The 72,089-nt window shown below is 33.2% G+C and overlaps 3 protein-coding genes and 1 pseudogene across 4 annotated transcripts; 3 read left to right on the forward strand and 1 right to left on the reverse strand.

Moving 5' to 3' along the window:
- Positions 1-1,340: 1,340 nt before the first annotated feature.
- Positions 1,341-3,416, forward strand: LOC148581967 (uncharacterized). Its single transcript, XM_088496872.1, has 2 exons — positions 1,341-1,465; positions 1,685-3,416. The coding sequence occupies exon 2, from the start codon at positions 1,686-1,688 to the stop codon at positions 3,414-3,416; it is 1,731 nt and encodes a 576-aa protein (XP_088352998.1). The 5' UTR covers positions 1,341-1,465; position 1,685.
- Positions 3,417-30,735: 27,319 nt separating this feature from the next.
- LOC107622278 (UDP-glycosyltransferase 83A1-like) lies at positions 30,736-34,903 on the forward strand. The gene is made up of 2 exons (XM_021113684.2): positions 30,736-31,474; positions 33,821-34,903. Exons 1-2 carry the CDS (start codon positions 30,997-30,999, stop codon positions 34,696-34,698), a joined length of 1,356 nt encoding a protein of 451 aa, XP_020969343.1. The 5' UTR covers positions 30,736-30,996; the 3' UTR covers positions 34,699-34,903.
- Positions 34,904-36,511: 1,608 nt separating this feature from the next.
- LOC107622099 (UDP-glycosyltransferase 83A1-like) lies at positions 36,512-39,923 on the forward strand. The gene is made up of 2 exons (XM_016324019.3): positions 36,512-37,101; positions 38,871-39,923. The coding sequence occupies exons 1-2, from the start codon at positions 36,621-36,623 to the stop codon at positions 39,722-39,724; spliced, it is 1,335 nt and encodes a 444-aa protein (XP_016179505.1). The 5' UTR covers positions 36,512-36,620; the 3' UTR covers positions 39,725-39,923.
- Positions 39,924-58,108: 18,185 nt separating this feature from the next.
- On the reverse strand, positions 58,109-60,492 carry LOC107624228 (exocyst complex component EXO70E2 pseudogene; annotated as a pseudogene). Its single transcript, XR_015880993.1, has one exon. The product of XR_015880993.1 is annotated as an exocyst complex component EXO70E2 pseudogene (transcript).
- Positions 60,493-72,089: the final 11,597 nt, after the last annotated feature.

The following is a 72,089-nucleotide window of genomic DNA, read 5'->3' on the forward strand; positions in this document are numbered from 1 at the left end:
CCCATACCCTGCCAAAATCATGAGCTTCTTGAATCAATCATACATTAGTCTTGTCATTTTATTGTACAGGATTATTTTAAGATTAATAATTAACATACAATTATTTTTGTGTATATATTATGAATTTAATTTTAATATATTAATAATATAAATTTGTTTGGTATGGCAGGTACCGGACGGTTCGGGTTGGTACTTCGATTGATGAGAGGGGGTCTCGTCTGGTTCCAGGTTACTGGGTTAGAGTTGCCGATGTTCCGAACTCTTTGCGTGGAGAAGGAGGGTGTCACCTGCAAAGGCACTCCGACGCTCTAGTCAGTCAAGTGTGTAGGCGAAAGAACCTTGGGAGAGGGGTAGGACCCTCCCCATATATACCGTGTCAGAAGCGGGTCCCACAAGGACAGAACCCACCTTTCTCAAAGCTTTCTTATACAGCTGTAGTAAAGAGCTGTCTAGGACGCGTGTCCGGGTCAATATTTGAACGCCTCACACCCGACCGTTCGTGTCGGGTGGTTCGTGAATCGAGTCGGTCCATGTTATATATGGGCCAGGTCGTAACAAAAATATTATACAATTATATAATTATACTCGTTTTTTTTTTTAAATATGAGACTTAATAAAATACATATCTGATCACCATACATCAAGAATTTTATTGTGAACCACAAGCTGATGATTGATTAGGCATGTATAATAATTATTATGTAGTTTTATCTAACAAAGCTTTTATGATACTTTATCGTCAAGTGGAAGCTCTGGCAGGCCACCAGGAACGTGAAGATTTTTTTAGAACAAGGGATTCCTTCCTACAACAGATTTTCGAGGAGGAAGAAATGAACGAGGAGTTTTTTAGAAGAAATTCATTACTAAAGTTGTTATTAGTTGCTGGATATATCCCAGACCAACTTTTGGATTTTTGTCTTGAAGACTTTGATGAATTCAGCAAAGTGAAGAACAAAGAAAGATAGTAAAACAAATAAGGGTAAAGTATACTTTTTGTCCCTGAAGTTTATTAAAAGTTTCAAAATTACCCCTAAGTTTCAATTTGTTTCAATTTTATCCCAAAAGTTTTCGATTTGCATCAATTTTATCCTTTAAGTTGACGCCGTTTAAATTACTCACAGACGTTAGTGATATGGCAAAGTATAGTGTGTGATGTGGCAAGAAATGTGAAACCCCCAAAATACCCATGGCTGAGTTATACCAAGTAAACCAATTGGCATCCTTTTTCAAACATAACCCGTTTGTCTTCCCTTTGCCAGTAAGGAACATCGCCAGAGAAACAGAGTCACAGGAGGAAGGTTGGTGGGTGGTTAGACATCGCACCGTCAACTACAGTCCGCCACAGCGACGTGCAGGACGGCGCATGTTGTGACGCCGTCGAGACTGAGGGAGGAGTCTGGGATAGCATTCAGTCATCAACCATTCAAACGTGGATAGCGCCATTCTGATTAAGGTTTCTGACGAGGTAGGCCACCATTCTAGTCAATTTTGCTACTGCATGTCTGAACGGTTAGGATTTAGGGTTTTTTTTTAATCACTGTTGATTGCTGTTAGGATTCTATTGCATTGAGGGATTGAGGGATTTCTGTTCTGTTTTAGTGAAAAATATAACTTTGAGGTGGTCTATATTTTTTAATGATTAGTTACTCTGTTCTTTGGTCTGAACATCTTTTTATAACGGCAGGATGGATGATTTCAGTGTTAGAGTTCATCACAGGGGTAGGTTTTGTAGTGATAAGGGAAAAAATGAGTATATTGATGGTGAGGTGACAACGGTTGACTGGTGTGACAGAGATAGATGGAGTGTTATAGAAGCTTATGATGTGGTTGGAAAACTTGGGTACATTGCTGAAAACATTGGGGTACTGTGGTATAAAGATACTGAATTAGGATTAGAAGGGTTGAAGTTGTTGAAAGGTGATGAAGAAGCAATGGAAATGGCAAATATAGGAGTTGAAAAAAAGGTAGTTGATTTGTATGTGGTGCATAAGGCCTCAATCCCTGATGATTTTTGTTACGACATTGGTTATTTAGATGTTGGGGGTGGCAGCAAAGTTGTTGAGGAGGAGTGTGTGGATGCTGATAGTGGGCCAAGTGATATTAGACAGGCCCAAAATATTCAAGCAGAAGCCCAAGGTGGAGGGGTGGATATGGAGGCCCAAATGCAGGGATTAGTTGATGCCCATTTATCTGCTGAAGAAGTGCTACAGAATATTGGTGATGGGGACAATAGTGAAGAAGAGGATGACACTGATGACCCAGATTATGAGGCTGATTCTGATCTGCATTTTAGTGATAGTGAAGATGATTATTGTGGTGATGATGGTTTATTTGATGTTGATATAACTCTTGGGGAGATGCACCAAGATATAAGAAAGTCTAAGAAAAGTAAGAGTGCTGTCGAGAAGTTAAAGAAAACTCAAAAGGTGGCTGCTGGGAAGAGAAAGAGCTCTCATTTAAGCGATGATGAAGGATTGAACAGTGATGAATTAGAGGAGGTATCGAGTGAGGATGATGAAGCCAGCAAGAAGAAATTTCCCGTTCACAAGGAGTTGAAGGATATGAGTAAGTATAAGTGGGAGGCTGGAACTCTCTATGCAACAAGAGAGGAGTTCAAGGAAGCTGTGACATCATATGCTGTTCATACTGGGAGAAACATAAAATTTCCAGTGGTGGACAATGTCCGGGTGAGAGCTAAGTGTGGAGATGGTTGTGAATGGTTTGCATATGCGGTGAAGATGGCCAATGAAGATAGTTGGCAGCTAAGAACAGTTAATGATCATCATTCTTGTAATACTGTATTTGACATAAAAGTGATGAAGTCGAAGTGGCTGGCGAAGGTCTTTAGGAGAAAAGTAGAAGAGAATCCGAAGTTGAAGCTGGGCACCATACAAAGTAGGACTCTTAGGAAGTGGAATGTGCAGATTTCAAGAGCAAAGGCATTTCGGGCCAAGCAGATTGCACTGGTTGACATTAATGGAACTTTTAGGGAGCAATATAGAAGACTTTACGACTATTGCCATGAGTTGCTGCGCACCAATCCTGGTTCATCTGTGAAGCTGCATGTTCAATTACCTCCAGCAGCCCAAATTGAGCACCCCGATACAACAGTCGACTTAAGTCCACGATTTCATAGGATTTATATTTGCTTAAAGGCTTGCAAGGAGAGTTTCATGAAGTGTAGGCCTATGATAGGGCTTGATGGTTGCTTTTTGAAGACACCATATGGAGGATGGCTATTGGTTGCTATGGGGTGGGATCCGAATGACCAGATGCTACCTATAGCATATGCAGTCGTGGAGGCTGAGACAAAAGATTCATGGACGTGGTTCCTCTCAAACCTAATTGATGATATAGGAGTGGATAAATTATTACGTAGCACATTCATGTCTGATCAACAAAAGGTAATTTACTAACCTGTATTTTAGTGTAATTAAGATTTTGCACTATATTTTTATGTCTAGTTATAATTAGTTAATGTTAATGTTCTTGTAATGTTCTTTTATAATTAGCACGTTCATGGCTTCTGCACTAGATTTTATTGTTCTTGTAATGTTCTTTTATAATTAGCACGTTCATGGCTTCTGCACTATATGTTATTGTTCTTATAATTAGCTAGTCATGTGGCTTATGCACTATATGTAATGTTCTTTTATAATTAGTTAGTAATTGTTGTACCTATATGTTAATGTTCTTGTAATTGACTTTTATAATTAGTTATAAATTGCTGTGAATTAGCTAGTCGTGTGGCTTCTGCACTATATGTTAATGTAATTGTAATGTTCTTTTATAATTAGTTAGTAATTGCTGTACCTATATGTTAATGTTCTTGTAATTGAATTTTATAATTAGTTATAAATTGCAGTGAATTAGCTAGTCATGTGGCTTCTGCACTATATGTTAATGTAATTGTAATGTTCTTTTATAATTAGTTAGTAATTGCTGTACCTATATGTTAATGTTCTTGTAATTGACTTTTATAATTAGTTATAAATTGCTGTGAATTAGCTAGTCATGTGGCTTCTGCACTATATGTTAATGTAATTGTAATGTTCTTTTATAATTAGTTAGTAATTACTGTACCTATATGTTAATGTTCTTGTAATTGACTTTTATAATTAGTTATAAATTGCTGTGAATTAACTAGTCATGTGGCTTCTGCACTATATGTTAATGTAATTGTAATGTTCTTTTATAATTAGTTATAAATTGCTGTACCTATATGTTAATGTTCTTGTAATGTTCTTTTATAATTAGTTATAAATTGCTGTGAATTAGTTAGTCATGTGGCTTCTGCACTATATCTTGCTGTTCTTGTAATGTTCAACATATAATTAGTTATATGTTGCTGTTATAAATTGTTGTGAATTAGTTAGTCATGTGGCTTCTGCACTAAACTAATTATTTGATCATTATATTAAAATTGTGCACTTTGCACCAACAGGGCCTGGTGCCAACGTTTGATGAATTACTTCCAGGTGTTGATCACAGATTCTGTGTGAGACACCTTTATGCCAACTTCAAAAAAAAATTTCCAGGGCTGAATCTTAAGAAAAGGATGTGGAGAGCTGCAAAATGTACATATCTAGCAGCATGGGAAAAGGAGTTGATGGAAATTCGAGCCATTAGTGAGGGTGCCTATCGACACTTGATAGGAATTCGTCCAAAGTATTGGACTAAATCAAGGTTTGAATTCTATCCTAAATGTGACGCTCTTGTCAATAATATGTGTGAAAGCTTTAACTCTGCAATTGTTGAATCAAGGGAAAAACCAATATTGACAATGCTAGAAGATATTAGAGTTTATTTGATGAAGAGATGGGCTGAAAATAGGGTACTTATTGAGAAGTATAAGGATGATATTCTTCCTAGGATTAAGCTTAAGTTACAAAAGGAAATAGATGCTTCTAGGTGGTGGTTTCCGGTTGCTGCCGGTATTTCAAAATTTGAAGTCATAAGAGGCAGGGACAAATTTGTAGTGGATCTTCTGAAGAAAGAGTGTACTTGTAGAAAGTTTCAAATGACAGGTTTACCTTGTCCGCATGCAGTTAGTGCAATTAATTGTGCTAAGGATGATATTCGAAAATATGTTTCAAGCTGTTACACTAAAGCTGCTTATGTAGCTTGTTATACCCCCATGATTAACCCTTGTAATGGACATACAATGTGGGAGAGAACTACCCACCCAGATGTGATGCCTCCACCACATAGAGTGCCAATTGGGAGGCCTAAGAAGAAAAGAGCAAGGGGGGAGGGTGAAGAACCACAGGGCCCAAGCACATCTAGGCTGGGGTTACAACAAAAATGCTCTCGTTGTCTGAAATTGGGTCACAACAAGCGAGGCTGCCCTCTTAGAAGGCCAAACGTGAGTACTTGTCTAGTAAATATAGTTTTATACATAACACTGTTTCTTATGCTGTTTACCTCTTTATAACTGTAACTTGTTGCTGTTTTTTGTTCATGTCCATCATAGGAAACAACTGCTGCCCCATTCTCAGCATCGCCAGCCCAAAACAATAATGCTGGAACTGCTACAACATCACCAGTCCAGCACAGCACTGCAAGGAATGCTGGATCTACTGGCTCAGTGCATAAGAGTACCAGGTTGGCCAGTGTTGCAGCAAGGCCTAATACCCAACCAAATGCACACAAAAAATTTCAGCCACCAAGACCAACTAGAATTCTTAGGAGCAACTCTACTTCAACTGCACAGGGACAACCCTCATCACAAGGGAGTCAGACTCAGAGTGCTCTCACAGGGTCTTAGTTGTGTCACATCTTGTGTTTGGTGTTTATTTTGGAAGATTGAAAAATGTTGGCATTTTGTATTATGACTTATGACTTATGACTCCAATTCTTCCTTTGTTGTTGAATTATTTTGCTTAGGACTTATGTAATTAAGTTTTTACTTTGGTTATGACTTATGTTAACTAGAGATTATGTTGATTAACAACTTATGTTATTTTGATAATGACTAATGTGATGGATTCCTTCATGCAAATTTATTTTAGTGCACTGCTGAAATTATCCCTCATTACTTGAGTTTGTCTCTGCCACAACAGGTTCTTAATGCCAATTTTAGTGCCAAACTATTTTAATCATTTCAGGGATATTTTTGAAACATAAATTAAACTTCAAGGACAACTATATTAACAAGTTTTCGAGTTGAGTACAGTTTTGTAACTGATTACAACCAGTCAATCTATTCTTACTTCTGCTAATTTCAGCTGTCCCAAACGCATTAATACCCTAATCTCAAATGGGTTCCATTCTTCACCCACAAATAAACCATTAAAATCACCATAAACCAACCCAACACACCAAAAATAACAGCCACCAACAATTTGCATTTAGCATAAACTAATTTAGTCTTCAAGGTGGAAATCTTCATCTTCAACCTTGCAACCTCAGCCTCTTCTGTCTCTGCAACTCCATCTGCCCAGGAAAAAAATGTGCACTCCTTCCCAATCTGTAACATAAACAAAAAAAAAAAAGAACTTGAAGAAACTCATGAAGACATTAAAATAAAAAGCACTCAAAACTAACATCAAAGTATACACAGCCCCAAAATCTCCGGCCGGGATTTTCTGGTGTCTTCGACCATCTCAGTATAGGGGGTTCACCACAGTTGCATATAAGCGTTCGTCGTCTCCGACTGCTTTTTTGTGATGATACCGAGCCTTGGGAAGCCATTCGTTAGGGTTTCTTATTCTTACACACAGTGAAGAAGATGAAGAGGAAGACGTAAATGAAGAAGTTAATTTTAGGGTTTGAGGTTGTGATTTTTAGCCATATCATTTTTGTAATATAAATTTTTAAACAAAAAATTAAAAATTATTTTAAAAAACGTTTTAGAAATGACTCACACACATAGTTGCCACATAGAACTCCTTTATTGCCACGTCACTAACGTCTGTTAGTGATTTCAACGCTGTTAACGTTCAGGGATAAAATTGATGCAAATCGAAAACTTTTGGGATAAAATTGAAACAAATTGAAACTTAGGGGTAATTTTGAAACTTTTAGTAAACTTCAGGGACAAAAAGTATACTTTACCCAACAAATAAAGAGCTAGAGAAACAGAGTTTTTTCTTGAATAATACGCAAAAAAAAAAGAGTAACATAATGTAGTCAGCAAATATAATCATTTTGAAACGATAAAATTACTCGCATGTTAGTAGATGTGACCCTTTTAAAAATGTGTCAGTAACTTAAAAAGTATGATAAAAAGTTGTTGTCACATTTTTTTTAATTTTTCGTCACGCTTTAAAAGCGTAGTAAAATTGTGATTTTCTTGTAGTGCATGTTACTAATTTAAATCTCTAAAACCCAAATAATGAACTTAATTATTGATAATGTTGTGCGACTCGTAACTCGTAAGAGCAACTCTAATATTAGAGTCTTTTAATTTTATTTTGAATCCCACAAAATATCATATTAGTATTTGTAGTATTATATGCTAGAAATAATAGTGATTTGAAACTAAAAATAAGATTTATCACTCTAATATTTAGTCTTAATTCAATTTAAATTTTATATTATTTTTATTAATTTTATCAAAATAATTATATAAATAATAAAATTTTATTAGTTTTCTATCAAAGTAATACCGTCATTCTAAGATAAAATCAATTTTATTTTATGTATCAATTTTAATACAAATTTTAATTTTAAATCAATTTACTTATTATAAATATAAAAAATGACACTCTACAAATATTTCATTAAAATTTGTTCTTAGAAACCTTGAGAATGTTTTCTTTTAAGTTTATATGAAGGTTGTGGTAGGCTTAGAAAATGGGGGGTTGAATCTATGCCTTTCTTTTTGTTGCTATTATGACCCTTTTTAAACAAACTTTTAATTCTGATTCTGTTAGAATTTAGCAGCGGAAATTTGTGAGACAATTTATTTTTGTCTCATGAATATCAGAAAACAGAACTGTGCAGAGAAGAAAAAAGCTAACACCAGCATATATCCTGGTTCGGTTGCCTTGTGCTATGCAACCTACGTCCAGTCTCCTCCACAACAGTGGAAGAATTTTCACTATAGTTAACAGTATTACATACACCAATTTCACAAGATTGACCCAATCCTTTCACTCTCAAGTTCTAACTTAACTTGACATTGGCTATGCTAATACCTAACTATTCACTCTTAGTGCTAACCCAACTAAGAAAGGGATACCTCACAGGTACAAGATACAAGACATAGACATACCTAAAGAAATCTGAAAATAACTCTAGGCTTTTCTCTCAAGTGTATCACTCAACCTTTTTCCACTCATGGCTTTTACTTGAGCTTTCTCACAATGCATTTTCTCACAAAAAATTACAGAAAGATAAACATTGAAAAGTACATTACAATCTGTAAAACATGAAGGAGATTGACTTCATTAGCAGCCTCTTTGCTATGTGCAAAACCAGATTCGCAAACCTCAGATACAGTTCTTCAGTATTGGCTGAATGCTTCTTTGAAAGAAAGCATTATCCAAGTAGAGGAACTTCTTTGCAGAACACTATTCTCACACTCTGGTTTTCTCTCCTTGATTCTGAATGAACAGAAAATCTTCTTTTATCTCCTTGCATGTTGTTGCTGAGCTGCTCTCCCTTGGTTAACTTCTTGAGCTGTGTGCTTCCAGCTTACCACGTCACTTTTCCAGTTAATCCCCAAATTAGAAATTTGAGTCTGACTTTTTCTTGCTTGACCGAAAGCCTCAGGGAAGCAAAGAAAATTATTTTCAATGCTGAACTCAGATCTGAACCCTTGAGATACTTCTTGGTCCCCAAGAAATAATCTTGACCATTGATGTACAGCAATGGTGAACAGAGATTACTTTCTTCATTTACCCCAAATTAGGAATTTCCAAGATGTCTCCTTTTTGCTTGACCGAAGACATTTGACATCATAAACAGATGTTTCCAATGGTAAAACCCTATCTCAACCATTAAAAACCAACTTGGTCCCCAAGATACACTTGTGACCGTGGATACACATCAGATTAGAGCAGAAATCAACTTTCCCTTGTAACCCATTTTTGGAATGGCAGAGTGTTGGGAAGAAGAGAAGAAAATGAGATGCATGTAGAAGGAAATAAAAATCACCTTTAACTTCTGACCTCTTCTTGATATAGATTGATGATGGGTGATTAGACTTCTATCATTTGCTTAATCTTCTCTTTCTTGCTTCTTTAGTGAATAGCTTAGGGAAGAAGCTCTCTCTTTCTTTTTCTGAGTTCTGACCAAGAGGGGACATGTTAACGTTGCTTTTGGGTGAGAGCAAGATGGAAGAGTTTGAATGAGAGAGCCAACGAACTGGGCTTGGATCAGATCTTTTTTTCATTCAGCCCGTTGCCTTGTATTCTTTGTTTCTTTTGGGCTTCGTTTGCATTTTAGCCCACCTGCCTTATTTATATGTTTCTCTCATTCACTTGGGCTGGTGCTGCATTATATTTATTTTTGGCCTGCAACATATCATCATAAATAATCAGCAGCATATAATTATAAATAATTAATATTTAATTATTTATTTTGCCCAATAAAATAATGTTTGTCATCACTAATTAATTTAGTTAATTTCTTAACTCAACAATCTCCCCCTTGATGACAAACATATTTAAGCAATAACCAAGAGGAATTGAATTTTAGTAAAGTTAGAAAACTTCCCTTTGATTGATGTTTCTGGCTTTAGTGTTGCTCCCCCTTTCTTTTTCAAAGTTAACTCCCCTTGGATTTGTGCTATTCTCTTTTTTCCTATTTGCATATACTTATATACTATCCATGGATGCAGCAAACAGTAATAGTTTCAAACAGTTATAACATCTCATGAAACAGAGCTAAGGGATTTTACAAAAAATAGCCAAAAGTTCAGCCCAAAACTGAATCAAAATATCTCAGCAATAATAATAATTATCCAGCTCAAGCTTTAACCAAAACAGAACATCAAGATTAACAAAGGCAAAACAGCAACAAATCATATAAAGCAAGTTCAAAATCTCATGCCAAAAAAATCACAGCAGCAGCAAAATTAGCAAATCAAATTCTCATGCCAAACAAGCACAGCAGCAGCAAAATTCAATTTATACAATTAAATTACTCCCCCTTTTGTCATCAAGGGTGTAAGAGTTAATGAATTAAAATCCTGCAACAAGAGGTTCAGAGACTTTTCTTTGATGATACCCGATTAATTTGATGTGCTCCCCCTTTCTTTCATATGAGTTGCTTATCGCTTAACCTGAGGACACGGACAATAATGCCAACACAACAATCCAATGTATATACATGCTTATCTGGAATTCTGTGGTTGCACAAGAGTCTAATAATCCATAAAAGCAAATATTACAAACAACAGCAGCATGTAAGCAACAATTCACCAGTACAACATAAAGTTCAAATGACTTAAAGTCATCCAAGTTCAGTTCACAAACAAGTCAAACAGATTTCAATTCATAAACACAAGTCAATTAACAAACACAAGACTAATCAAAAGTAATATCCAATAATCTCAATACGTCTTATGTCTTATCAAGCCTCGTATATGCATTTTATCCCCTTTTTGTCATCCAGGTGAGAAAAATAAGACAAAACAGAACCTGCCAAAATAGTGTGGTAGAGGCATGTTAAAGCTAAATGTTGCGTTTTGAAATACTAAGAAAAATTCGGAAGAGAAATAAAGATCATATTTCAATCAGCAACACCATAGTTATATAACAAAACTCACAAATGTGCAAAGACCAATTTTTGGTAAAAATTCATTAGGACCAAAAATAGAGTTTTATATCACTTGAAGGTTTCAAAAAAGCAAAAAGAGACCACATGTGCAATAAGATTCAAGCATGGTCATTGTCCATTTTTTACACTACAAAAACCAGATCTCTCAAATGTCTCTTTGACCTGCAAAATAGAATTCTCAAACAAGACATTAGCACAATTAAAACAGAAGTTGCAGTTTTCCAAAAATTGAAATGATGTTAAATAGAAATGTTAAGAGACATGCACAATACATGAATAGGTTTGCAATTGCAGCAAGTTAAGAGTGTTCTTGGAAAAAGAAAGTTCAGAACCCTATTCCAAGAAAGTTCAGAGCCCAGAAGATAAAATTCAGAGTGATGGTTCTTCTTCTGCCCAGAATTTTCTCATCCGACCCTATGAGACAAAGACTTCAACAAACACATCAGTAATTTTCAAACAATAAATCATAGCTTAAAATTCCTAGGCTAGTCCTAAGCATGCAGAATCTGTCCTCAGCAAGTGGTTTTATAAAAATATCTGCTAATTGCTCCTCCGATTTAACAAATTGAATGCTAATATTCCCTTTTTGGACATGTTCTCTAATTGAGTGAAATTTCACTTCAATATGTTTAGTCCGAGAGTGCAAAACTGGATTTTTGGAAATATTAATGGCACTCATGTTATCACACAGCAGGGGAATGTTTTCAGCATTTAATTTGTAATCGGCAAGCTGAGTTTTTAACCATAAAAGCTGAGAACAACAAGAAGAAGCAGCAATATACTCAGCCTCTGCAGTAGATAAGGCCGCTGTTTGTTGCTTCTTACTTGACCATACATTTAAGGACTTTCCAAGGAAGCAACATAAGCCTGAAGTGCTCCTTCTATCAACTCTATCATCGGCAAAATCTGCATCACAATAACCAACTGCGGAAAAATCATCATTCTTAGGATACCAAAGACTAAAATTGGATGTGCCATGAACATATCTAATGATCCTCTTAACTGCAAAAAGATGTGACTCTTTTGGTTTGGATTGGAACCTAGAACACAATCCAACACTTTGAACAATATCGGGTCTAGAGGAAGTTAAGTACATAAGAGACCCAACCATTCCTCTATACCTAGTCTCATCAACATCTTTCTCAGTTTCTCCCTTATCTAGTTTTGAACTAGGATGCATGGGAGTTCCCATAGGTTTGGCATTTTTCATACCAAATTTCTTAACTAATTCCTTGGTATACTTTTCTTGATGAATGAAAATACCTTTTTCAGTTTGTTTAATTTGCAGCCCAAGGAAAAAATTAAGTTCTCCCATCATACTCATATCAAATTCACTTGTCATGAGTTTTCCAAATTCTGAACAAAGGGATTCATTGGCTGATCCAAAAATAATGTCATCAACATATATTTGAACTAGAATGAATGAATAATTAGAATTTTTGATAAATAGAGTTGTGTCAGTGGTGCCTCTTTGAAAACCATTTTTCAAAAGAAAAGAGCTAAATCTCTCATACCAAGCTCTAGGAGCTTGTCTTAAACCATAGAGAGCTTTTGATAATTTGAAAACATGATTAGAATGCTCTTTATTTTCAAAATCAGGAGGCTGCTCCACATACACTTCTCTATCTATCACACCATTCAAAAATGCATATTTCACATCCATTTGATATAATTTAAAACCACAAAATGTAGCATAAGCTAAGAGAAGTCTTATGGCTTCCATTCGGGCGACAGGGGCAAAGGATTCATCAAAGTCTATTCCTTCTTCTTGGTCATATCCTTGTGCCACTAGCCTTGCCTTGTTTCTTGTAATGCTACCATCTTCACCTAAGTTGTTCCGAAATATCCACTTGGTTCCGGTCACTTTCTTTCCACTTGGCCTTGGAACCAAAGTCCACACTTGGTTCTTTTCAAACTCAAGAAGTTCATCCTCCATAGCTTTAACCCAAGAGGGGTCACTAAGGGCTTCCTTGACGTTTTGAGCTCTATTTGTGAAAGAAGGGCAATGTTAGATCCTTCGTTTGTCTTTCTAGTGGAAGACTGTGTTTGCACTCCATGAGAGACGTCCCCAATGACAAATTCCTCAGGATAATTCTTCAAGAATCTCCATTCACGAGGTCTGGTGGATTTGGAGGCAGATTCAGATACCAAGGGATTCTGGGTGCTGCTGGCTTCAAGATTTCCTTCAGATTCATGAGACAAAATGGAATTGTCTCTTAAATTTTTAGCAGTTGCAGTTTCTGGTTCAACTTGACCAGAATTTTCTTTGTCAAGATTCTGAGTAGTTTCATCTTCCTTTTGAGCTTGATTTCCTGCATCACAATCTTCCAAAATGCTTTGTACCAAGTTAGTATCACAAAATGTAACATGTATGGACTCCTCAATAATTCTAGCATCTTGATGATAAACCCTATATGCTTTACTAGTTGTGGAATATCCTACAAACACACACTCATACGCCTTTGGATTAAATTTTCCCAAATTATCCTTGTTATTTAAAACAAAACATTTGCATCCAAAGATGTGCAAGTAGTCTAAGTTTGGTGGGTAACCTTTCCAAAGTTCATGAGGGGTTTTCTTCAAAAATTTCCTTATGATTGTTCTATTCAAAATGTGGCAAGCCGTGTTAACCGCTTCAGCCCAAAGGAATTTTGGAACATTACTCTCACATAGCATAGCTCTTGTCATCTCTTGTATGCTTCTATTTCGTCTTTCCACAACACCATTTTGTTGTGGTGTTCTAGGACAAGAGAAGTTGTGAGATATTCTAAATTCCTCACAAAAGGATTCAAATAAATTATTTTCAAATTCAGTTCCATGATCACTTCTTATAGAAGATATTTTTAAATCCTTTTCATTTTGAATTTTCTTGCAAAAAGGTTCAAAGGCCGAAAAGGCTTCATTTTTGTGTACAAGAAATAAAACCCAACCAAACCTAGTATAGTCATCCACAATTACTAAACCATAATGTTTACCACCTAGGCTTTGAGTTCTTATTGGACCAAATAAATCAATGTGTAGCAACTCAAGTGGTCTTTTAGTGGAGATGTCTTCCTTTGGTTTAAAAGAGCTTTTTGTTTGTTTTCCCATTTGGCAAGCATCACAAGTGATGTCTTTGTCAAACTTTATCAAAGGAAGACCTCTTACTAATTCTTTCTTTACAAGTTTGTTTATTTGAAACATACTTGCATGGCCCAATCTCTTGTGCCATAACCACTTTTCAGATTCTTTAGAGTGAAGACAAGCTACATTTTGATCCTTTAGTTCATCAAGAGTAAGTCCATACATATTATTAAAACGCTTGGCAACAAACATCACTTCATTTGTCTTTTCATTAACAACACAGCATTCAAGCCTTTTGAAAACAACTAAATATCCTAAATCACACAGCTGACTTATACTCAAAAGATTGTGCTTTAAACCACATACCAAAAGTACATCATCAATGAAAGTAGATTGCTCATTACCTACTTTTCCAACAGCAATGATTTTACCTTTACCATCATCTCCAAAAGTCACAAAACCTCCATCATACTTATTTAGTTTGATGAAGTAAGTTGACCTTCCAGTCATGTGCCTTGAACATCCACTATCCATGTACCACATGTCCTTTTTGTTCTTGGATGCTAGGCAAATCTGCATGAAGAGTTTCAAGTAGCCTTAGGTATCCAAATTAATTTGGATCCTTTGAAGTTAATCCATCTTGGTTGCCCAAGTGCATTGAAATCACAAACAACATTGTAAACTTTGTTTCCTACAACTCTCTTTTCAATGAAACATTGTGCATATGAGTGACCAAATTTCTTGCAATTGACACAATGATTTTCTGATGTGTGTCGCTGAAATTGATGTGAGTTATATTGCTTGAGATGATTAAAGGGTTGAAATTTTCTGGTTTTTGGAGGAGATGTATTTCTTTTGGCAAACTGATTTTTATTAAAATTATTCCTCTTTACAAAAGCATTTTCACCAGAATTTCTTTGAACATTTGAACTTTTCGAATATGAGGTTTTGTTATGAAATGGTGGTTTCTTGAAAACAGCCTCATTTTTCGAAATGTATCCCAAACCTGACCTATTTGAACTAGGTTCGGTTCTTGGTGAAGGTTCAGTTTCACTAGTGTTTACTTCATCAAATTTTTCTTCAAATGTTGGAACATATCCAATGCCAGATTTGTTTGGTATGGATTTTGTATTTGACGAAGAAGCTACAAACTTTATAGAGGAAACATTTGAAACTGCATCTTCCTTGGCTATGTAACCTAAACCAGATTTTTCAAACAAAGGTCTTTGACTTGCAAGTAATTTGTCCAAGTTACTAGAACCTTGTGCAAATTTTGCTAAGTCACCATTCAGCCTTTTAATCATATTATTTAATCTTTCATTTTCAGCAATTAACTCATGAGAAGGATCCACAATGTGCTTTCCTTTTAATTTTTCAAGTTCAGATTTTAGAAATCTGTTTTCTTCAATAATGTCCAAAGCACATTCAGTTTCCTTCACTTTTTCTTTTAAAAAATCATTTTCAGCTCTTAACACATCTCTTTTAGATCTGCATTTATTGTACTTATCAAGCAGTTTTGATGTATTTAAAGTGAGATCATCAATAATAGCATGCAAGTCCTCAATGGTCAAATCATAATAATTTACCTCATCAAGGTTGTTGTTTCCAGCCATGAAGCAGTCTTCATCATCTCCTTCAGATTCTTCTTCTTCATTTGAGTCGTTCTCAAGATCCTCCCAAGCTGCCATGAACACTCTCTTCCTTTCCTTCTTACCTTTGTCCTCCTTCTTGAGCTTTGGACAGTTTAGCTTGAAATGTCCAGCCTCCTTACAGTGATGGCATGTCACCTTGCTCAAGTCGATCTTGTGATCCTTTGAACTTGAACCCTTGTATTTGCCCTTATTCTTCATCATCCTTCTAAATCTCCTAGCAAAAAACAAAAGCTCATCATCTGAAATACCATCACTAGACTCACTCTCTTTTGATTCTATTTGTGACTTGAGGGCTATTCCCTTTTTCTTTGAGTCTGTGTTTGTGTGTGTGGCTTCATAGGCAAGGAGTTTTCCTCTCAGCTCATCATAGGTTATGGAACTTATGTTGTTGCTCTCGGTTAGGACAGTGGCATTGTTTTCCCATTCTTTTGTGGGGCTTCTAAGAAGTTTTCTCACCAAGGTTTGTTCTGCATAGTTTGTACCCATAGCATCAAGGTTGTTGATTATGATTGAGAATCTCTCAAACGCTTCATCAATGCTTTCTCCATCCTTCATGCTGAACATCTCGTACTCTTTTCGCAGCATATCAATCCTTGTTTCTTTAACTTGTTTAGTGCTTTTGTGTGTAACCTGGAGTTTTTCCCAGATTTCTTTGGCTATCTTGCATCTAGACACCTTTCGGTACTCTTCAAAGCTGATAGCAAAATGAAGAAGGTTGATTGCTTTAGCATTCAGCTCTATCTTCTTCTTATCATCTTCATTCCATTCAACTTCTTCTTTTGGAGTCACCACTCCATCAGCACTTGTTTTTGTTGGGATCTTGGGACCGCTCACAACAATCTTCCATATGTTGTAGTCAATGGATTGGATGAAAATTCTTATCCTTTCTTTCCAGTAGGAGCAGTTCTTTCCGTTGAAGAAAGGTGGCCGGTTGTTTGACTGGCCTTCAGTGAGGGTGTAGGCAACTGTGGCTGTGCCCAAGTTGTTCGCCATTGGATCTTTGCTCCAAGCGGTTAAGCTTGATTCTTGAGACCTTAACTCTGATACCAATTGAAGGTTGTGGTAGGCTTAGAGAAGGGGGGTTGAATCTATGCCTTTCTTTTAGTTGCTGTTATGACCCTTTTTAAACAAACTTTTAATTCTGGTTCTGTTAGAACTCAGTAGCAAAAATTTATGAGATAATTTATTTTTGTCTCATGAATATCAGAAAACAGAACAGTGCAGAGAAGAGAAAAGCTAACACCAGCATATATCCTGGTTCGGTTGCCTTGTGCTATGCAACCTACGTCCAGTCTCCTCCACAACAGTGGAAGAATTTTCACTATAGTTAACAATATTACATACACCAATTTCACAGGATTGATCCAATCCTTTCACTCTCAAGTTCTAACCTAACTTGACATTGGCTATGCTAATACCTAGCTATTCACTCTTAGTGCTAACCTAACTAAGAAAGGGATACCTCACAGGTACAAGATACAAGACATAGACATACTTAAAGAAATCTGAAAATAATTCTAGGCTTTTCTCTCAAGTGTATCACTCAGCCTTTTTCCACTCATGGCTTTTACTTGAGCTTTCTCACAATGCCTTTTCTCACAAGAAATTACAGAAAGATAAACATTGAAAAGTACATTACAATCTGTAAAACATGAAGGAGATTGACTTCATCAGCAGCCTCTTTGCTATGTGCAAAACCAGATTCGCAAACCTCAGACACAGTTCTTCAGTATTGGCCGAATGCTTCTTTGAAAGAAAGCATTATCCAATTAGAGGAACTTCTTTGTAGAACACTATTCTCACACTCTGGTTTTCTCTCCTTGATTCTGAATGAACATAAAATCTTCTTTTATCTCATTGCATGTTGTTGCTGAGCTGCTCTCCCTAGGTCAACTTCTTGAGCTGTATGCTTCCAGCTTACCACGTCACTTTTCCAGTTAATCCCCAAATTAGAAATTTGAGTCTGACGTTTTCTTGCTTGACCGAAAGCCTCAGGGAAGCAAAGAAAATTATTTTCAATGCTGAACTCAGATCTGAACCCTTGAGATACTTCTTGGTCCCCAAGAAACAATCTTGACCATTGATGTACAGCAATGGTGAACAGAGATTACTTTCTTCATTTACCCCAAATTAGGAATTTCCAAGCTGTCTCCTTTTTGCTTGACCGAAGACATTTGACATCATAAACAGATGTTTCCAATGGTAAAACCCTATCTCAGCCATTGAAAACCAACTTGGTCCCCAAGATACACTTGTGACCGTGGATACACATCAGATTAGAGCAGAAATCAACTTTCCCTTGTAACCCATTTTTGGAATGGCAGAGTGTTGGGAAGAAGAGAAGAAAATGAGATGCATGTAGAAGGAAATGAAAATCACCTTTAACTTCTGACCTCTTCTTGATATAGATTGATGATGGGTGATTAGACTTCTATCATTTGCTTAATCTTCTCTTTCTTGCTTCTTTAGTGAATAGCTTAGGGAAGAAGCTCTCTCTTTCTTTTTCTGAGTTCTGACCAAGAGGGGACAGGTTAACGTTGCTTTTGGGTGAGAGCAAGATGGAAGAGTTTGAATGAGAGAGCCAACAAACTGGGCTTGGATCGGATCTTTTTTCATTCAGCCCGTTGCCTTGTATTCTTTGTTTCTTTTGGGCTTCGTTTGCATTTTAGCCCACTTGCCTTATTTATATGTTTCTCTCATTCACTTGGGCTGCTGCTGCATTATATTTATTTTTGGCCTGCAACATATCATCATAAATAATCAGCAACATATAATTATAAATAATTAATATTTAATTATTTATTTTGCCTAATAAAATAATGTTTGTCATCACTAATTAATTTAGTTAATTTCTTAACTCAACATTATATTCTAGTTTAACTAAAGTTAGAATTTGTAGAGCAAAACCAAAGCAATTCAACAGCAACTAAACAAAATTTTGTGGAAAGAACAATAAACTCAATTATTAATAAATTATTTTATCATATACGAAAAAAATTTAACTATTTTATATTTTAAAGATACATTTTAAGAATATACTAATAAATCTTTTTAAATTTTATATATATTCAATATATTAAAAATATCAAAAATAAATAAATAAATTTTAATAGGACAAATTATTAAAATTACCCAAAAGTCTATATATATCATTGATAAAAATAACTTCTATAAAAGAAGGATATATAAGAAAATCAAATAATATTTTTTAAAATATAAAAAATATAAATATATTTATTATGAAATTATAGAAAAACTTTGAATCTCAACCGTCCATTTAATATTGAATTGCTAAGAATTATAGATGATGATCCTTAAGCTACTTTGCCCATTGAAGAATTGTCCTTAGGTTTGAGTAATAAAATACCTTGAAAAAATTTGCAACGAATTTATAAGTGTTAACTTTGAGTAAATTGAGTTGGAGGAAGAAATTAAATAAATTAAAATTTTAAAGATTAGATTAAAATGTGAGTATAATTTTAAAAATTAATTTGAGTATTAATTCGAAGAAATACAAAGAAGGACATGGTGGATTAAGAAAGCAATAGTATTTGTACCACACTAAATTGAAGGTATAAAGAAATACATCGAGCGATGGAGGGTTTTCTTCCACTATTACCTCTACAATGTTCAATAATGGCAACTTTACCCCTTTCTAAATTGTTTTTGTTATCTAATATCTATTATCTCTCTTTGTTTCCACTATTTTTTTGTTCATCTTCCATTTCATGCAAGGGGTGGCAAACGGCCTAAATTTGCTGGCCGACTTATGTAATCCGTCAAAAAATGCGAGTCTTATTAAAAAATTGAGACCCCCACATATCAAAAGTCCGCTTAATCCGCATCGCTTAAACCGTGAGATTTGGCGGGGCGGGACGGACTTCCCTGTCGGGATCAGGATTTTTTTATGATGTTTTAATTTAGTGTTTTAGATTATATAGTACGTTTGATTGATTATATTCTAAACGTGTAGATGTTTAATTATATATTTTGGATAATATTTATTTTACTTTAGACAATATTGGTTTTATTATTTTGTTTAAAAAAATTTGGTTTACGATTATGTTTATTACATATTTATAATTATAAAAACTTTAGTGTTTGTGAATTTAGAAATTATAATTTTTTTTATGTCACTACAACACTACCGGTAGATAGCGGCGGTTTTAGAGCAATATTGCGGCGATTTTTGACAGTCGCTAAACATATTACGGTGGTTAAATACCCGCTGAAAGATAGGCCGCGGCCCGCGGGCATACAGTTAGCGGCGGTTTAAGCTAACCGCTGGAATAACCACTGCGTAATAAGAAATGGTTTTGCGGCGATTTTTACCCACTGCCGTAGGGGGTTTCCAAAATGTATATCAATTTTGCGGCGGTTGCAAACCACCGCTAAATAGCAAGAAAATGAAAACGATGGCCGTTTTGCGGCGGTAAGAAACCGTTGCCAAATTCTGGATTCCCATTAAAGTTTTAACTTTTTTTTTAATTATTTTGCCTCTTTTATAATTGTCTGTTTATTCAACTTTAATTTATTAATTACCGATTAATTTAAAGAACTTCCAACCAAATAAAACAACAAAATAACATAACAAACTAAATTATATATATGCAAACATAACATATATAATGAAATTGTCATAAGTGCATCATTCAATATAAAGTAAAATTCGATCATTTTAAGAAAATAAACATAAAAACTAAAACAATTTAAATTCAATAGTATCTAAAAATATTGACTGAAAGTCATTATTGTAAAACCCGGATAATTAATAAAAAGTTAACTCATAAATTAAAATTTATTCTAAAAAATTAGAAATGTGATTTTTATGGTTTAATATGATAGAGAAAATTAAAACGAGAATTTCAACACTAATTTTAAAGAATTTGGCACAAGATTAGGCCAAATGGACCGAACTGGGCAAACCAGACCCGTATTGGGCCCAAGGCCCAACCCACAAGTCACACCCACTTAAATAAAACCCTTTCTTCCTTCCCCAATCAGCAAGAACGCTGAAGCAATTTCATGGAGGAAAGAACTTCAGAAAACAACCTATCATCCACTAGATTTCACTTATCTTCCAACTCCGAGTTTCGATTGCCGCACCGTTTGCGGTCACACGACCAGCACGTCGAGCTCTAGAAAGGCCAGTACTTAATTAGGTACGGAAGTCACTTTTCAGTTTTGATTTCCTCCTTCCCCAATTTCAAAAATCCTATGGTTTGGGGTGTTGAGATTTTGTTGATTTTGATGTTTAGGATCAAGTTAACTTAGTGGATGTGCTGGGTTTTGGCTCAATTCTTCTGTTGGCAAGGTGAGAAATGTTTAATCCTTGTCAAGTTATCTAATTACTGAACCATATAGTGATTTTAGTGTTATTTTGTTTAATTAGATTAGATTGTGTATTTTGAAAACAAAGTGGCGGGGTTGGAGACTTGGTATTGGACTCTGGGGAGCCGGAGACCCGTTTGGTGAGACTTTGGAAACTTGGGTGTCATGGAACGATGACAATTGTGACGTTCTGGGTTTTACGATGAATCGGCCAGGATATGATTTTGGTTTCTCGTATTTAACATATAATATCTTGTGAAAACTTAGGCTAGACGACCATAGGATAGGATTGAATGCATGAGTATGTTGATTGCTTAGTGCCTTGATGTTAATTGTTAAACAAGGTTGAGTTTTAGCTTGTTGTTGATATTGGTGGTAGAATGCTAAATGATGATTTGATAAGGTTTGACAAAGTATTGAGGGTGAATATGTATTTGTGATGAGTTATTATTGATTTTGTTGGTTAATTGAGAAATTATGTATGAGATTATGTAAAATTTAGGTATGATTTGGTTGTGGTAGGATGTGGGGCTGTGATTCTGGTGTTATGGCATGTTTTAGAACTTATTGTGGGCATAGGGAGTTGGCTTTGAGTTGTGTTTTGATAAAAATAGAGGTTTTGAAGATTTTGTGAAAAACCTAGTTTTTTGCCGAACTTTGGCGAGCCATAACTTTGCTTTCGGACCCCTCCCAATTTGTTTCAAACTTATTTCATATAAAAATTGGGTTCGTGAAGTTTACGCCATTTGAAGAACGGATGAAAAATGTTTTAAAATGAAAAAGTTATGCGTGTCGGATGTTCGGAAGGCAAGGCTGAAATTCTACAGCATTCAGCATTTTTGCTATTCTGCATAGCTTGCGTACGCGACCACTATACCCGACGCGACCAACCTTTTCGGGTTGGGCATCTCGCGTACCCAAGCAAGGGAAAATGTACGTCCACGCGTATGCGTGACCCTTATTTTTAGCAAATGGGATTTTTGAGTTTTAAACATGATTTTAAACCTCTAAACCTCTATTTTCATCCTTTTAGCCCCTAAAGATTAGTTTTAAGTGTAGTGATGTGGTTAATCTATGGAAAAGAAGGTTACATGGAAGTAAAGGAAGGTCTAGAGAAACTGAATTGAGATGTTGATGATGAGATTGGGGATGACTGTGTGTGGCCGAAATGGTCGAGATGTGTGTGTGGCCGAGATGGTCGAGATGGCAAGGTCTGGGTGCGATCCCGCTTGCGTGTTAACTTGAAAATGTGTTCGAATGGCAAGTTGAGGATGGAAGTTCCCTCTCTTGTCATGATGAGGATGTGGGGAAAGTGGAAAGGCACTCTCCTTCGTATTGTTTCTCCCACATTCTTCTCTGGTTTGCAAGGTGGAAAGGCACACTCCTTCGATGTGGAAAGGCACTCTCCTTCGTATATCCTCCAGGAAAAGGTGGAAAGGCACACTCCTTCGATGTGAAAAGGCACTCTCCTTCGTTTATGATCCTCCTGGAGATGCGCAACCTAGAGACCAATGTCTGGGTTAGCTACCAGATGTGTCGGGTTCTGACAAAGTAACCGACACATGAGCTCATAGCCAGTAAGGCATTCATCTTATGCATTTGTCTATTTTGCTTGAGTTTGCATTTCTTAGGATTGCCTAATTGATAATCTATGCTTATCTGCTATATTTACTACCTGTTGTAATTGTATTCTAATTGTGTTTGTCTTTGTTTGTATTGTTTGTCTATGCATTAGTGAATCTGGAGGGTTGGAGGAGGTAGGAGGTGAATTGTAGAGTTAGGGTTTCATGAGATAGTGAGTGGTTTGTAATTTGAGAGATTAAGTTAGGATTGAGTTAGAACCTTAAGAATCTTAGATATCTACCCCTGCTTATGGTTTCTGTTTTAGTTCCTTAAGTTTTATAATCCGAGTATCGGCATTCTAAGATTGCCTCTGGCTTTTTCGGGACCTTATTTATTATTTATGTGGGCACCTTAACCATACTGAGAACCCCCGGTTCTCATCCCATATGATATTGATATTTTTCAAATACAGGTCGAGAAGCACCTCGGTGAGCGTCTGAAGTTTCCTCTGCAAGCAAAGTCGGCTATCTTGGGATTATTGTATTTTGTTTTATGCTTTGTATATATATATATATATATATATATATATTCTCCACCCTTGTATTTTGTATTTTGTCCCTCCTAGAGGTTAACTTGGAGAAACAGGTGTTTTGGCATATATTTGGGGTTACTCTTTTGGGTTATATATATGTATATGTATATATTTACTTTGGCCGGTTCTAGCTTCGCGAACCGAGTCAGAAGCCTTGCTATATGTATCTTTGGAGTTCTTCTCCCATAGTTATCGCTTACGCGAGTGATGTGATTTTCTGTTTAACGCTTTGCTTAACTATTCTTCACATGCTTCTAGTTAAAATTCCTTTCAACTATTATTATTATTATTATTATTATTATTATTATTATTATTATTATATATATATATATATATATATATATAATTTCTTTTAGAGGTCGTAATACCTTGCCACCTCAGCATTATGACTTAAGCATAAGACTGTGTGGTAGGGTGTTACAATTATTTTTGTTGCAAGTCATGATTGCCAGAAGAAGATGGCCTTGCGCGCGATGAGGTCGATGTATTGCCCAAAGAATCCAGCTCTGCAACAACATCAGCTGGCAAATTGTCTCTTTGCTGTCAGATTAGATATCCCAAAAGCTTCTCCATTGTCTGTCTCTTCGCCTTCTCTTCTGCTACCTCAGCCTTTAATTCTGCAATCGTTCTCTAATACTTTTCAGTCAGCATACCAGAACTCAACGATTGTGCAACAGTGTTACCAAAAACTTGGGTGGGACATAGTCTAGCACCTAAGGCATGAACTCGTCCTGGGTGCTCCTTTCCAAGAACTTGTGCTAGCAAATCATTTTGTGAAAGGTGCTTAGAGGATTCATCTTGGCTCTCAATATTCGCAATTGCTTCGTATAGATATACAAGAAATTGAGTTATGATGATTTAAAATTAACACGATATATATAATAAGAGAAGTTTAAAATTTTCAAACATTACTTACACCAACAACACGCGCATCAGTATGGATATAGGAGCAATTTTTTTTTATGAATGATGGTCCACAACTCTCCTCTACCAATAGGCCTTCCTCGTACTTTCTCCTATAACATTGATATCGACACAGTTATATAAATAACAACACCATATTCACGAAAATGAAACAAAATCTCAAAGCAAATAATTATTTATTACCACTTCATCTTTTTTTTCTTGCTAATGTTTTGGAGCCCCCAGTATGTGTGTAAAGTTGCTTACTCCGATTTAAAGCATTTTGTTTACACTTTCTCTATGAACAAATAATAGAATAAATACAAATACAAATGAGAATGGGATAGTGAATATAAAATGTAAGGAGTCTATTATGTAGACATATGTATATTTTTGTGGAAATAATCAAAAGTACCAAGGGTTACCTTTGTTTCTTCCTTCTGGAGATATTCAAGGAACCATTTCCAGTGATTTTCTTCTATTCCTGATGAGCGATGCTTAATATTTTCCTCAAGAGTCTTTGTTTCTTCGTAAAATTTATGATACAAGTTGTGTATTGTATCCTTCCAGAGCTTTTCTATCATTTGCGTAATTTTCTACTTTATTTTTCCTCCGACATCGTCCTTATAGTGAAAGATCCGCTGCAATTATTTGCCATTATCATTAATGAAAACCAGTCAACAAGCATAAGAATATGGTAATGTGAAGAATATCAATAACCAAAACAGGCTATTTTAAATTGAAATAGTATAACACTCAAATCTAGTACAAAAAGTCACAATTACGTATAAGATAGAAATGTACATTTAAACATGTGAAAAATGAAATATGAAAATTTAACCAGCAATATAATTTACTCATGCAAAAGTTCTTAACAAAAAAAAATTGAATACTAAATTGGCTTAATATGTCGAAACTAAAAGATGTAACTTAACCATGTTGTATGCATGTTCCTTCTTAGCTTTGTTCACATGCTTCCAACTCTCTTCACATATGAAAAACTAGGAATAGTCAGCACCCAAACTCCCTAAGAAACCACTTAATAATCCAGTTAACTGGCTAATTGGTTGCAACTCTTTGTTAAATAGGAGTATTATCTTTGTATTCGGAGAAAGTGCTATAGCCTCCTTCACGCTCAGCTCAAACCCTTTTCTCATGCCGTCCTCTAAGAAATGTATGGGAAAAAAATTGCAAGATAATCACTTCACAAAAGGAAAATAGAAGTAAAGGACTTTCAAAATAAATATTAACAAAAATAGGAGAGAAAAAAGTATATCGATGACAGTAGCTTTCCAATAATTCGTGTCTTTGCGTTTCCCATTGTTGTTCTGACCTTCAACTTCTTTCAACGGTTTTTGTGTGTCAAAAGTTAGTTTAAGTTAAAGTTTTAATGTTGTTTTTGTTGTTGTTGTTCTTAATGTCACAGTTTTGATAATCTTGATATCTAATATTCTATATTAATTCCAACAGTGTTACGATTTTTAAACATTAGTGAACATAACATGACGATGGAACAAGACAAATAAAAACTAAGGACTTTTCATCATGTTGTGCAAGCACAACATTCGCTACAGAAATAGTTATGGCCTCTCCATTCTCTTCATTGAAACATGCAATTTTTGTTGCTATAAACATATAGTTTCGTAAAGTGAATGTTAGGTGTTGGTTGGAAGCTATATCAGGACGATCTTATTATAACCAATACTTGAAAATGGCGAAAGAATCTATCATGCGGGTTTGTTCTGCAGGCATACCCTTAGAAATTTGTGTTAAACTGTACTTTGAATAATATATATTTTAAGTTCATATATGCTAACAAATTTGCTATAGTAATGTGTGATACGTTAACATTCAAATTTGTAGGAACTTCATGAATAGGGATCAATGTACAAGAAGAAATTTGGGTATATTTTTGTGACATGTGCATCTGGAAAGAGATCTGAAGACATACTTGCTGAATTGAAGGTAAAAGAATAAATATCTAATGTAAAAAGAAACTCAAATATTAATAGTCTATTTTACAAAAAAAAAACATGAATTATATTTTTTTGTTATATAGACGCACTTTACAAACAAGCATGTTGTTGAGTTGTATATTGCATCACAAGAGAAAATGAAGTATATAGAATTGCAAATTACGAAGCTTCTTTCTAAAAAATCTGCCCAAACTACCAATAAGAGAGATAGTAATTGTTGTTTATTTGTTTTAGTTTTAAAATTGTCTTAGCATATTGTCGTCCGTTTTTTTTTTCTAAATTACTATCTAATGACTTAGGAGTTCTCAATTTCTTTTGGGTATACTTATTTTGTTGTATGCATATTGATATTTTCAGTATTAGCTGAATATTATAGCGAAATAGTTCCTGATAGTCTAAATAGGAAAGAGTCTGATTCAAAAGATAATTTAGTTGACATATCCTCCATTGGAATTGATATCTCCATGCAATTTGATCCCAATAAAGTTCTTGAAAAAAACAATGAAACTTTAGAAGATTATCAAAGACAAGATGATATACATGCTACGAAAAAGGTGCTTTAATCTGAACAAAAAGCCATGGTATGGAGATGACATATCAGATCTTGTAAGACGTGAAGGTCATAGATTCTTGACAGAGTATTTTTCGGCAGGTCAATACGATGTTGAAGAGAAATTTTGATCTTTTATTATAAGAGTTACGTTGATTCCCTTAATTTAATGGTTTGGGTTGCTGTTTTACATATTTATCTACTTTTAGAATTTATTGATTTAGGTTTAATAAGGCATAACTTCGAAGAAGATTAACTTTAATTTATGCTCGTTAGAACTTTATTTTAATTTTATAAATTCAGACGTTGACTTTATTTTTTCTTTTACATTTATATTTGAATGCAAATTTAAATGATAATATAGTAAACGATGAAATCTTATCCATAAATTTGTTCACATGAGTTAACATATATAATTTATTTAACTTATTAACTTTTTTACAAAAAACAAATATGAAAATAGTGTTATAAGTTTAAGTAACAATGATTTAAACTTATGTAGTTTAAAAAAGTAGTGGTAACTTAAGTATATTATACCAAGATGGTTTTGAATAAAAAAATAGGGATGCTACACATCCATGTAACCATGTAACCAAGTTGGCCCAACACCAAAAAAACCCAATACCATTAAATGAAACATGAAATACACGCACCCAACACATACGAAATCACTCTTGCCCAACGCTTCTTCTCCCCCACGCTTCTTCTTCTTCTCCCGCGCTTCTTCTTCTTCTTCTTCTTCTTCTTCTTCTTCTTCTCACGCTCGTTTACGCACGGAGCGTCTTCTTCTTTGCCTTCTTCTTTGCATTCCTCCTTCTGCTCATTTTCCTCCTTTCTCGTGTTCCTTCTTCTTCACGTGTTTTCTCCTTATCATCATTATTTTGTTGTTGTTGCTATATTTTTTTGTCTTTTCCTCCTTCTCTCTCTGGTGAAAAAGCAGTAGAAGGCGAGGAAGAAGAGTTTTGAATAGTGCAGAATGAACCGAACACAGTACTCATGGTGAACCGAACACAGTACTCCTGGTGAACCGAACATAATACTCATGATGAACCGAACACAATACAATTATATAGTACTAAGTGAATGAAACATAATCCATTATATAAAATCAAATTTAAATAGCTTTTTCTCCCGCGCTTCTTCTTCTTCTCATGCTCGTTTACGCACGGAGCGTCTTCCTCTTCGCCTTCTTCTTCGTGTTCCTCATTCTCCTCCTTTTCCTCCTTTCTCGCGTTTCTTCTTCTTCACGTGTTTTCTCCTTATCGTCATTCTTTTGTTGTTGTTACTGCTGTATTATTTTGTCTTTTCCTCCTTCTCTCTTTGGTGAAGAAGCAGTAGAAGGTGAGGAAGAAGAGTTTTAAATAGTGCAGAATGAACCGAACACAATACAATTGTATAGTATTGAGTGAACGAAACATAATCCATTATATAAAATCAAATTCAAACAGCTTTTTGCAGAATAAACCGAACACAGTACTCATGGTGAACCGAACACAGTACTCATGGTGAATCGAACACAGTACTCATGGTGAAACAATTGTATAGTACTGAGTGAACGAAACATAATCCATTATATAAAATCAAATTCAAATAACTCTGCCTACAATTTACATATTATCAATTTACATATTATCAATTCAATTGAATAAACCCTAAACCCTAAACACTAAAACCAGAACCCTGAACACCGAACCCTGAACCCATAAATCCTAAAACCCTAAAACATATACCCTAAACCCTATGCTCTAAAACATAAACCCTAAACCCTAAACCCAAACCCTGAACTCTGAACTCTGAACCCTGAACGCTAAACCCTAAACCCTAAATCCTAAACCCGAACCCTGAACACTAAACTTTGAACCCTGAATGCTAAACCCTAAACCCTGAACCCTACCGTAAACCCTAAACCCCAAAAACCCTGAACCCTAAACCCTAGACCCCTAAACCCTAAACTCTCAACCATGAACACGGTGAACCGAAATTAATACATGGGACGAACCGAAAGTTTGAAACGCGCTGAACCCCTGTACACTAAACCCTGAACCCATGAATCCTAAACCCTAAAACTCTAAACCCTGAAACCTTAAACCCTGAACTTTGAACTCTGAACCATGAACCAAAAAACAAATTCTAATTATTCAACTTAGAAATTAATACACTAAACGAATCAAAAAATCGCATATATCAATATAGAATTTCACAAAAAAAGTGACTATTCATTAAAGACTATCAACATTCAGAATTTAAACCTGCAATAACCATGGTGAACCGAAATTTTCTCATGGGTGAACAAAAATTTACATTAATAAAAACTAAAACTTGTATAATCCTCTCTTGGATAATTCATATCTGGTGTATTGTAAAGAGTGGAGGTTGACTGAATCGATGATCTAGACAATTTAACCCAGCTGAAGGGTTTGTCTTCAAAGTTGGAGATATCTTAGATTTCCACCTCCCCTCTCTGGTGCATACAATTAGTTGATTCTTAATCTTGTCTCCGTCCCGAGTCGTGTTCCTTATTTTCATAGAAAAACCGGCAAGTTTGGAATAATGTTTGTAGAACTTTCCAGCTTCTTCTAGTATCTTGAAAATCATTCCCACCTTTGGGATAAATTTTTCATCCACAACACAGCTATTCTGCACGGAAAATTGAAATCTTAATTACGGTGAAATAATTATATAGTGCTTAGGGAAGAAAACAGAACATATTCGTCTAATTTTTTTTAGACTCCTTTCTGCGGACCGAACCGAAAATATGCACGTGATGAACCACCTCTTTAGTACTTACCGAACCGAAAAGTTACTCACATTTACTCACAGTTACTCACAGTTACATATTATCAAATCAATTCAGATGTAGATCACCTCAGTCCATTCAATTCACTTCAAATTAAATTAGCAATTTCATTCCATTAAATTCGATTCAAAATTCAATAATCCAAACCTCATCAAATTGATGCGTTTCAGAAGAATCATCAAAATCGCACTCATTCAATTGATTTGAAGTTGTTTCATTCATTGTTTCAATTCAAAAGTGCAGATCAAAGAAGAAAACAAAGAAGAAGATGAACGACGAAGCTAATTGCATTGAATCAATCCAGATCCATAATGCAGAGAAGAAAAACGCGAAAGAGGAGAACAACGAATTTAATTAGGTTGAAGAAGAAGAAGGAGAATAGGAAGAAGAAGAAGAAGAAGAACAAGAACGCGAAAGAGGTTTACATTGTATGAAAAGGTTTACGTTGAGAAACATTGATAACGCAAAATAAGGATTCGTTATATACGTTATAAGAGGCGCATGTAAAACAAACGAATGTGTGGGAGCATGGAGTGAAAGTTACTTGGATACCATCCATGTAATTTTTACATGGATGTAGAGCTTTTTCGTAAAAAAAATATTGAAATATGTATTTAAACGCATATTGCGGCGGTTGAAAGAAAACTTCAGCAAAAGGTAAAATAGTAACTCAACACAAGTAACCTATTGTGGCAGTTCTAGAAAAACCGCCACTAAATATAATGCTTATTGCAACCCCACTCTTAACCGCCGCGATATGCGCCGCAATTATTCATTTGATGGCGGTTTTATAAAACCGCCGCAAAATTCTCGCCGCTATCTGCAGGAATTGTTGTAGTGTATCTTTAGAAATTATAAATTTATTAAAGTAGTTGTAAAATACTTAATAGTAAAAAAAGAGAACTTTTGCAGACTTGGGCTGCCAGCCTACTGTTAGGCGGAGCGAATTAAAGTTTCAGAATCGTCTCATTAAGCGAGGTGGGGTGGACCAGTCCACCAAAAAGCGAACTTTTAGCGGGATGGGACTTGCTTCCCCCCAGCCCCTAATTCCATGTGCCTCATATATGAAAGCAATAAATGTCATCAAACCTTATATACCTAATCACATTTTTCATTTTTTTTTTACCACAATTAATTTTTCTATAGATGTTCTGTTTTAGCCACAACAAATGACAATTACAATGCAAAAAAGGAGACATATCCTAAGAGTGACGTGTGTTAGTTGCATCATTTTCCGTTGACATGTGTTGCACCTCGTGCTTATTAAAAGCTACAAACAAATGTTAAAATAAAAGCTGAGAAACGGTAAATTCTAGCTAGCAACCACCAACAAGGAAAGAAGATGAAAAAATTGCAATCATTTGTTACACTATTCTTCTATAAAAGTAAGCAAAACTTAATGCTACAAAAATATGCATAATCATTCATTTTTCTTTTCGTTTGTAAATTCTATAAATTATTATACATAAAAAGATAAGTGGTTATGCATATTTTTTCATTCATACAAACAATTATTCCTATTCACTATGGATCACCTTGGGACTTCTATCATGCATGACCCAACAAGCATTTATGTATGAGAAAGAGTGCCCCCCTTTGCCAGAAATTGCTGATAGTTACTTATGTGGAAGAGCCTAACTCGTTGGTTATAAAGAATCAAGATAATCAAGAATCAGCGTGATTAGTTATGACAATTGTATAGAATTAGTCTTATTTTAGGTGCACTATATAAGTAGAGTTTCATTCGTGGTGTGAAAGATCAACGTTGGAAACCACTATGAACTAAGAGTTTCATTGAGTCTAATAAAAACTTGAAACTTGAAAGTGTAATACACAAAAACATGAACACTCCAATAGTGCTAGCTTTACCATACCCAGCTCAAGGACACGTCACTCCCTTTATGAGCTTCTCACAAAAGCTGGTCGAGAATGGATGCAAAGTCATCTTTGTTAACACGGAGATCAACCATAACCGTTTTGTGAGTTCCATGATGGTTAGGGAAAAAGACAATAATACCCTTGATGATGAAACAATAAAACTGGTTTCCGTCCCGGATGGTTTAAGCCCTGAGGACGAAAGAACCAATTTCGCCAAACAATGTGTTGGTTTGAAAAGCAGCTTGCCTTCAATTCTTGAGAAATTGATAGAAGATTATGGAGTTAGTTGCATCGTTGTTGATTTTGCAATGGGATGGGCATTGGAAGTTGCGAATAAGATGGGAATCAAAGGCGCTTTTTTCTTTCCAGCGTCAGCAGCTATGTTTGCTTTGTTGAACAATATTCCTATGCTCATTCATCGTGGCATCATAGATTCTTCTGGTAAGAATCTAATATCACTTCACCACTTTATTTAAAGGGAAAATTATTACAAACCACCGTTAGAATCTTTAATATTAAAATTATTTAAAATGACTAATTTTAAAATATTTTGAAAAAAAAGACTAAATTTTTTTTTAAAAAGATAAATATATTTTTAGATTATTTTTTTATTTATTTTTTTTTAAAATATTTTTTTCTAATAATCTATCATACTCAAATCCATATTCTTTATCTATAACTTATAAAGACATTTGTTATTGTCAATCACAAAACATAAGTACTTGAGAGCATACTAATGTCTTACTATTATCATATAGAGAGTAGTCAACAATGAATATAAGTTAATTTTCCAATGTTGTCCTTGCCAAGGAGCCGAGTGTCTATTACAAAGATATATAAATATTCACGCCAGAGACCAATTAGATCAGCACCGGTTATTGCATTTGATTCAAGGGCTAAACCTTGAATAATTGAAGAAAGAGATCTCTCGAGACAAGTTCCACAAATTTTAAATGATTTATTTGATGTTCGTTGTTGACTACTCTCTATGATAATAGTAAGATATTAGTATGCTCTCAGGTACTCCTAGGTCTTACAATTTGTGATCGGCAGTAACAAATGTCTCTATGAATTATAGATGAAGAATAAGGATTTGAGTATGATAGATAATTAAAAAAAAAATGTTTACAAAAAAAAATAAGTAAAAAAATAATCTAAAGATATATTTGTCTTTTCACAAAAAAAATTGATCTTTTTTTTTAAATATTATAAAATTAATCCTTCTAAATAATTTTAATATTAAAAGTCCTTTTTAATAATTAAATCTTTTTAACAGTCCTTTATAATAATTTTTCCAAGATAATATATGCTACGAATGGATTAAAAAAAAAGGGATAATATGGGTAGCAATTACCTTTTTTGTTATTATGAAATAATTTAATTTCTCTATTATTTTGACAAAAAAAAATGCTTTTGTTGTTTTTAACTTTTCATAGATTTTTTATGTTATTGTGTGACAATTGTGTGATATCTTTTTATTGTTTTGTCAAAATTTTTATTTTCAAAAAATTTATCTGTTATTTTCATATTAAAAACAACAACAAAAATCATATTTTTAGAATGGCAAAATTTTTATCAGCGGATTCATTCATCCCAAAAACTAAAAATAAAGTTGAGCAAAATTATCGACGAATAAAATTTGTGGATATCGTTTATCATATTAAGAAAAAGAGGAAGTATAGGGAGCCAATAGAAATTTTGTATAATGTGTACAATGGAGGTTTAGGAATGTCTGATTCAGTATTAGAGATATAATCATTAGTGTTACCTTTTCCTATCAGGTTAAGTTTTTTGGATGAGTAGTTTCATGAGATGATAACATAGCTCTAGATCCAAAAGGTCAAGATTTCGATCGTCATTGGTGAACCCAAATGAATTCAATATTATTTATGGTGCAGTTGGCAAGATATTAATAAAAAATTTTATATTATATCATGAAATTATTTTTTTAAGAATTTAAATTAATAGAAGAATATATATAAATAATTATATCTCTATCAGATATTTAGAGAATTCTATTTTTGTTGTTAAACTCAATTTTTATATAAGATATGAAATTTCAGTATAAAGTATGAATGAATCTATGCATAGTGCATGGTTTAAGTTCTAAAAAGAATTCTTACCCAAAATAACATATTAAATAAAGCAATGCTATATGATCAATTTTTTTAAATTAATATACTTGGTTAATACATACTAAATATTTTTATTATATTAAATACTAAATTTTAAATTTTAAATTTTAATAATATAAAAATAAAGTATTAATCTAAATTGTTGGCTAATAGTAACAAAAAATATTGATTTTTTAATATTTTTTTATTAAAAATCAGTTATTAATATAAAATACATACTAAATATAAATTAAATCACACATATATACACAATATATTATGACTAATTTAGTGGCTACTTTTTTATATACATGTAATATTTTTTTATGAAAAAATATAATTAGATTTTGGCAAAACTACATACATCAAACATCAAGCTGCATGTTATGAAGATCCCATAAAGTAATTTGACTAATTTCTATTGAATTACCATTTTGAGTATTTTCTTTTTTTTTTCTCTGAAATTTTGATATCGAAAAAGTTTAGGAGCCAGCAACTTTTGTGTTTTCTGGCCAGCACTTAACCATTAAAACAAAAGTGAGTGATTTTTCACCATTAGATATAATCTCACACCATTAAAAACACTATTAATAGCCAATTGATAATTACAAAACACCAAAATTACTGCCGCATAGCATTCCTCTTTGATACCTGAATTTGCATTACATTGCAGGACTCCCAGTCACTAAAAGGACATTTCGGTTATCAGAAAGTATGGCTCTTATGAGCACAGAAACCCTGTATTGGTCAAACACTGCTAATGACCCAATAAATGCAAAGACGCTATTCGATTATGTAATGCATTGCGGACAAGCTCTAACCATGTCACACTGGTGGTTGTGCAACACTGCATATGATCTTGAACCTGCAGTTTTCTCCTTTCTCCCAAAGATCTTACCAATTGGCCCATTGTTAAGAACCTACAACACAAATTATATCACAACATCTTTCTGGGAAGAAGATTCCTCTTGCATGAGTTGGCTTGATCAACAGCCTCACGCTTCTGTCGTGTATGTCGCCTTTGGTAGTTTCGCTCTTTTCGAGGAAACACAGTTTCGCGAGCTAGCTTTTGGACTTGAGTTAACAAAAAGACCGTTTCTTTGGGTGGTGCGTCAAGATTCCGTTAACAACAAAAATGTTTCTTACAAGCATGAATTTGAAGGGAGTAAGGGTAAGATTGTGGAATGGGGTCCTCAACAGAAGATCCTAAGTCACCCTTCTATAGCTTGCTTTATAAGTCACTGTGGTTGGAATTCCACCATTGAAGGTTTGTCTAATGGACTTCCCTTCTTGTGTTGGCCGTACTTTTCGGATCAAGTTTATGACAAAATGTATATTTGTGATGAGTTGAAAGTTGGTTTGGGATTTGATTCGGATGAAAATGGATTGATCTCGCGTGAGGAAATAAAAGCCAAAGTGGACAAACTACTTGCTGATGAGAACATTAGATTAAGGTCACGTGTGCTAAAGAAGAAGATAGAAAACAACATTCAACAAGGAGGTAGTTCTTCCGAGAACTTAAACAAGTTCATTAAGTGGTTGAAGGAATAGATTAATTAAAGGTAAACACTCACGTATATCGTGCAGTAGTTAAAAATAGTTAAATAATAATTTAGTTAAATATATTAAATTATTTAATAATTTTTAATTAGTCACTTAGCTTCAAAATAAATGAGTTTTTACCTTCATTAAAGTAGATTATAAATGTATACGATAATAATCTCTTTAGTAACTCGGGAGGTATTGTATAGATCAAAAGTTATAAGACTAAAGTTGGTTTATAAGTAACCGATTATTTGTATAATTTATATTTTTATAATATCAATTATGTGAGTTTTAATTTATGTTTTGATGTTAGTTTAAGTTAAAAAGGTAGTTTAGATTAACAAAAATGTGAAAAAAAAAATCAACATATTTGTATATATTTATTATATTGCTTTATGTATATTTTTTTAACAAAATAATCAACCACTTGATCATCACTTCCGTGCATGTTTTTACTATTAATCTATTATAACGATATATGAAAATTTATTAGAGTATTTAATATTAATACACAATTATACTAATTAATTATGGGACCAAAATATAAAACAAAATTAATTTTCCTTAACTAATTAAACACGAAAGCTATGGGCCTAAATATTTTTATTAGGCCATTGTTTTGGTATATCCTTTACTATTATATAATAAATTAAACTTAATTACACTTTATTTAACGTATAAAATAAATAAATTTATTTATATATTTTATCTACATCTGTAGTATCCTATCTGAATCGATTTTTAAATAATTAATTTATTATATTATTTCTATACTCTTAATTTATTACATATGAGCAGCGTATATTCTAAAGTTTATTTTTGTTTGAGTTAAATTGATTAAAAATATAATTATTTTATGTGTTAAATTTTACATAATAAATCTATCATTTAATAATATTTAATTGAAAAATAATTTACTCTGTAATTTCTTGAAAAAACGGAGCAATTACCTATTATTATTATTATTATTATTTGGTATTTATAAATTAAATGAGAAAGAAAAGTATCACATACACTTGATCATTATCTCGTGGGTAGTTGGATGTAATGATTCTCTCGGCGGCCTTCTCTTTTCCTTTTTTCTTAGTGTTGACTGTTTTATACTATAATATTATGAATATGAATAACTTTTTTTTAATTTTCTTTTCTTTTTTTTTCACTTTCACTTCAAAAGACATTTGCTTGTTTAAGTTTTTTAAAAAAGTTGTAAGTTTCAACTAAAAATAAATAACGGTTTTAATAAAGTATATATTTGTCAAAGTTCTTATTTTAAAGAGATTAAATAATCAACATTTGTAAAAATTGAAAATTTTATTACATATTTCAATAAAAGCTTTTCTCCTTTAACACTTCAAATTTCTTTACGTCACCTACATGCGAAATACAATTTTACTTTCAATACAATATATACAGCAATTCAAAATATTAAATATTAAATTATCTCAATTTCAAACAACTTTCTTTCCTATTAATATATAACAACTATTTAAATGAAGATAGCAAAAATATTTTTTTTATAAAAATGCTTGATTTAAAAATGTGACTTATTTATTTAATTATATCTTAAATAAAAAGATAATATTTTTATAACATATTAAAATCTAATCATATAATTTATCATCTAAGAATCAAAAAAAATATTTTCAGATAAAAATAATTATAAAATTTTTATGGTAGTATTTATCTTAGTATATTAGTTAAATATTCTAATATTATTTTTTCTTTACTAGTCAAAATAGAATCTGACAAATATCATCGATAATATATCCTTAGATGCGACCGGTTTGGAATCTCCTATATTCCCAGTTCTTAACCTACACACACACACATCATGTAAGCCATGACGATGATCATTTTGAATATTCATAGTATATATTAACCCATTGCATACATCTAAGTTACCATGAACCCAATACCATAAATTCATAATGAACACGCCAACAGTTCTGGCTCTACCATGGCCAGCTCAAGGACATGTTAATCCCTTGATGATATTTTCACAAAAATTAGCTGAGCATGGGTGCAACATCATCTTTGTTAACACAGAATTCATACATGAGAAGGTGGTGAGTTCCATCAATAATAATAGTAATGGATCATCATCAATAAAATTGATGTCAATCCCTGATGGTCTGGGACCTGAGGATGACAGAAGAAATATAGGAGAGTTATGTATCTCTATATTAAGGACCATGCCCTCTATGTTAGAGAAGCTAATCGAAGATGTTAGATTGAATGATGGAGTTACAATAAATTGTATTGTTTATGATGGGACTATGGGGTGGGCTTTGGAAGTTGCAAAGAAAATCGGAATCAATGGAGCTCTCTTTTGGCCTGCATCAGCGGCTTTGTTTGCGATGCAGTATAACATTCCCAAGCTTATGGATGATGGAATCATAGATTCTCAAGGTAATAATATACTCCTATATATATATATATATATATATATATATATATATATATATATATATATATATATATATATATATATGCTTCCATTTCTGTTAGTTTTATAATATCTGTTTAAAAGCAAATATTTTTTGCTGCATATCCTTAATTTATTGGTTAAGACAATTATATAATATAAGCTTTGATACAAATATTATCTATTTAGGAATAATCATGTTAGTGAAGTAGAATATACATTAAAAAATAAAATATATATTAAAAATAAATTAAACTATATATATATTTATATACAAATACATAACAATTATTTTGATAGTTGATTTTGAACGAACGTAAACATATATAGTATTTTTGTTTAGTAATAATAATTTTATTAGTTTAATTTGTGAAATATTATGCATTCTTAAAATTTATTGAAATATATATTTTTAATATTGGTTTTTTTTTTTTTTTGTCATTGATATTTTAAAACAGTCATGTTATATTGATATAAAATATAAAATATTTTATAACAATTTATTTATATTTATAATTAAAAAATGAATAAATGTAAAAATATAGTAGTAATAATTGATATTTTGCATTCATAAGATGTTTGATTATTTTTATGGTGAATTGCTTTGATAGAAAATTTTCTGTTTGAAATGTATGAAATCAAACTTAATATTTCATAATGCAATATTCCATTAGAGAATTAATTAAGAGTGTAGTCAATTAAACAAGTTAATTAATTAAAAAATAAGTTTGTTATTAAAAAATAAAAAATAATACTCTACTACCATAATTTTTTAATATTAAAATTAAAAATAAAAGAAATTAATTTAAATTGACTTATGTTTATAGTTGGTTCTTTAATTTATATTTTTTCTTTATAATGTGTTATGATTTATTATTTACTTGGTCAAACGTTCTTTATAATAGAAAACTCCGGGCATTAATGAACTATGCGTAATTAAATTTCATGTATTTTCTTTATGTATAATAATACATTATTAATAAAATTTATTATTGTTTTATTATTTGACTAATAAAAATATTTTGTTTTATTAAATTTTAAATTTTAGTAATATAAAAATAAATATTAATTAATATTACAAAAATAAAATATTATTTGTATACTGAAATTAGTTATCAAAATCAATTATTATATATTTGTGTATATTATATATATTGTTTAATTTATTTTTAATGTGTATTTTGTATTTTATATTATTGTCTAATTTTTGTGACTGATCTGATTTTAGTATACACGTAGTATAATGGTGATAAAAAATAAAACTCTGCTAAGGAGATAATGAAAAATCTTGATAATGTATACAATGGGCTCTAAATTTGGCCCAATATAAAAAAAAATAATAAAAAAATTTTTAAATTATCTAAACCAAAAAATTTAAACAATTATTTAAAAAATTAATCATTCCAACCCTAATTTATTAAAACATTTCACTCAAATACCCTCCTCCTCCTTTTAACCGTTTGTAACTCCTATTTTTATCTCTTTTTTAATCCTATTGTACATATTGTACACTAAAATTATTGTCTCTCCATATTTTTTCATGAATTTAAATACTAATCCTAATTTTTTAAATTTTAAAATTTGAAATTAAATAATTAATGATTTGATTTTTTTTATTTTATCTCTCTTTTTTAATACTATTATACATATTGTACACTAAAATCATTGTCTCTGCATACTTTTTCTAAAAAATATTAATTGTCTAACATATTGTATTCCAAACATTTATGTATTTCATTTGAAACTTCGTCAGGAGCTCCAACAGCAGAAAAAAGATTTCAGTTATCACCTAGTATTCGAGAAATGGACACAGGATTAATCTGGTGGATAAATTTTCCAAAAATAGAAACTCAGAGGAAGATGTTTAAATATTTGTTGAGCTTCACAAAAACTCAATATTCCACAGATTGGTATTTTTGCAACACCACAAATGAACTTGAACCTGCAGAATTGTCTTGTTTCCCAAAGCTACTCCCCATTGGGCCATTATTGAAAAGTAATAACAATGAAGATAGCACTACATCATTCTTGGAAGAAGATCTCTCTTGTATGAGTTGGCTTGATAACCACTCAACTGCCTCTGTTCTTTATGTTGCCTTTGGAAGCACCACTCATCTCAATGAAAAACAATTGGTAGAACTTGTTCTTGGTCTTGATCTCACAAACAAACCCTTTCTTTTGGTTATGCGTCAAGATTTCAAATATGAGTTCAAGGCTGGGAGCCGGGGTAAGATAGTTAGATGGGCGCCTCAACAGAAAGTACTGAGTCACCCTGCTATTGCTTGTTTTGTTAGTCATTGCGGTTGGAATTCTACTATTGAAGCTTTGTCTAATGGGGTCCCATTCTTGTGTTGGCCATATTTTTGTGATCAATTTATTAACAAATTATATATTTGTGATGACTTGAAAGTTGGGTTGGGATTTGAAGGTGATGAAAATGGACTAATTTCACATGAAGAGATAAAGGCCAAAGTAGACCAACTTCTTGGTGATGAGAATATAAAGTCAAGGTCTCTTGAGTTAAAGAAGAAGTTGAAGAGCAACAATGAAAAAGGAGGTGCATCTAGAGAGAACTTGAGAAAATTTGTTGCATGGTTGAAAAAGTAAGAACAAATTATGTCTTAAATTTTTTTATAAAACAATCATATTAATAAAGTGAGAAAATGAAGTTTAATCATTATCAAACCGTTATTCAATATGCATATGTGGAAATGTATTTCACCTAATAATCCTTTATTTGCTCATTGCCCATCTCATGTATCCGATCACATTTGGAATAATAAATAATATTGTGATTAATTATTTATCTCCAATGCTAATTATTCTTAGAGTTTTTTTTTTTATAAATTTATACATATTACAATAAATAGTTTTAAAAATTCATGTGTTTAAATAATATAATTAAATTAAGCTTCTTAATAATAAGCAAAAAACGCTTGACATCTAATGTTATCAGATCAATTATATTATTAAAGTCAAGGAGAATGTGTTAGACTGTTTTTTCTCCCTAAAAATGATGTACATAAATTAATGAAGATATATATATTAGAATATCATTATTAGGGAACAAAATCAACAAAATATCAAAGAGAATTAAAAAAAAATCAATGTAATTTATTAGGATATTATTCCATAACGAGTGTATTTTTAGTGTACTCCTGGTCTATATATTGGTAAGAACTTTGTAATCACAAATGAGAAATATGAATAAAAATAATACTTTTCTAAATAATTTTTCGTTTCTTTCCTAAACTCTTTGTACCATGGCAACATGGTATCAGAGCAGAGTTGGGTTCTAGGAATTCAAATTTCTGACGAATTCACATTACAAATTACAAATATGCTACGCAATAGTTTTGGCATGCGATCATCACAAACCAATTCTGACAATTTGTCAATTGGTTTCAAACTAAACGGATATAATTATCCATTATGGGCAACTCTGATAGAAAAAGCAATTGGTGGAAGAAGAAAGAAGAAACACACAAAAAAAACTGGTTTAAGATTGTGGGTTACCCAGATTAGTGGAAAAACAATCCAAAATCATCAAGAAATCAGAGTAAGGGAGCTGCCGCTGTGAGTATCTCATAAGTCACCAGTAGCGGAAGAGAGGAACAAGTCATGATGGCAAGGCAGCTGCGGCGGTAATAAGGGTAAGGACTACTGAACTCCTTGGCTGCTCAGCCCAAACTGCGGCTCAATATAAAGGGGAGTCCCAAAATCAGAATCCAATTAAAAAGATAAATGAATGAATTTTCGATTGTGGGGCTACCGGTACTATGACTCATGACCTTCATGATTTTAACAGCTTGACTATACCCTCAAAAGCCCATATTGAAACAGCTAGTGAAGAATTAATTGATGTTAAAGGTGGAGGCTCCATTACAAAAATTGAAATTAAAAAATTACCTCTATGTCCCTGCACTATCATCAAAATTATTGTATGTTAGCCAAGTAACAAAGGAATTAAATTGTGTGGTACTCATGTACTCTACCTTTTGTCTTTTACAGGACATTCTTACGAAGGAGATCATTGGGCGTGGTAATGAGCGAGAAGGCCTTTACTACGTTGATGAAGTAGCACACCAGGGTCATGCCATGCTTGCTCACGGAACGGTTACTAGGCAACTATGGTTATGGCACATGCGTCTCGGACATCCTTCATTTGGGTACCTCAAGTTACTATTTCCTAGTCTTTTTACAAGTAGTACTGAACCCCCAAATGTGAAACTTGTATTCGTGCAAAAAATCACAGGGTTTCTTTTCCTCCAACCAACATTAGAGTCAATTCTAGTTTTTCTCTAATACACTCTGATGTGTGGGGTCCAACTCCTATTTCCCATAATAATTTTCAATATTTTGTGTTATTTGTGGATGATTTCTCTCGCATGACTTGGGTATATTTTTTAAAACACAAATCTGAAGTACCTGACAAGTTTTTTGCTTTCTACCAAATGATTCAAACTCAATTCAACAAGAAAATCCAAGTACTTCGCTCAGATAATGGTGAGAAATTTATAAACCAGTCAATGTACAATTTTTTATGAAAAATGGTCTTATCCATCAAACTTCCTGCCCAAATACACCCCAACAAAATGGTGTGGCTGAGCGGCGAAATCGTAAGTTACTTGAGATGACCCGAGCCATGCTTTTTGATGCACAAGTTCCAAAATTTTTTTGGCCTGAAGCTATAGCGACCTCTGCCTACTTACTAAATCGCCTACCTACCCAAGTTCTCCACCACAAAACACCCTTACAAGTCTTGGCTACTCAAACTGCAATCCCGCCTATTCTAACCTTACCACCTCGAGTATTTGGATGTTCCGTCTTTGTCCACATTCCCAAAGCCAATAGAACCAAACTTGATTCTTGTGCAGAAAAATGTGTTTTTGTTGGGTATGCTACACACCAAAAGGGGTATAGGTGCTACAATCCAATCACTCGTCGTATTCATGTGACCATGGATTGTGATTTTTTGGAATCTGAATTTTACTTCAGCCGCCAACATGGCATTCAGGGGGAGAACAATAATGAACCACCAAGTTGGCTAAATAATCTTTGTTGCCCAAAAACTGTTCAAACAGAGCAAGTAGATGGAGCCACCGAGCATACTTCACTCAACGTAGAAAATAACTCGGTACATACAACCAATGAGAGTCCTTTTGAGAATGTCAGACAAGAGGTAAGTAATTGTCAATTTGATAATTTACTTCCTGTTTTTAATGAGACCACTAACAATAACAGTATAGCATTGGAACATGAAGAACCAGAGCCTAATACCTTTATTCTTCCTCCAAGAAGAAATAGAAGGATGCCTCCTGATCGATACTCACCAGACCATGTTCCCCGTAACTCAAGATACCCAATAAGAGTGGCTAGAGAAGGAATGACAGATGTTGCAAAGGCTTTTTCCATCAGACTCTTAACAGAAGACATTCCAAGAACTGTCTGAGAAGCCAATGAGAAAGCTGAATGGCGAAAAGCCATGAATACAGAAATGGAAGCTCTAGAGAAGAATGGAACTTGGGAAAAGTGTATCCTACCGACAGGAAAAAAGCCAGTCGGGTGCAAATGGGTTTTCACCATTAAACACAAGGCAGATGGCACTATTGAACGGTACAAGGCAAGGTTGGTGGCCAAAGGTTATACACAGACCTATGGTATCGACTACACTGATACTTTTTCACCGGTTGCAAAGATTAATACTATCAGGGTGTTATTTTCAATAGCAGCAAATGAAGACTGGCCACTCCATCAATTTGACGTCAAGAATGCTTTCTTGCATGGAGAGTTGAAAGAAGAAGTGTACATGGAAGCTCCTCCAGGTTTCTCAACGGGATTTGGAAAACATGAAGTTTGCCGATTAAAGAAGGCTCTTTATGGGCTTAAACAATCTCCACGTGCCTGTTTTGAAAGATTTACAGTTGCCATGAAAAGGTATGGGTACAAATAAAGCAACTCTGATCATACCCTTTTTTTGAAAAAATGGGGAGATTTAATCACTTGCCTAATAATCTATGTGGATGATATGATCATAATGGGAAGTGATGCTGAAGAAATTGCAAAATTGAGAAGGAACCTATTTACAGACTTCGAAATGAAGGATTTGGGAGGACTAAAATATTTCTTAGGAATAGAGGTTCTACGATCCAGTAAAGGAATCTTTATCTCCCAAAGAAAGTACATTTTGGACCTTCTGGTAGAAATAGGAATGGTAGATTGCAAACCAATAGATACGCCCATGCAAGTTAATCACAAGTTGAAGATGGTAGAAGGTGCCACCCTAGCAGATAAGGAAAGGTACCAGCGACTGGTTGGAAAACTAATTTACTTATCACATACTCGGCCTGATATAGCTTATGCTGTGGGAATAGTAAGTCAGTTTATGCATAAGCCACAAGAAGATCATATGGAAGCTGTTATGAGGATAGTTCGATATTTGAAGGGAGCTCCAGGAAGTGGAATCATTTTCAAAAGGAATGACTATTTGAAGGTTGAGGCATACACTGACGCAGATTGGGCGGACAACCCAAATAATAGAAGATCAACAGCTGGTTACTTTACACTTGTTGGAGGCAACTTGGTAACTTGGAAAAGCAAGAAGCAGAAAGTTGTAGCTCTTTCAAGTACTGAGGCAGAATTTCGAGGGATCGTTAAAGGCATAACTGAAGTATTGTGGATAAGCCAATTGATGACTGAGATTGGGTTTCCACCACAATCGCCAAGCCAGTTGAAATGTGACAACAAAGCCGCAATCAGCATTTCAGAGAATCCTGTACAACATGATAGAACAAAACATGTTGAGGTGGATCGACACTTTATCAAAGAAAAAATTGAGAATGAAATTATTGAGCTTCCATTTGTGAGATCAGAAGAACAGTTGGCTGATATTCTTACTAAAGCAGTTTTAAAATAAGCCCTTGCTAAGGTTCTAACCAAACTAAGTATTGGTGATCCCACTACTCACCTTGAGGGAGAGTATTAGAATATCATCATTAGGGAACAAAATCAGGAAAATATCAAAGAGAATTAGAAAAAAATCAATGTAATTTATTAAGATATTATTCTATAACAAGTGTACTCTTAGTGTACTCCTGGTCTATATATTGGTAAGAACTTTGTAATCACAGATGAGAAATATGAATAAAAATAATATTTTTCTAAATAATTCTTCGTTTCTTTCCTAAAATCTTTGTACCATGGCAACAATATATTCCATGCATCACATACATGGCAACAACACAAGTCAATATTTTAATCCTTTATTGGTTTAGGAAATCAAACCAGACTACTACTTTTCGTTTTATACATGGTACGTAATATAGTAATATTAAGGTCCCTAATATTAATTAAAAAGTGTTCGCGCAGCAAAATTTTTTGTTTCAAAATATCCATTTTTTCGTTGAAGTTAAATTGCGTCTTCGTCATGGATGCATGTTGCTGAGGATCCCGTATTCATGAGATCGAAGATAATTATAAATTGCATAATTACCCACTGTACTACAATTTTTAATATTACATATTTTAATTCTCAAATTTTAAAATATATAAAATATTTTTAATATTTGTTTCTATTAAACAATAATAATACAGTTTTTTTATTTGATTCATTTAATTAAAATTACTGTTTTAAAATTTTTAAAAGTTTTTAGAGATTTTTATATTTCATTCTTTAGATCAAATTAGACAAAAATTATATTGTTTAACAGAAATAAATATTAAAAAATATTTTAAAATCTGAAATACAAAAGTATTCAATATTAAAGGCTAATTTAAATAATTATTCTTATAAATTCCGTCTTTTAGGATATACTATTATTTTGTATAGGTTATGTTATTTAAATAAGGGAGCTCTGATCTTTTTCTTTTTTAAAATAAAAATTGTGGAACAGGAAAGTCTCTTATAACCGACGGGTGGGCTATAAGCAATTGAGGGTTGTTACCGACAATTATTTTCGTAACGACTAATAACGAGAATCATTTGTTAATTATAATAATTATTGATGCAAACTTTTCAAAGAGCACTGATGTCTTCAGAGTGTTACAACACACAACATACATTTTTTTTTTCCTTCCTTCTGCTTTCATTGTTAGCTTGATTTAGACTGATAGATGATGAGAGATCGATTGTTGTGTTGTTGTGAAGAGGATGGCCGCAAAGTGGTGCATGGTTATTGGTTAATGTCGAACAGTCAGGCAAAGATGGTTGTCGATTGAAAAAATAAGTAGTTGTAGATCTCTTTGGGTTACATATAACATCTTATCAATGATCATGTTGTTACCATTTTTTCCCTCCTTCATCTGATTACATATAACATCTCAAAATTGAGACATTATTTTTGTAATTATACTCGTGTCTTCTTATCTCCTAATTATATAGCTAAATGATGAGTTTGGAAAACTCTTATTTAATAATGAACAAACATTATTAAAATATTTAACTACAAAATTATTAATTTGATCTTAATTCATATTTGCTTAATTAATAATTTTGTTGTGCAGATTTTATGTTGGGCCGAAAAATAAATTTCTGGCTTAAGCCCAATAACTAGCTCTGTTGCATGTTTTATACTAAGGGGCTGAAACTTTAAATTGATGGGCCAATGCTGATGACAACCAAGCCCATGGTTAATTTTTGATAAAAGCTTCCTTTGCTTGATCCGAAACAAAGTTCATCAGGAAAGCAAATGTTAACCAAACGGGCCAGTTTTAATTTCAAAGCTATAAACCCAAATCTCATTTGAGATGTATGGTTCCAAACTTGATCCGAAACCAAGGAAAAATGAAAGCAAAGTGCTTCCAACGGAACCAAGCCTTTAACCATGTGATGGATTTCAAAATCTATTACATTGTTAATTAATGCATGGGGAATATGAGAGAGAAAAATTCAGCTGAGTTGATTGATGGCTATTATGACAAACACGCCACTCTAAGCTAGGGAAGTAAAAGCAAGCTATTCTCATTTAATTTGTTTAACCACTTTGTATTGCTTTTCTTCAGATTCCTTTTTTTCCTCATCTCTTTCTTCTTCTTTCTTCGGTCCTTGTCCAGGAAACAATGGAAGCAATGTTCATCAACTATCAAAAAGAAGAAGTTGCATGCATCAAGACCATCAAACTAATGATGGCAAGAAAACATACTAAAATAAAAATGAGATGTGGCTGAGATATTCACCATATTTGGTTAGATTTGGTGAGATATCTTGAGCTCTTCATGCTCAAAAATGGACGTTGAAGATTCGGCCAGCATGGAGGAGATTCTTGAAGCATGGCTTGTCTTTGATTCTGCTCAACCACCACAGGGAGTAGCTAGAGTGGCGAAGTGATGGTTGAAGGCAGAGATTAAAGCAGATGAAGTCATCATCATCATGAAGCATCAAGGGTCAGAAATCCATCTTGGAGAGCAAGCCAAGGATGGAGAGCTCGGATTGATGAAGGGTGATGATCAAGAAAGGTCCAGAGGTAATTGCATGTTAGGTTTTACATGGTTATCTCTTCTCTCTCTATGTGGCCGAACCGGTTCTGTTTGTTGAAGGAGGAAGAAGTTGGTTCGGTTTTGGCTTCAATAAGTGGAGGCTCCCCTCTTCTATAATAAGGGTGGATAGCCACTGTTTGAAGCAAGGAGTTAGAAGTAAGCAGTGAGAGTGTAAGGCACAGGATTCTCAGAGCTACCTAAGCTTACAGATTTTCTTCTCCTTCAATGTATTCTGTTTTGTATTTTTTTGTTTAATTTTGTCATGTCTTGAGTCTCATGGAAAAAGGCAAACAATGAGGTTTGTATGAAAAAGCCATAGAGCGGAAAAAGGCAGAGAGTGCAAAATTAAAAGAAAAAGCCATAGATGTCTTAGAGTTCCTTTATTCATCTATGTTGTGTTTCATGATTCTGTGGGAATCCCCTTGTAAGTTGGGTTAGCACTTTACAAGTTGTAATCAGATTGATTATAGTGAAATTCCATCATTGTTGTGATGGAGACTGGATGTAGGCTGCACTGCACTTAGCAGCTGAACCAGGATATATCTGGGTGTAATTTTCTCTCTTCTCTACTCCATTTCTGTTTTCTACTACACAGGAGCAATAACCAGAATTATCTCGTGCCAAGTGACGAGACAAAAAAAAAAGTCTCGTGGCTAGGGACGAGACAAAACAAAAGTCTCGTGTGCAGTGAAGAGATAAAAAGAGTACAATCCTCCAGAATTAGTCTAATAAGTCAGCAAGTGTTATCAAGCGAAAAGGGGCTTAAGATTCAACTCCCTTCTCTTAAGCCACTGAAACCATCACTAAATATCTTGCATAGTAAATAATTAAATATAATTATATAGAAAAAGTCTTGGTAACTTTTTCTTTTTATAAGAATAAATAAATTATATGAACATGACTGATAATACTAACTCTATTTGTGGGTTTTTAATCTGATCTAACTAGTTTAAATATGATTGACAACCTGATCTGTAACAAGTGGATTGAGAGTAGAATAGGTCGAGTTACAGATAGAATCGAATGCGAATTTAAGTGTAATCCAACCTGATTAATCAACACTTTTAATGTATTATAGTATATAATTAAAAATTAGATATATATATATAATGAAATTGATGAAGAACCTATATCCTTTCACTTATGTAATTTTAACAAAAAATTTATTATAATTTTGTTGCTTTTAATTTTAATATGGACTTAGTTTTGTATATTCCGTTTTATTAATATATTTATGAACTATAAAATGATTAAATATTATGATTGATTAAAAAAATTAATTTATTGTGAATTGAGTCAAATGTAAAATTTTAGAGTACAAATATGATTAGGATTGAATCAATTCATGAATAGAATAAGGTTGAGTTTTATTGAGAATTTAAACTTAGGGATAGAATTAGCTTACCCTACTTATTACTAGCTCTAATATAATTTTTTTTTTTTTTTTTGGTATACAATTGTATGAACTCTTCTAATATTAAAGTATGGAGAGGCAAAGTGTATCTAACTTGGTTACACTAGTTATTTTTGGGCTTTGAGTCCTTCCCCCCTAATGGCATTCGATCATGGGCTATATTGGGCTCTGGAGTTAAATGAATAGGTTCACTAATGTAAGTTTTATTGTTTGTGTTGGGAATTTAATGCATGGGCGGACAGGGGTAACAATTCAATGATGTGAAAATTTTGATATAGAAAGGACAATAGTGTTTTTGGTTGTCTACAGTATCTTTTTAACTCGATATACACACGTCGAAAAAAAAAAAAAAATTCGATATACTAAAGATTAATCAATTGTGGATAAGGTAAAATTCGAATTTAAAAAAAAGACGAGAAAAGAGGAATTTTTTTTCCATGACCAAAGGGGGAAAAAAACATACAAAGCTGGTAATTAAGAGAGAAATACAAGGCCGGAAAAAAAAAAGAGCAATAAAAAAAATATTATTTATAAATTAGTGTGATAATGATTAATGAATATTATTTTGGTCGATATTAAATATTTGTCATGTTCCGAAATTTTTGTTTGTTAAATGTATGCTAAAAAATGTCATCTTAAGTTGGGTGGAAAATAATTTTTGAGAATAATCAAATTATTTCATAAATAATAAATAAGGCAAGAAAATAATAGACGAACTAATTTAATGTATTTTTCTTAAAAAAATGGAATTTATTTTTTTATTATCTATATATATAAAATAAGATTTTTTTTGTCTCTATCTGTGTCTAAAATACATTAACTACTTTACTATTTTACTAGTCTTTTTCTCTCTTAGTTAATGTTCTCTCTATTACTTTATTATACTAGTATTATTTAATCATATATTTTTTATTTTCTCTTTTAATATTATAATTCAATTAATATTAAATTATTTATTTATGTTACAAAAAATATGAACCTAAAAACAAAATAAAAATTTTATATAAAATTTTTTTGTGTGAACAAAAAACTAATAACCAAAAGGAAATATTCGTGTAAACTTGTATATTTAGCATTAAATTTTAGTAAATTATTGTTAAATATATTTAGATGTCAAAATTCATCTTAATTCAATGGATCTTGGAGATACTATTAAGGCTGAAAATAATACATCTTAGAAAGATAAAGCTAAAGTCATGATCTTCCTTCGCGTCATCTTGACGAAGGATTGAAAAACACTAAAAGATCTTACAGATTTGTGGAAGAACCTTGAAGAAAGATATAATCATAAAAAAACAGTGATACTTCCTCAAGCCCGATATGAGTGAACACACTTGTATCTATAAGATTTTAAATCCATAAATAAATACAATTCAGCAATATTTCGAAATACATCACGAATGAAATTATGTGGAAAAAAGATAACTGATAATGACATGTTAGAGAAAACTTTCTCGACCTTCCATGCCTCGAATATACTCCTGCAGCAGCAATATCGATAAAAAGAATTTAAAAATATTCTGAGCTAATTTATTGTCTTCTCGTTGTTGAACGTAACAAAGAATTGCTTTTAAGAAATCATGAAGCGCGCTTAGCTGGCGCCGCCCTATTTCCTGAAGCAAATGCGACAAATCATAACCCCAAAAGAAGTAAATGGCAAGGTTTTGGTAATAAGAAAAATTATGAAAAGAAGAAAAATTATGTTCACAAGAAAGGATCTCACCAGAAGTCGGATAAAAAAGGAAATAATGGGCAAAATAAATTGACAGAAGATAAATATTTTCATTGTGATGGAAAGGGCCATTGGTCACATACCTGTCGTACCCCAAGATACTTAATTGATCTTTATCAAGTATTTTTGAAAAAAGATGACAAATGAAAGGAGACAAATTTTGTTTCAAAGGATGTGGTTGAAAATTACACCATTTATTATGAAGTATTTGATTTTTTTGAGAATCTTGAAGGAAATATTGATCATCTGATCAATGATGAAAAAGTTTAATATTTAGGTTCGTTAAATATTTATGTAAATAAATAATGTAAAAAAATTTTTGTTAAATTTTATTTCCTGTGTGTTTGAATTTCAAATATGATGTATATAGATAATGTTTAATAAAATATTTATCTTTATGTTTATGAATTTTAAAATCACTAAATGTGTCAAGTTGTAAAATAATAATAATAATAATAATAATAATAATAATAATAATAATAATAATAATAATAATATTTTTATATACAGTGCGTGCTTCTTAAAAAAATAATTCTAATAAAAAATACAATTGTACTGTACATGTACTGATGCTACTCATCATCATCATCATCATTTATTTTTGAAGAAAATGGTAAGGGTATATAATAAAAATATTTGCCTTGCGCATAGTGCAAGTTCGCATACCATTCTCAAAAGTAATATATATATTTTACTCATCTTGTATTAAAAGAAGAATGTGTTAATATCATTATTGGGTCAGGCAATGTGATAGAAGGCTCCAAAAGAGTTATAATTTTATTTTTCGAAAGAACAAAATTCATAATAAATAATGCACTATTGTCTACTAAGTCTCTAAGGAACTTGTTGAGTTTCAAAGATATTCGCTGTAATGAGAAAAATCGTGAGTACTTATATATCACAACTCATGATTCAAATAAAAAGGTTATATGATAAAAGTTACTATCACTTTTATCTGGATTATATTATACTATAATTAGTACAATTGAATCACATACCATTGTAAATTACAAGTTTACCAACCCAAATAAATTCATAATTTGGTATGATCGATTGGGGCATCCTGAAACAACAATGATGCAGAGAATGATTGAAAACTCCGAATTTTGTTGTGCTGCATGTTCTCAGGAAAAACTAATTTTAAGGTCATCACCAGTAAAGATTGGATTTGAGTCTCTTGAGTTCCTTGAAAGGAATCAATGCGATATATGTAGACCTATTCATCCACCATATGGATCTTTTAGATATTTTATTGATGAGTTTGGAAAACTCTAAGCAAATATTTGTGATGACTAAACATTATTATTTTGATAAATAGCAAAAATATTAATTCACATATGTTAATAAATTAATTTCTGCTATGCAGGTACAATTGGGCCGAAAATTAAATGATTTTATGCAAGCCCAAGTGTGAATTTATTCAGCATGAACATAAAAATTAAAATAATTATATGACTGAATTGTTGTGATATTAATTGGGCCAGAATGAATTTTGTTGCTCCAAGCCCAATTATAATTTATGCTAAGTGATCCAATGCTTGATCTAAAAATCCATCAGGAAAGCAAATGTTACCATTTGCCTTGTGTCTTCCAACGGACCCAAGCATTTTACCATGTGATGGATTTCAAATTTCATTAAATTGTCATTTATTACATAGGAAATATGAGAGAGAAATTTGCAGCTGAATTGATTGATTGTCATAGTGTTGCACGCTACCAATAGCAAAGAAAGGGAAGTAAATTAATTCACTTTTGTTTATTTGTTCAAAAACACTTGAATGCTTCTCTTTCTACATTTTCTATTCTCTCATCTCTCTCCTCTTTTCAGACAATACCCAGGAAACAATGGAAGCAAAACTTAGCTACCAAATTGAAGGAAGAGCACGCTTCAAGACCATCTCAATGATGGCAAGAAAACATAACAAAATAAAAGTATGTTGTGGCTGAGATTTTCACCAAAAATGGTAAGATTTGGTGAGGTAATCTCGAGCATTTCATACTCAAAAAGAAAGAAGAAGATTCGGCCAGCAAGGAAGAGATTCTTGGAGGCATGGCTTGTCTTTGATTCTGCTCAATCACCACAGGAAGTAGCTAGAGTGGCGAAGTGATGGAAGAGGCAGAGATTGGAGCAGATGAAACCATCATCATCATGAAGCATCAAGGGCCAGAAATCCATCTTGGAGAGCAAGCCAAGGATGGAGCGCTCGGATTGATGAAGTGTGATGACCATGGAAGGACTAGAGGTAATTGCATGTTGGGTTTTGCATGGTTATCTCTTCTCTCTCTCTGTGGTCGAACCGGTTCTGTTACTTGGAGAAGAAGAAGTTGGCTTGGTTTTTGGCTTCAAAAGTGGAGGCTTCCCTCTTCTATAAAAAGAGAGAACAGCCACTGTTTGGAGCAAGGAGAAAATTTGAGAGTGCAAGGCACAGTGTTCTCAGAGCTACCTGAGCTAACAGATTTCTCTTCTCCTTCAATGTATTCTGTTTTATATTTTTCTGTTTAATTTTGTCATGTCTTGAGTCTCATAAAAAAAAAGGGCAAACAGTGAGGTTTGTATGAAAAAGCCATAGAGCGGAAAAAGGCAGAGAGTGCAAAATTAAAAGAAAAAGCCATAGATGTCCATAGAGTTCCTTTGTTCATCTATGTTGTGTTTCATGATTCTGTGGGAATCCCCTTGTAAGTTAGGTTAGCACTTTACAGATTGTAATCAGGAAGATTATAGTGAAATTCCATCATGTTTGTGATGGAGACTGGATGTAAGCTGCACTGCACTTAGCAGCTGAACCAGGATATATCTGGGTGTAATTTTCTCTCTTCCCTACTCCATTTCTGTTTCTACTGCACAGGAGCAAAAACCGAAAATATCTCGTGTCAAGTGACGAGACAAAAAGAAAAGTCTCGTGGCTAGTCACGAGATAAAAAGACAAGAAGTTTTCAAAATTGGTTTCAAAGGTCAGCAAGTCTTATCAAGCAAAAAGGGGGCTAAGATTCAACCCCCTCTTCTCTTAGCCACTAATAACCATCATTTATAGTACTAATAGACGCATCTTCGAAATGGTCACATGTGTGTTTATTGTCTTTTCGTAACCTGGTATTTGTGATATTACTTGCTCAAATTATTCGATTAAAAGCAAAATTTTCAGAAAATCTAATCAAAACAATTCGTCTTGATAATGTTGGTGAATTTACTTTTCAAGCCTTTGATGCTTATTGTATGATTAACGGAATAAGCGTTGAACATCCAGTAGTTCATGTTCACACACAAAATAGATTAGCAGAATCACTTATTAAATGCCTCTAATTAATTGCTAGACCTTTATTTATGAGAACAAATCTCCAAATCTTGGGGCATGCAATTTTATATGATGCAGCATTTATTCGTTTGAGACCAACAAGTTACCATCAATTCTCTCATTTATAATTAACTTTTGGCCAACAGCCAAATATTTTCCATTTGAGGATATTTGGGTGTGCGATATATATTCCAATTGTCCCACCTTCTTGTATCAAAATGGGATCCCACAGAAAATTAGAAATTTATGTGGGATATGATTCTCCCTCTATACTGAGGTATCTTGAGATACAAACAGGAGATTTGTTTAAAGTTTGATTTGTAAATTGTCATTTTGATGAATCAACATTTTCAACATTAAGAGGAGAGAATAAGCTTCTTGAAAAACAATTTAATTGGAATGCATCATCCTTGATGCATTTAGATCCTCGATCAAGGTAATGTAAAATAGAAGTTCAAAAAATTATACATTTATAAAGAATAGCAAATGAATTGCCTGATGCATTTTTGGATATAAAAAGGATTACTAAATCCTATATACCAGTTGAAAATGCTCCAATCTGAATTGATATCCTAGTTGGACAAATGGCCACCGAAATAAATTCACGTCCAAAGCATGATAGGCCTGTCAGTTCTAAAGACAAAAATCTTCGAAAAAGAAAAGAGGTAAATACTATTCCTATTAAAAAATATAAAGACATAGACACATAGTAAAGATACCTGCAGTTGTCCAAAATTTTGATATAATTTTGATGCCAGAAGATGTTCAGGTACCTAACAATTCTGAAAATTGTGATAATTATGAGATCTCGATAAATTATGTCTTTACAGAAGAAAAATAGAACCAAAATAAAATAATTATCAATGGAATATTTGCATATAATGTGGTATTACACATCATGCATGAAAGTAAGGATCTTGAGTCAAGAACAGTCGAAGAATGTCGACAAATGAATGATTGGCCGAAATAGGAAGAAGCTATGAAGAATGAGTTAGACTCACTTGTAAAACGTGAAGTATTTAGACTTGTAGTTCGTACACCAGAAGATGTAAAATTTTTTGGATACAGATGGGTATTTGTGAGAAAACGAAATGAGAAAAATAAAGTTGTATGTTACAAAACTCGACTTGTGGTACAAGATTTTTGACAAAAGACCGATATAGATTATGAAGAAACATATTTCCCTATAGTAGATGCAAGAACATTGCGTTATTTGGTCAGTTTATCTGCATAGCATAAACTACATATGCATCTAATGGACGTGGTAACAGTCTATTTATACAGATTATTAGATCGTGATATATATATATATATATATATATATATATATATATATATATATATATATATATATGAAAGTTCATGAATGACTAAAAATATCTAAACTATCTCATAAATATTCGTAGGGGTTATACACAGTAAAATTGTAAATATCTTTATATGGTCTAAAGCAATCTGGATGAATGTGGTATAATCGTCTTACTGAGTATCTGGAGAAAAACGGATTTAAGAATGATGATATCTGCCCATGTGTTTTCAAAAAGAAATCTTCATCTAGATTCATTATAATTGCTGTGCACGTTGATGATTTAAATATCATTATAACCCCTGAAGAAATTCCAACAATTATAAAAGCTCTAAAAGAAGAGTTTGAGATGAAAGATCTTGGAAAGACTAAATTTTATTTGGCCTGCAAATCGAGCATACAAAAAAGGGATATTTATTCATCAAACAACATACACAGAAAAGATCTTGAAGAGATTTTATATGGATAAGTTACATTCATTAAATATCTCAATGATCGTAAGGTCTTTAGATGTGAAAAATGATCAATTCCGTCCTAAAGAAGAAAATAAAGATATCATTAATCCTGAAGTACCATATCTTAGTGCCATTGGAGCGCTAATGTACCTTTGTAATGATACACGACTTGACATATCATTTGTTGTAAATTTACTAGTAAGGTATAATTCTTCTCCAACCAGAAGACATTGACGTGGAGTCAAACAAATCTTTCGATATCTTTATGGAACGGTAGATATAGGATTGTTTATCCATATGAATCCAAGTCAGAATTAATTGGCTATGCATATGCAAGATACTTGTCTAATCCACACAAAAGAAGATATCAAACAGGATACCTATTCACATATGGTGATACAGCTATATCATGGAGGTCCACAAAACAAACAATAGCAGCAACATCCTCTAATCATGTTGAAATACTAGCGATACTTGAAGCAAGTCGCGAGTGCTTTTGGCTAAGGAGTTTAATCCAATATATTCTATCATCTTGTGGACTGAATGATAGAAAAATAGCTCTAACTATTCTATTTGAAGATAATACAGCATGTATTGCTCAACTTAAGGGTGGATACATCAAATGTGATAGAACATAGTATATTTCTCCCAAATTCTTCTTCACTCATGATCTTCAAAATCAAGGAACAATTGATGTCTAACAAGTCTGCTCAACTTAATCTGGCAGATTTATCTACAAAACCACTTCCAAAATTCTCATTTGAAAAATTGGTCATCAAATTGAGATGCGCTGATTTTGAGATATTAAATAATGTCGATAAGAAGGGGAGACTGCACTCTTTTTTTCTTGGTCAGATTTTTTTACTATTGAATTTTTCTTCACAAGATTTTTAATGAGGCAGTCCCATCACGAAGAATTTTGTACTATTTTTTTTAATAAGTTTTTTTTTCATTAGATTTTTCTTTAATAAGATTTTAACGAGTCATAATCCTAAATGGTCATCCAAAGAATAGTGTTCTGATAAGTATGAGGTGGATGCCTATTTAATGTGGGCGGCTCAATTTTTTAATGTTGCTCAAGTTATCAAAAGAGATTACAATTAATTATGTTTAAAAATGGTGACCCTTATAAGTATATAAATAGGGTAGCGTAGTTGAGACAGAACACACTACAATAACAACAAACACTCTTCTCATTCTTTATATGCTAAGATATATATATAACATTAATTGTGATAAATATTAATATTAGAGTTATCTATTTATATTATTTTATTTTATATTTATTATTTATTTATTTATTTATTTTACAACATAAACCAACAATTTTTTAGTAATTTTAATTAATATTTATTCAATATAAATATTAAATTATTTTTAATAAATAATTTTATTAATTTATACATATAAATTTTAATAAATATAAATATAAATTATATAACTTTTTATAAACAAATTTTTATAAATATAAATATAAATTATTATTGATTAAATACTCATCTAAAATAATAATATTTATTGTCTTATAACATTGATAAGTTGTGAATATTGAATTATTTTTTAAAGTATTCATGGTCCACTCTATTATCATTATTATAATTGACATTGGAGTAACCTTTAATTACTTTCACTATTTTTTTTCAATTATCATATAAAGATTAAGGTTGTCAAACGGCCAACCCAATTTATTTAGGTTTGACCTATTAAATTTGTGAGTTAAATAAGTTGATCTGTTTAAGTTTGTTTTATTTATAGATCATAATTTTTAATTCGAATTATTTATAACCAATTTGATAGGTTAAGCAGACGAACTTATTTATTTTTTTATTTTAATTTTTGAAACAAATTTTGACAAAAAAAACTTTTAAATCAAAAACCTTAAATAAACATTATTTGTGTTTTCGTTTATAGGTCGAATTTTTATGTTAGATCAAAAAAAATATTAGCTAAAAATATTTTTTTAATATAAAAAAAATGATTCACTCATTTAATCCGTCATTTTTTAGGTTAATCAGATTCAGGCTATTTAACCCAAAATCTAAACGGGTTTAATTTTAAAAAAAAAATTGCCTATTTAAATAAATAAATGAGTTAACTAATTAAATTTAACCTATTTTAACGATTTAAAAAAAAGGAACAAAAAAAGAAAATGCTTAAAAATGTCAAATTATATTGAAGTTTCTCATTAGTTTCCAGACAATTTCATCAAATAGGAAATCAGCTAAAAATATTTTTTACTTGTTAAAGTTCTTTTTCGACATTTTGTTGTGTCATATATATATATATTAGAAGTTTTAAAATACATAATTTTTGTTTGTCTGAGTCAAATGTTGAACAGGATATATTTGACAATTGACTTGGTTTGGTCTTTTACCTCTAACAGTCTCTGCCTTATCAAAGACTTACTCAGTCAATTATGAAAGAATTTTATATAGAACCCTACAAACAAGATTTTGATGTTCAATTAATGAGCAATTAAAATAAGGATTTTTCAGATTTCTTATCTATGTTAATTTTTTACATGACCAATTTACAATAAGCTATGATGCATGAATACTGATACGGATACAGGACACGATATGATACGGGATATGTCGACACGTAAATTTTAAAATCTTACATGATATGGAGACACACATACATATAAAATATAAAATATTTTTTGGATAAATCGTAATGATAATTTGATATTTTATTGATATTAAAATATAAATTAAATTTTTTTAATTATTTTTAATGTCTTATTTTAATTATATCAAATATTTAAAATATTTTTTGTTTTAATAATAAATAATATATACTATATCTAAATTTATTTTAAGAATATATCTTAAAAATAAGACTGAACACTTTGACACATGATGGTATTTAGGTATGTTTAGGCGTGTCTGGAGAATAATTTTTTATTTTTTATTAAGACACGGTTAGACACAGTAGACACGCATGTTGAACGAGTGTCAGTGAGTGTCGTATCTAAAATGTGTCCAACATACGGATATAGCAACTCAACGAAGTGTCCGTACTTCATAGCAAAATATCAATGTCACTTGTTTTTATTTATTTTAAAGATAATATCCTGTTAGATATAAGAATGAATATAAAAAATAGCTTAGAGAAAATACTAGGTGATATAAGATTAGAATATCTAAAATGAGAATAAAATATATGATGCATAATATGAGCATTCATTGCTCTCAGTGCACACAGGAAATTCTCAATCAGAAGTTAGAAGAAAGCAATAAAAAGCACTTAGAATTCTTTAACTTCTAGTCTTCTACATAACTATACCATTGAATACATATACACAAAGTAATAAGTGGAAGAACAATAAGGTTTTGGCATGGACCCTAACCAGTTTTGTTATTATATATAGTACAAATACAATAAGCTTCTCTTAGAGATGGAGCATAATTATCATTCCAATTATGTACATTAAAAATCAACTATCAAATTAATTATCTGAATAAATTACATATTAAAATATAAAATATATATTTAAAAATTAAAATACACATTTAAAATACATAATACCTGATTCAGTGGGTGATTTTTTATGCATCCGGAACACTTTCTTTTATCCTTTATCCTATCTTTACTTCTTCCGGGGACTTTGCAATGATTTTGCAGCTCCCTCAAAGAAATCCAAAATATAAGCTTCTAAATCTTCAGCACTATATTTAACGTGCTTCTCACTAATCTGATTACTATGCCTCCCTACAAATGTTCTATAAGCATGGACCACCTTCAAGGACAGCGAAATTCGCAGTTCTTCGCGAAGCTGAATATCTGGAATGTTCCAAGCTGTTTGGACCCTATAAAGATCCTCGAATGCAATGTAGAAGCTTCTTAACTTGTCTTTAAGAACATTCTTTGGGCCAACATTGCTAATAGTTCCTTGCATTTGGATTCCATCATCTTTAAGCCAGGAAAGAATTGAACTCAAACTAGATCTCTGGTAATCCATTGCATGCTGCCTATACTTGGATTTGCGCTTTCGGATCCAATCGTCTCCGAAAATCGACCCAAGTTCATCAGATCCTTTAACCTTTCTAGCCATGTACTGGATGTTATTCACTAAGAAGAGGTGCTGCAAGGGAACATCTTTGTATAATTTGGATTTCTCATCAAGATTGAATTCTAAGATCGATGCCACGGACCGGAAGTGGCGCGCCATCTTTCCCTCCTCTGTTTCTTCTTTGTCCTTGAGAAGATGATTAAGCTTTTCGCCGTAGTCAGTTAAAGTTTCAAGATAGTTCATCACATATCTGGTTAATGGATGGATTCCGCCTCCAACAAAAGGAGTTGATGCACCGTCCGAGGCAATGGCATGCTCGAATTCAAGAAACGTGGCCTTCACGCAATCGCCTAATCCGGTTATTGCCTCGAGAAATTCGAACCTAACGGACGAACCGGCCTTGTCTTGATACAAATCGGTAACTTCCGGTACAAGGCTTGAAAGGACCTCATACATGTCAAGGATCTTGAACAATTTCTCAGGTTTGCGAGGGCCAATTGAAACGGCTCCGGCGAAATTCAGAAGCTGCAACATCAAAGACTTTGATGCATCAACAAAACAAACTTGACTTACCGGTTCGCCTTCCCCGAAAATCCGGTCAGCAAGCCACTTCTCGCTTGCAAGATAAACCCTAACAAAGATTCTCACGGCCCAAATCCACCGTTTGATCTTGGAATTCAGAGCAGTCCACTCCATTCTCAGGACATTCTCAATGCTTTGTTTTTCAATTTCAAGAATTGCCAAGCATTGTTCCAACGCTTCCCTTCGCGCCATGGTATAAGCATGGCAACATTCCTGGCGATAACCGGAAGCAAACATCAAACTAGCAATGCACCGAAGATGAAGAATCACATCTGGACTAACCGGATCGTTGATACTGTCTCTCCGGAACGATTCGACGGACTCATCACCGAACGACACCACTGAATTCTCATCAGAAAAGTCACCTTCACTTCTAAACGACACGTATTCAGGCTCAAAAGGCTGCGTGTTCTGGCTAAGCAAGCTCTTGAAGACTTGTTCAAGCTGAGACATAGCGGTTTGGAGAATGCTATAAGCTCTATGCAAAAGCTTATATTCTTTGTCCTCTTTGCTTAAAGTTGAGCTCTCTAACTTCTCAATCAACCGTCGTGTTTCGTCCGCGGCGTTCAAATACTCGCTCTGATCTTCCTCCCAGTTCATTATTACCTCCTCAATGGCGTTGAGCCTATCTTCTAGGTCTTTCTCCTTTGAACTCGCTATGCTAATTGAACGCAGCTGAGTGCCAAGATCTGCTAGAATCTTCTTCGCGTCGCCGGTGAGATTCTTCTTTGATCCTAATGCCCTCACAACGTGCCTCGCTGCGGCGATCAGGTTTTCCTCTCTTTCTAGCTCCGGAATCATAAGCTCAGATTCCTCAAAGGCCATGTTATACAAACAAAGAGAACGGAAACAGAACAGAGCAGAATCCTTCACTACAATTAAGTTTTAGAAGGACTCACCAACCAAGAAGCCAATGTTACAATCACCATTAGAACAATGAGTAGGTACAAATTATTGCAAGAAAAAGAATAACCAACTATATTATGTTAAAGGTAGCAATGGAAAGAACTGTATGGAGTTTATTGACTTTTCACTATGAAGCACCGAAGAAGTATAACAATTATTGAGAAGAAAAACAGGACAATGGAGAAAGAAGAAAACTTTTGCTTTTTGGGTAAATAATAATAAGTGTCATGGACTCATGGTTCAATTAGTGGCTGTGATTTGTGGATATGATAAAATATCAGATCAACCCTACAGAAGTCTTGCAAGGTACTGTTACTGATGTTTTGTTTCTCTGACTTGTTTTTATTATTTTGGAATTATTAGCGGCTTGACGCGGTTCAATGGGAAGATGTACTTTAATTTTGGAGTTTCTTAAGTACGATACAGTTTGAAGATTGAACAGGTAAATGTTCATGCTTTTGACTTCTTCAGCTCTTGTCATTCTAAAATAAGTGTCCAAAATCAATGAATTGTTACGCAAATCACATGTCACTCGGGGTTTAGGAAAAAGAAGGTCAAGTAAGACTAGATGATTTTAGAAATGAATTTAATTTTAACTTATTGATAATGTATTTAATCATATAATGTTGTATTAATAAAAATAATTATTTTTTATATTGGCTGTTTGAATGGTTATGTAAATGAACAATTGTAATTATACAATTGTGTAAAACGTTCTATATATTAGTACATTAAAATTAAACTCTTTAGTCTTTACCATAATAATAGTAAAATTTTTACTATAATTCGAAAGAATTACAATTATTAAGTCCCTAAAATTCTTCTTAATCCTATCAAGGATCACACACAGGGGCGGAGTTAGAATAAAATTTAGGGAGGTGACAAAGTTTAATTTTTTAATATAAGGAGACTAAAATTAAAATTTTAAGGAGGGGTTAAACCAAAATTTACACATAACTTATAAGAAAAAGTTGAAATTTAGGTTTATGTAGGAGTGATTCCGCCCCTAGTCACACAAGCTCGTTATCGAGTTTTCATCACTAAACTAACCTAGCTTAAATTTTTCTGTCAAGTGCTCTCCCAACTTAGTAAAAAGAACTTTTCAGACTCATGACACAAAACAGAAAATACATCAAAAGAATTTGACTTATTCAAAGACTTTTTTCTAAATATATTTCCTTTATTTTTCTCTCAATGACATTTACTAATGCCTCACATATTTACCTTTTTCATGAAAACAAAGAAAGATAGAATAAAAAAGTAACATATTCAATAAAAAAAAAAGATAAGTAATAGAAATGTTCTAAGAAAATTAGATTTGTGTTTTTACTCCTTGCTTTTAATTCTTGGCCAAATGTCCTTTCTATATAGGTGCATTATTTCCAAAGCTTGAAACTTTTTTGGTAACAAATTCTGAGCGCATAATACTGTAAAATAGTTACATTCTTCTCTAGAAATGAGTACAACAATAGAGGTAATGGAAGTGTAAAATGATAGAAGAACAAAGTTATAGATTACAGAAGATCCTGTATGTGCTGTCATTTCTATCCTTCTTTCGTTTGATAACCACACTTATCTTTGTTGTATTAATTTAATCTTCATCCTTGATTTTTAACTTTGGCTCTAAATTTTATCATTTTTCTTTCATCAGTTTGATTAAAAGAGCCATTTCTTCCTTTCTTGTAATATTGTTTGTCCATTTTGATTTAAATTTCTGCAATTTTTTTTTATTATTTTGTTCAATATGAACGGCTGAAATGCTTGGCCTTTCTGTCAATAACAACATTAATACGAGGCTGTACGAATAAAAGATTCATCAAATAATATTTAGATTTTTAAATTCAATTAATTATATGTTTGTCATCATAAAAAATAATATTATTATTTTTTAAACTCAACTTCTATAATTTGACGCTTTTTAATTTTCATATAGAGGGGAGAATGGAGTAGGACGCCAATATGTAGTGCATGCGTGCTTTACCAGGGTATGGTATCAGGGGAGAAGAAATCAGACGGTGCGAGTTGAAGCTGCCCAATTGGACGGTCCGATTTGAGGGTGACAACACGGACAATCCGAGTTGTGCCATTCCCGCCACGTGTCGCGCATGCCAAGTTCCCAGAACGGTGCCCCTTAAACCCAACATACCCCCTTCCTGCACCCACTCCCTCCATCCGAAATCAGTTTCTCCTTCAACCCACCAGCAGCCATTCTCTCTTCTTCTTCTTCATTTAGCAGCTTCTTCTTCTTCTAGGTGCATGAAAAAAAAATTTACAATGCCAAAGAAACACAAATATAAAGATGTTGATCGTCCTGAACTTCATATTGTAAATTATCTCAGCCATCCTGATTATGTAAGTTTATTTTTTTATTTTTTTTATATTTCAGAATTATAATTATTATTGTTAGAAATTTAATTTTTATTATTGTTGATAGAAATTGAATTTAGGAATATATGTGACAGAAATATGATTGTTGTTAGAAATTTAGGAATATAGTTAGAAATATATATGTTTAGATGTAGTTTGTTAGAGAATATTTTAGAAATTTTTTGTAATAATTTTAGAAATTATAATTAATTCGGAGGAACATTTATGGTTTACTGGTTTTTATCATGTTTCGCATATTGGAATAGTTCAATGTCAGAAAGCACTGGTAAATGCTCTAGTTAAAAGGTGGCTCCCAGACACACACACCTTTCACCTTCCGGTTGGTGAGTGTACTGTGACACTGAAAGATATGGCCGTAATTCTTGGTCTTCCGACGAACAGTCTTTCAGTCACAGGAATGACTATGAGCAGTTTTGAAGCCTTAGAGGCTGGGTGTTCGCACCAATTTAGGGTTGCACCGAGAAAGTCAGACTGTAGAGGAAGCTGCATAAAATTGATGTGGCTTCGGGATTTAAAAGAACGTTTACAGTTGATTGGTGAAAAGAGTATTCAGAGGTACATGAAGTGCCACATTATGTTGTTATTTGGTACGATCTTGTTTGGAGACAAGTCTAGGGCATCTGTGCACTGGAAGTTCCTGCCTTTGCTTCGTGATTTCGGCAGTATCGGATAGTATAGTTGGGGATTGGCATGCCTAGCACACCTGTACAGGGCGCTATGCAGGGCATCTCGTTTTGAATATAAGAAAATCGATGGTCCGCTAACACTTCTGCTAACTTGGGCTTGGATCTGTCTACCATATCTTGTGTCGGTTCCTAGAGAACCCCACAGTTTTTCGCTTGCAAATAGGTAATATTATCGACTTACATCGTATCTTCATATTTATGTTTTAATTGTGTTAATGAAATGAATCATATTAGGTGGCGTAACTGGAACTGTGGAGACCAACGCTATAGATTTCTTACTCTTGCACACTTTAGGAAGTCATTGGATGATATTCAAGAAGGTCAGGTATGTTTTCATTAAAGAAGTATTTGTTTCGGGTTTAGTCTTACTGTTATTTGGCTTGTCATGGTCTGTTTCTTTTATTGTGTGCAGTTTGTGTGGGTTGCTTATGGTGTTGATCGCATTGATCCAGACATGATTCCTGGAGACATCTACATGCACTCAGTTGTGTGGAGTGCTACGGTGCCATTAGTTTCATTTGAATGCATTGAGCGACATGCTAGTGATAGGTTTAGGCGACATTTTGGTTTCGTTCAGGGAGTTCCTCATCAGAAACGGAATCTAGACAAGACACACGGAGAAGTTCTTATTGGTCCTAAGAATCTTGACTGGGCCATAGCCACGACTGATTTATTTTGGGTGATGCAGTGAACAAACAGGTATAATCACGTTCTTACTGAGCTTACCGTGCCTCCACAATATCCGTTGGATATTTACATGCACTGGTACCGTACCAAATATCATGTGGTTCAAGAGAATGATGAGGGTAATCCAGTTATGGATAATGACAATGATAGGGGTAATCCAGTTGTGGATGATGACAATGATGAGCAGGAGCCACAATCACCGCCACCTCCACCTCCACCTCCACCTTCACATGAACAACCACAGTCCTCGGTCCCATATATATTTCAAACACAGTTTGCCCCGTCATATCCAATACATCAGCAATATTGGAGTACTCCACAATTTGACTCAGGAGACGGAGCTTCTTTTAGCCAGTTACTTGGGTTCATGGCTGCAAATACAGGCCAATCACAATCTAGCCAGCAGCCTGATTTCATGACGGGTAGGTATTTCTTGGACGCGAGGCATCCATGCTGCACTTCCTCGGGTATTTCTGGAGGTAGGGTATCTGGAGACTCTAGTAGGAGTGACGGTGATTGAGAGATTCTTAGTCAAAACCCACGCCGTGTTTTCATGGGTCTAATTGAAGTAAATGCTAAGGCAACTGAGCAAGAGACTAATGAGTATCTAGTAGATGAACCAGGTGACGAGGATGACGAAGAGGGTGAAGATGAGGACATGGATGAGGATGAAGAATCCCGCAATGATGCTCTTGATGATGGTGATCATGCAGGTCCAATTATTAATGATTTACTTTTTTGGCAATTGATTATATTATATTTATATTTGAGTCTTCTTTTGTTTGACTATGTTACATACTTGTTTGGCGGACATTCTTTTGTTTATACTATATACATCATTGGATGGTCTGTTTAATTAAATTATGTACAGGCGAGGCATGTACTCTAGATGAGATAAGCAAATGATACAATCTTAGGGTTGATCCGCCATGTCATAGCGCTGATCGATACACCCCGTTCATGCTAAAACGGGCCGCCAAGAAATGCAAGAAATTTGTGAAAGATGTAAAGTGGACAATGAAAAAGTAGTTGTTGTGTACTTAACATTTTCTATGTATCATTTAACTTTTCTATGTATCATTTAACTGCTCTATATTTCATTACTATGCTTGTAGTAGAATTCTTGGATAAGTTATAAAGTTTTAAATATTGTAGAGCGTTTGGGTAAATTCTAAAGTCACAAGTGTCATAAAGTAGTTTCATAAAATAACAATGTTTCAAATATCATACTGTTGTAAATATGAAGTTGTAAATGCCATAGAGTACTTGGATAAAATATAAAATATATAAATCAACTGAGCATTGTTGCCAGCACTTGCACCACCTGACTGACGGCATCTATTATGGCTGTGTCCATCAGCCCCACATTGCCTACATTGCCTAGGACCACGTAACATTCACGTATCCATCTCGTTCAAAAAATGTGTCATCCTTGGGTGACCTTTAGTCACTCGTCTTAGGTACGGATTTGGTACAAATCGAGGCCCGTTGTACGCAGGCCATGTAGTGGGATTTCCCAGTGGCCTAAACCTAGCTCGGTAAACCCTTCGAACTTGGTCCATCTTATAAACATCATGAACATACACTTGGCAATCTAGTCGTTGATTTGTACAACATGCAAACACATGTCGACAAGAAATTCGGTCCACCTGGAACTCACCACAGTCACATCGTTATCGACGGAGGTTGACGGCATACTCTGTTCCACTTGGTATGTCACGCACTTCAAAGACATTATTCTGCCTGTCAAAGTAATTAAGCTGGATGTTTCCTGATGCAAGTTGACTTGCATGCAATTTTGAGATCATAATCTCAGAAAAAACATGTCCAGTAGTTATCCGAGCCTCCGCCTCAGCTCTTTTTCGAGTGAACAACTCGTTAAGCCTGTAGAATATTGCTTTGACAAGTGCAGTGATAGGGAGATTGCATGCACCCTTCAAGACTGAGTTGATGCATTCCACTAGGTTCGTGGTCATGTGACCCTATCGGTAACCACCACAGAATGCCAATGCATACTGTTCGCGGGGGGATTCGATTTAACAAGTTAATGTAAGCCTCGCCCCGTTCTCATAGACGCTGGTAACGCAATTCGTACTCGCGAACCGTCCTTGAATATCCTGTACAATAAGAAAAAATAAACAGAAAAAAAAGGATGACAAACACATAATGAAGTTAACTCTATTAATAACAAACTTCAAATTACTCAATGTTACCTATATTGACGACAAGTTTTTGCAGGTATGATGCCTTGAACTTTCTCAAAAAATTTGATTCTATATGCCTGATGCAAAACATGTGAAAAGCTCTAGGAGGTGACTAAGCTCCATTACTGCGGGCCACAGCTACATTGATGGATTCGTGTCGGTCAGATATCAGTCCCACACCATCCCAAGTCACAACATGTTGTCACAAGTTACTAAGATAAAAGTGTCACGCATCAGAAGTCTTTTCCTCCACAATAGCAAATGCGATTGGGACGATATTGTTGTTACCATCCTGTGAAACTGCAACTAACAGACAACCCTTGTACTTTCCATACAAGTGAGTCCCATCTACCTGGACAATTGGCTTACAATATCTAAATGCTCTAATGTGGGGATAATAACTCCAGAAGACTCGATGCAATACCCGGATATCAGTTACCAAGTCATCGCCTTGATATGCAGGCATAGTATCAAAATGGACGACTGCTGACGGCTCCTTATGACACATGGCCTCAAACCATATCAGCAAAGCTTCGTACGATACTTCCCAACCTCCAAATATTTTTTTCACTAACTTTTGCTTAGCCAACCATGCTTTCCGATAGCTGATAGTGTAATTGAACTTTGATTGCACTTCTGCAATAACTGAATTTACCTTTATCGAGGGGTCAGCCTCAACCAACGGCTTTATTGCTTCTGCAATTGTGTTCGAATCCAGCTTCGAATGATCTTGATAAATGGTGGCTCTGGTACAAGTGTGACTATCATTATACCTCCTTATAACCCAACAGTACTTTCTGCTGATCATGCTAACCCTGATAAGCCAATCACACCCTGACACATACTGTGTACACTTGGCATAAAATGTCAACAGCTCTAACTCATACACCCGGTAGTCTACACCTCTTCGGATGGTATAATCTTTCATCACCATAATAACAGCTTCCTTAGAACTGAATTCCATTCCCATGGCAAATTCACCATCTACAACAATAGGAATTTCTGCCACGACGACAGCCATTCGATAAATATTTAATACACAAATATTTAATAACCGAAATTAAAAGTAAATCAATACTCACTACATTAATATTAATATAAATAAACTTTACATCAGGTTATTATCTCAAACTTAACAAAAAAAAACATAAAGACATAAATAAATACTGATTAATAAATACTAATTAATATTTAACTTAATCAATAATTCACTAAAAATATTATTATCTTAAATTTAACTAAATAAACACATAAACAAATGCTAATTGAGTAATTTCACACGTCACTTAACTATTTGGTCCATCATTCAATATAAATTATTACAAAATTCTAATCCTTCGTATAAATATAGGCAATTACGTGCGTGCAATCATATATTTCTGAAACTCCAGAGCATGCATGGCTTCCAAATCCAAAACTCGCATGAAAGATGGCTCCTCAAACGGTACTTCGTTTGCGAGTGCATTTGCCACGTCTATCACATTTGGAGCCATAGTACCGTCACCTTGATCTTTATCTCCGTTTGGACCAACAACTTCGTAATTGCTTTTGAACTCTTCCTCACTGTCACTATTCTAATCTTCCCGTTCAATATTTCGATTGGCCTCAGATTGTTCGAACTCAATGTACAACTCGATGAACGAGATCTGAGCCCGACTTTCCATATACATTGAAAACATCTCTTGCATACTCGCTTCTTCAGTTATATATTTGGTTTGAAACTGAACGAATCCACCAAATACTGGTATGGGATATCTGTATAAAATACATGATATTTTTCTTGTCATCTTAGAATCTATCTTCTCACAAATCACACCTTTAAGCTCTTCAAATGAGATTGTGAAGGGAATAACATCATCTAACGAATTTTCACAAGTAAATTTTACTCCTTCAGATGTTTGTAACAAAATCTGACCAAAATAATATACTTTTAAAAGGACTCTATCATCCATTTCTCTCACCCGCATAAATAAAAACTTCACTATCAAATTTTTTTAGTTCATACGAAAGAAGAGAGATACAAGAGCTGAGGAAAGAAGAAGAACAAGCAGAACAAGAAGTACAAGAGGAGGAGATATGAGAAGTGGTTTACGAGTTACACACACTTATATATATAAATCGGACCAGCGATTAGTTTTAACTGATTCAAAAATTATATAATAATCAACTCGGACCATCCGATTTGATTTTCGCAAAATAAAAAAACATTTGATATATATAAAAATCGGACGGTCCGATTAGCTAAGCCAAAGTTCAAATTCTCGTTCCCACACAAATCGGACCGTCCGATTGGTAGCCAAATTTTTTAAATAAAGAAATCAGATAGTCCGATTTCTTCCTTCATTGTGTCAGTTAAGAGCTATCCCACACCAAAATCTAGCACCCATATAATCCATATCCACGCACAACACACAAATTCCTGGCATACCGAAAAAAATGAGCCAAAATTTGACACTAAAATTAAAATAAAATGTGAGAACAAATCTTGTATGATGTAAAAAAACAAAACTTAATAAAAAAATCATTCTTAGCTTGGTGAGATATGTATACATATCCCTTCTATTATATTTTTTGGATCCTATTTTATGTTGTAAACTCAAATAAAATAAATAAAATATCAATTATGTTAAATATATATAAAAATTTAACTACTAAATAAATTATTTTAAAATATAAAATATATATTAAAAATAAATTAAATAATATATATTTATACACAAATATATATTATTTTTAAGAGGGTGTAGATAACTCAACTATTGGGACTATTTTAGAGTAACAAGAGATTTTGGATATGATTCATGAGCATAATATCAAAATTGAGACGAAAAAAATGTACTGCGAGAGTGGTCCTACTTGACTCAAGTAGAACTATTTAAGACAAACAATATCTATACTTGACTCAAGTAGAACTATTTAAGACAAACAATATCTATACTGTCCACCAAGAAAAGGTACTATATATTTATTTTATTACAACATACAAATACTCCATTATTTGCATATTCACAAAAATAACTTTTTTCTACAATTAGATCATTTAATAAGTTTAATTTAGTAAGTAATAAAATAATAAAATTATATCATACATTCTCCCTTTTTTTTCTTTATATATTTTAAATTCACAAACCAATAAAAAATGTTTAAAACACTTTAAACATTTTCTTTTGTCGCATCTAGGGGTGTTTAAAACCGATCCGAACCGAATAAAATCGATCAACCAAATTAAAAAAATAAAAAATTAAATAAACCAAAAACTGAAAAACCGAAAAAATTAGATTTTACCGTTTTTATTGCGGTTTGGTTCGATTTTTGATTCTGACACTGAAAACCTAACCGAACTGAACCGGTTCGCATAAAACCCAAACAAAACCAACCCACCCCTAACGTGACCAAACCTAGCCGCCAACACTCACTCCACTCTGCGCTCTCTACCCTCAAAACCCACTTGGCCTCCCACTCTCCCAACAGCCAGCACCTCCCACTCCCAGCCCGCGCGAACCCCTTCCTCCCACCACCTCCCAGCGTCGCCGATTGTTGTTCAATTTCTATGACTTGTTTACTTTACCAATGAAATACATCTTTTCATGCTTTTTTAACCCTAACAGATTCATTCGTTCTATACCGTATCAGTTTATCTGCGATCCTTTTCTGTTGTAGATTTCATCTTAGTTCTACAAATATAGTTTCATCTTGTTTGATCATGGTGTTCGCTTATCGTGTTTGCTTTGCACTATTGTTCTTGTTAGCTATAAATCTTTTCGTTTTTAAGATGGAGCTGTTTTTCGTTGTCCCTGTATTTAGAGCAATTTGTTTTTTATTCTGAGTTCCATTAGGAAATTGATGAATAAGGTTGAGGCCTAGGCACGCATTGTAACTTTTAGGATGTGGAAATTGGTAATTTGATTTCTAAGGGGAAAACAAATATTATGCGATATATACTTGATTAACCATGCATCAAGCTGAGATTTGCTTGTTTACTTCTTGTTGATTTACTGAAGTTGCTTCTGATTGTTGTTCTGTTTTTCACTATTCATGGTTCAATGTTCAAACTCAGAGGATGTCCTTAACAATTAACATAAAAAGCTCTTCCTTTTTTTTTTTAAATTCTGGTTTAAGGTTGCTGCCCTGTAGGCTTGTACTACAATGATTCTATAGTTTTAATAAAGTAAACTAATCATTTTGTTTGTAAACGGTGTTTATTTGCTTAAACTTTTTATGATTCTAATTTTGAAAATAATGCAAAAATTGAGGCCCAACTGTACTCCTAATTTGAAGATTGAGAATCGAGAATACCTAACATTGAGAGGCACATGTTTAGTTTAGTTAAGCATTCACACCACTGTTTAACAGTCATTTTTTCATGAATATACAATTCCATTTGGTATTAATTATTTGTGTTATAACTCAGTTTCTGATTTCAGGTTCTTTGTTTGCTGAACAATGTTTTGCTATCTTGCTAGAGAACATCAAAATATGGCTGCTTTGCTGGAAAAATTAATGGAAGCAACTTTATTCTTTTTGTTGTGTTGAACTTTTCATGCTTTTTGATTGTTGTATTATAACTTCTTTTGTTGTTAAACTTTTTGTATCAAGATTTTTGTTAGTTATTATGTTGTATGACTTTATTTATGATTTTGTGAAATTAAACTTCTTATTTTGTTGTATATGTTTTTGTTAAAAATAACATAGGACAGAGTTTTAGTACATGGGAAATAATTAGAACATAATACTTTTTTTTGAATTGAAAAACCGAACAAACTAAACCAAATTAAACCGATTTTAATTGGTTTAGTTTAATTTGGATAGTCTCAATAAAAAGATCGAACCAAATTAAACCGAACTACTAATATAAAATTGAATCAAATGTTTTTTTTTTTAAATCGAACCAAACCGCACCGCAAACACCCTAGCCGCACCTAAAATTTCCGTTCTTTCTTTCTCCTTGTAAATGGTGAACATACAAATTTTGTTTCCTTCTTTTATTTTCTCAAAACTCCTCCTGCCCAGTATAGATAATAAGAATGGTTCTGGTGTTGGTATATGATAGTAAAAATAGTTGTGGTGTTGAAAATGGTAGGGTGGTAGAAGAAGGAAAAAAAAAAGAAAAAAAAGAGGATAAGAGGAGGTGGATATTTTTATAATTTTATAATTAAGTTAGAATAGTTAGATAATTTAAGTAAGTCAAATTATTAGTTAACTGTTGATTATCAGTGTGAAAAGAGAAATTAGACCAATGGGTTAATTTGGGTGCAAATTTCATTAATTGAAAAATTGAAGTACCATTCAAGGCTCATATATAATTATTTTTATGCAAAATTAATAAATAAATTTTTTAAAATATTTAATAAATAAATTTAATTTTAATGTATTGTCAATGTAAAAGAGTTTTATACATGCATCTGTGTAAATAATCATTTAAAAGAATAGATTTTGATTATACGACTGTATAAAATGTTTTAGACCGTTAGTGCATCATCAAAATTAAACTCTTAATAAATTTGATAATAATTTTAAGGAATAAGTATTGTTTTGGTCCCTAACGTTGAGGGTCAGAATCGAAACTATCCCTGATGTAATTTTTGACTTAAAATCGTCCTTAATGTTGCATTTCATTTTAAAATCGTCATTTCTAATAAATTTTTTTAATTTATTCCTAAACTAGCCCTACTATATTAAAAAATTTATAAAATTTCAAAAAAAAAAATAAAAGAAAACGCGTTTGGGTGGGGGGGGGAGGGAAAGGGTATACGAAGGGGGAGGGGACGGAAAGGGGAAGGGGGGAGGGGGGACGGTGACGGCAGCTCTGTGGTGGTGGTGATGGAGGAGA

This window comes from Arachis ipaensis, chromosome B10 (genome assembly GCF_059453495.1).
Source record: "Arachis ipaensis isolate K30076 ecotype BB chromosome B10, ASM5945349v1, whole genome shotgun sequence".
NCBI lineage: Eukaryota > Viridiplantae > Streptophyta > Magnoliopsida > Fabales > Fabaceae > Arachis > Arachis ipaensis.

Coding starts and splice junctions, on each gene's coding strand:
- LOC148581967 (XM_088496872.1), top strand. CDS start 1,686: ATGGATGATTTCAGTGTTAGAGTTCATCACAGGGGTAGGTTTTGTAGT.
- LOC107622278 (XM_021113684.2), top strand. CDS start 30,997: ATGAACACTCCAATAGTGCTAGCTTTACCATACCCAGCTCAAGGACAC. Junction 31,475..33,820: donor TGGCATCATAGATTCTTCTG/GTAAGAATCTAA, acceptor ATTACATTGCAG/GACTCCCAGTCACTAAAAGG.
- LOC107622099 (XM_016324019.3), top strand. CDS start 36,621: ATGAACACGCCAACAGTTCTGGCTCTACCATGGCCAGCTCAAGGACAT. Junction 37,102..38,870: donor TGGAATCATAGATTCTCAAG/GTAATAATATAC, acceptor AAACTTCGTCAG/GAGCTCCAACAGCAGAAAAA.